Raw genomic sequence first — 72,089 nt, 5'->3', positions numbered from 1 at the left:
GGGTAAACCCCGCCATCCAATTGCCACCAGCATCCCGAAGAACTCCTCCAGCAGCAATTCTGCCATTGCTAAGGCAGGAGCCATCAGTATTCAACTTAGCAAACCCTTCTCTAGGCTTACTCCAGCCAACTAGCAGGATCTCTTTATCCGGGGAGGGGCGAACAAGGGAATCTCTTTCAAAGCTTTTAGTAATAACAGAGAGCTTCTTCGAGAAGAAAAACAGTAAATCAGGAATAAGGACAGACTTACCCGCAAATAATTCTTCATTCCTCCACTTCCAGATTTGGTGACAAGTAATAGTAAAGAGGATGGCACCGTGCTCTATGTTGGCCAGCAAGTTCCCCTTGGCTCCTTGAGAGAACCAGTCCCCTTCAGAAAAGGCCATGAAGGAAGGGAGGATGTGATGAGGGAGGATCCCTTCCCAGATCTTCTTACTATTTGGGCAATCCCTCAAAGCATGGCACAAGGTTTCCACATTGCCTCTGCATCTACTACAGGCACTAGACTCAGTCAAGTGCCTTCTGTACCTATCCGCATTCGTAAGGAGCCTATCTTTGATACCCAGCCAAAGGAAGCTCCTGATACGGTTAGGAATCTTGAGGGACCATAATTACTGATTATATATTTTAGTGGAAGGTGACTAAAAGATTCGTATATTTTTATATGCAAAATTGAACATCGTACACGATGCAGCTAATTTACCCCAAATTACAATAACGTACTTAATAAATTTTTTTTATATTACAAATACACCCTCAATTATTTGTTCGTTTAAGCATATCTAATTCAAACAAGAATAATTAAAAAAAAATTCAAACAAGAACTCCTTTTTATGGAAATTAAAACAGAAATTTAGGTAGATTGATATGAAAACAGAGAGAGTAAATTTGGATAATTCGATGTTAATTAATTAATATCCTCTTAGTAGGACGAATAAGAGTACAACACGTGGACTGAAAAGGACAAAAATAACAAGCCACGTCACAATATCATCCACGTGGCAACCGAAGATCTCTCGGTGCAGCTGTAATGTCATGCTATTCGTCTCTGCAATTTCAAAACTGCAAAAACTGTCATTTCAGACTTCAATTTCAATTTCATTTCAAGCTCAGGAAAATAACATAATAATAAAAATTTTATCAGAAGAAGCGCACCTGAACGGCACATTTTCATTGCCGGAAGCGTTTGAAGGAGATTTATGAATGGCAGAAAATGCTCCCCGGAGCAACGAAAACGACGTGATTCTCAGGCCGCCTCTCTATCCTTTCTTTGTTCCCGTTGATAGGTCATTTGGTGTCTTAAACCCTAGGTTTCAGTTTCATCACCGTCCGGGTGTGTTTCCGTACAATCAACCACCGCCGGTGCTTCTGCTACCGGCTCCAACACCTGTTGTGGTTTCTCATTCTGGCTGCGGTTGGTCTCCGTTCTTGTTTCCGATGGAGGCGGAATCATCATCCATTTCGCTTCTGAAGGTAAGGTTTCTTGATTTCTTTTCGATTTTGTATATTCGGCAGAAAATGTTTTTGAGTTTTTTTTTTGTTTTTTTTTTTGTTTTTTTAGTTGATGGATAATGAGGGACTGCTACCGTCTGCGGAAGAGGAGGAAAAGAGGAGGAATGTTATTTTGAGTCTTACGAAGGTGAATTTAGGGTTCAAAAAGCTGGAATTACGAATTTGATTAAGCAGAGATGTTCTGTTATGCCTAACTTTGATATCTTGTTCCAGATTGTGGCGACATGGGCTAAGAAAGTTGCTTGGCAGCGACAACTTCGCCGAGAACAAATTGGAGCTACATCAGCCACAATATTGACATACGGATCCTATGGACTTGGTGTAAGTTCTCTAAAATTGCATATGGATCGAACCGAATCTTACATTGATGACTGATTATCTGCTTAATTGGTGTCCAGGTTTATGGTCCGGAGTCTGATATTGATGCTTTATGTGTTGGTCCGTTCTTTGCCACTATGGCTGTAAGTGTCTATTTTCGTTTTTGCGTACTTTGTTTTTCGATTTGGATCCAGTTTTTGCATTTGATGCAAAGTTATTCTACTTTGTACTGTTTGTAGGATGATTTCTTTATAGTTCTGCGAAACATGTTTAAAAGCAGACCAGAAGTATCAGATATCCATTGCGTGAAGGATGCAAAAGTTCCTTTGATGCGCTTCAAATTTGATGGGATATCAGTTGATCTTCCATATGCTCAGCTCAAACTATTGACCATTCCTGATGTGAGCATGACAACCTTGCAATTGAATTATAGCATTCCTCTGAATTTGATGATTGAAGTGTTCGTGATTTATAGATACTTTAATTGCTGTATCTTATATTTTTCCCTTCAAATAACTTGTTTCTGATAATGTTTTTAAGAATTGTCCCTTGTATCTTTCCACTGCTCCAAAAATGTTAATAATTGTTCTTTGTTTTCCTGTATTGTTAACTTTCTATGAACTGCAGAATTTGGATGTGCTCAACCCCTTCTTCCTGAACAATATTGACGAAACCAGCTGGAAGAGTTTATCTGGAGTACGGGCAAATCAGCAGATTCTTCAGTTGGTTCCGAACTTGGAGGTAGGACTTAATCTAGTCACTCCATTCAAGAACTTATCTATAATATGGTGTAGGTAGTTACTGCTAAGACTGTTTTAGTGTTAGCATATCTCATGTGGTTTTCAATTGATATATTTCAGAACTTCCAATCAATGCTACGATGTGTTAAACTATGGGCGAAGAGGCGCGGAGTGTATGGTAATGTATGTGCAATGTGCTTGTTAATGTTGCGCTTTTGCCTTAGTTGTAGTATATAACAGCTTTTCTACTAAATACTTTATTCATATTTTGTTCTTCTCTTCTTCTTTTGCAGTTAAATGGTTTTCTGGGAGGAATTCATATTGCAATTTTAGCTGCTTTTATTTGTCAAAATCATCCAAATGCCAATATCAGTATCCTATTATCAATATTCTTTAGTACATTTGCCACTTGGCCTTGGCCTACACCCGTAATGCTGCAAGTTGGAACGATATCTTTAGCTAGAAACGTTAACGAGCCTCGATCCTTCATGCCTATATGTTTGCCGTGTAGTCAAAATGAGTACTGTCATTCTAATATCACTAGAAGCACATTCTACAAGATCAGAGCAGAGCTTCTCCGAGGCCATGGTTTGACCAAGGTATACTTGCCCTTCGTTTAGCCTGATTATGTTCTAAACTATGATTAGTTCTTTAGACTGCTCTCCTAGATTGCTGCTAGTTTTGTTAGGCGAATAATCTTGTTCCGTTTTCATGGCATTATAGGATGTTCTGAAGCCTGATTTTGATTGGAAAAGCGTTTTCGAGCCTTTTCCTTATACAAAGAAGTATAGCCGATTTGTCAAAGTTTATCTAGCTGCTTCGGATCAAGATGAGCTTGGAGACTGGGTGGGTTGGGTTAAGTCACGATTTCGCAGTCTACTTCTCAAGGTAACTGACTTACCTTTTCATGTTGAAGTTTATTGTCTTCAAAACGACCTTTCTGCCACCTCAACTTGCTTGAAAAGACTGTTCCGCCAACTCAACTTCTTAACAACCTTTTCCGCCACCTCAACTTGCTTAAAACAACCTTTTCTGCCACCTCAATGCCAATGGCGTGTGTGGTACTGCCCACTTGGAAATAAGGGATTAATCATGACATTTTAAGCAAATTGAGTGGCCGAAATGAGCGTTCTGAAAGTTTAACGGACCATTAGGCGTTTGAGTGCAAGTTAGAGAGACATGATATGTATCAAGGCATGCATAAATTGATTATTTCATAGTTACTATCCATTTCTAATGATTTTCACCATTCTTGTGTTGTGCTTTTCTGTACCCCTCAGCTTGAGCTGGTGCAAGGTTTCTGCGACCCGTGCCCCAGAGAATACGTTGACACGGAAACATCCCAACCAAATGTCGTTTTCTACTGGGGATTAAATCCGAGTAGGGGTAACTTCAAAGATATAGAATCTGTTGAGGAAGATTTCTTAAAAAATATATGCAGAGACTACTATGGAATTCCTAGAAAGATGTCATTATCCATTATCCTGGCATCTAAACTGCCTATAAATTATGCTCAAAACAAAAGTGGAAAGGAGAAGAAGAGCATGAAAGCATGTTGGAAGATTGTTGACAAGCCGAGAGTCCCTGCGTACTCGAGACATCTTCCGGATTACTTAGTCGGCTACGTGGCTGATACTAATGGAGACACCAAGTCTCATGGGGACGGACATTGCTGAAGCCTCCTCGCAGTTGTGTCATTGTTTCGCCCTTTGCTGAAGCCTCCTTGGAGTTGTGTCATTGTTTCGGCCATTGCTGAAGCCTCCTCGGAGTTGTCTCCTTGTTTCCTCGGAGTTGTGTCATTGTTCTGGCCATTGCTGAAGCCTCCTCGGAGTTGTCATTGTTTCGGCCAAGCCTCCTCGGAGTTGTCATTGTTTTGGCCAATTGGCGGCCTACGAGCCAACTATCTCCCCCTTAAGTCGTTTCTCTCTAATACTGACCGCTAACTTTGTTGTTGGAAAAATGGCTAGTTGTAGCTTTCGGAAGTTGCTTTTACAGTTGCCCCGCATTGTTCGGAAATTATTAGCTTGTATATGGTTTGGTTTAAGATGACTTTATTTTATGTTTGAAGTTTCGAAACACTCTAAATAGTGCTCTTAATTTCTAAGACGATAATATAATTTATAGAAACAATTCATCTAACACGACAATAAGTTTGATAAGATACGTTCTAAATAGTGATTTATAGTGATGATTCATCTAATACGACAATATAATTTATAGAGACAATTCTTTTAATTATTGTTTTTGTTGCGTTTACATCATATAGTTACGTGGAATATCTGAATCATATAGTACGATTATGATATGATAGCACATTTTGACATCTCTAATTTTAGAAAATAAATTACATTGACATATCCGGGCAGAAACATCTGCTTGAATTATAATTGGGATTAAGTGCAAAATATTCTTAACGTTAACAGTTAAGAGTTATCTTATAAAATGGTGCAATTTTATTTCTAATGTCAAAAACAATTTTATTTATAATGTTGACAAGTTGTGTCAATTTGAGAAATAATTTATCAATTGTGTTTTTTCAATCATGAATCTTCATTGTATACGTGTGTCATTTTATCACTCATTAGTCACAAACATATCTATACATGTGTAAAAAAAAGTAAAAAATTATAACGTGTTCTGTACGAGTTCGACAAGAAAAAACTAAATATTTAATCGAAATTAAAAATATTAATCTGTAATTGTATTATGAAATTTTAATAAGAAAATAAAATTAGAACTAACTGATATGCAACGGACGCAGAATATGGAAATAAAATAACTGTTTTTTTATGGTTTTTGAAATCAACTCAACTTATAAAATGTTAATGGTAAAATTACTTTTGATTGTCAATGTTAGAGATAAAGTCGCATAATTTTAAACGTTATGGATAAGATTATTCTTGACTGTGAACATTAAAAATATTTTTACACCTTATTTCATTATAATTATTTTTCATTTAATTTCAAACAGTTTATTTTTCATGTTAAGATTTTCCATCCACATATTGATACTAGTGGAGTTTATTTGATTAAGGGCTTGTTTGGATGGGGATTAATTAAAGTAAGGTAGGGTAAGGTAAGGTAAGTGAGGTTTATAAAATAACTTGTTGTGTTTGAATGGAAGGTAAGATAAGTGATGGTTAAATAATGTAATTGTGTTTGATTTGAAGGTAAAGTAATGTAAGGTTATATACCAAATTACTCTTCATTGTAAACCGTTTCAACCAATTCCATGTTTCCCGCTTTAGGCTTAGGCCCGTTTGGTTTATCTGTTGATATTTGTTGTTATGGTTTGTTAAATGTCGTTAGAAAAAACTATTTTTCAAGTATAAAAAAACAAATAGCAGTTCCCTAATCAAATATATAAAACTCTCATTTTTAATATGAAAATACAAACACGGGAAGAAAATGAAGTGAACAAACACCCATTAATACATCAAAATTCCCTAAATTTGATCTAAGAGCTCGTTTGGTTAACGTGTTGTTTGATGTTACTTTTTATTGTTTGTTGTTTATTGTTTACTGTTTGATTATTAGTACTCCCTGAAAAACCGATCTCTCTAAATTTACAGAGTCTTGATCTATGTGGCAAAGTAAAAAAGGATTGGACAAATAGAAATGTGTTTTATTTTAAGAGTTCAAGTAAGTTCACAATAAGTTTAGAAAGTCAATAAACATTTTTAAACAAATTCAAGTGGTTAATAAATCGCTTTAATTAATCCAGAGAACCAATTAATCAATTTTTGGACCAAATTCACAAGGTTTAATAATGTATTAAGCCTCTTCTAACGTTACATGATACAATATAAAATCTTTCCATAATAATTTTTTATTTGGCCTAATACAGCAGCTCCTTAAACGTTGTTAGGTTCTGTTCTTTATCGCTGAAAAAAGCTGAACTGAACTGAACTGAATTGAACTAAACTGAACTGAATATTACTGAACTGAACTGAACTGAATGCTACTGAATACTAAACTGAATTTAACTGAATGCTACTAAACTTAACTGAATGTTACCGAACTTAACCGAACTTAACAATAATGATGATATTAGACTTTAAAATAATTTTAATGACAATATTGGACATTAATAAGCTCATAATAATAATAATAATAATATCAATAATAAATAAATGTATTATTAAAGATAAAACTAAATTGAATACCAAATAAAAGCTCGGCTTGATAAAATCTTGGCTCGATAAAGCCTATAAAATTAAATAAAAATGAGTCTAATTTAAATTAAAAATATAAATTACATACAAACACAAATTTACATATAATTTAAAGTCTGTGAAATTAAATACAAATTTTCATATGAATACAAACTCTTAACTTTTTATTACAATTAAGGGTTAAGGTGCAAAAATACCCCTAACGTTTTGGGTCAGGAATAATTTTACCCCTAACGTCTAAAATGGTGCAATTTTATCCCTAACATTGATAAATTAGGTAAATTTGAGAAATAATTCATAATACGGATGCAATTCCTAATTTTCGAATATGGATACATACTTTAATTTTTTTTTATTAAACGATCTATACTTTAATAAACTATCATTTCTTGACTTTTATCTAATTTATAGATAATAATAAACTATAGATAAATAATAATAATAAATAATGATAAATTATAGATAAATAATGGAGATCCGTCACTGGAGTATTGCCGATGTGGTGGACTCCGAGGGAGATTGGATTTGGTCCAATTTTGAGGCATACCTTAATCTGGAGTCGCTCCTGAAGATCCGGGGAGTTAAAGTGAGCAGTGAGGAGGATGATACGGATAGTCATTGTTGGTCCCATACAAATAACGGGGCCTTTTCTTGTAAATCTGCTTTTGAGGCTTTCTCTACTAACTCGGATTATCCTCCTTCAGCTACTTGGAAGAGCATTTGGACCCTGAAGGTTCCCTACTGGATTAGGAGTTTCCTGTGGCTTGGGGCTAAAGACAGGTTGCTCACAAACGTGGAGAGGAAAAGATGTCATTTAGTGGAGGCTGATACTTGCAGTAGATGTAAAGGTCAGGCTGAAACTATCTGCCATACTCTTAGAGACTGTGAAAAGAGCAATAAGGTGTGGAGGGAAGTTCTTCCGGGCTATTTGCTGCCTAAATTCTTGGCCTATCCTGGCCAGGATTGGTTCACTGATGGAGTTAAAGATTTGTTATTACCTGAGCTTGAGCATGGTGCTATTCTCTTTGCTGTTGTTTGTCACCAGCTGTGGCAGTGGAGGAATGCAAATATCTTTGGAGAAGGAGCAGTTATCTCTCCTAATTTACTTGCCTATTTTTCTAAAAAAATTAATACTGTTATTGAAAGCTTTAAGGAGAAGGGTTTACCTTTTACTTGCCAGAGGAAGGTGGTTTAGTTATTGGGTTGGAGAAAACCTGGGGAAGGGACAGTGAAATTAAATACTGATGGCTCCTGTCTTTCGGATGGTAGGATCACGGTTGGTGGAGTCTTGAGAGACGCTGGAGGTGCTTGGGTGTTTGGCTTTGCTCAGAACCTAGGAGTGGGTTGTTCCTTCACTGCTGAGCTCTGGGGAATTTTCTCTGGGCTTAGGCTCGCTAAGAACCTGGGTTTAAAAAGGTTGCTTGTGGAATCTGACAACATAGAAGCAGTTAAAACTATCTCTGAAAATAAGACCATATGTTTAGGCAGCCAAAATTTACTAAAAAGGATCAAAAGATTATGTTCCTCCATCGATACCATCAATTTTGGGCATGTCTTCAGAGAGCAGAACATGGTTGCTGACCGCCTTGCTGCTGAGGGTCAGGAGAGGATGCTTGGTGTCTCTACCTTCTCGTCGCCTCCGGACTTCCTTTATTCATTGCTTTCTGCTGATCAAGTTGAGGTTAGCTTTCCCAGGCTAATCCCGGGTTAATTTTTTCTGGTTTTTGTTTTTTTCTTTCCTTTGCCTACGAAAAATAAAAATAAATAATAATGATAATAAATTATATATAAATAATTATAATTATAATAAATAATGATAAATTACTGAAACTGAATGCTGAATTGAACTGAACTGAACTGATTACTGCTGAACTGAACTGAACTAATTGTTACTGAAATTAAGTAATAAAGAACAAGGCCTTAGTGTCTTACCGGCTCCCTAAACTTGTTTATTTTGTATCACCGGCTTCCTAAACTTGCTTATTTCGTAACAATTAAATACAAAAATTTGTTAAACCTAAATTCTAAAAATGGATCTTCATCTATTCGAAAGGTAATTTTTTTTCTTCTCCTACCTTTTAACCTATTATAAGATTTAGTGTTGCAGGTTTGAGAGATCGAATGTACGAGTATCAAGAATTAGTATTATGGTTTTTGTCTTTAGTTATTACAGAATAAACTTTAGGAAGCTGGTGAGACACTTGCAAAATTTGATCTATTTTTATGGACAAGTTTAGGGAGCTGGTAATACCGCAAGTTTAAGGAGCTAATGAGACACTAATAAAGTTGAGAGAGTCAATCTACTTTTATGGATAAGTTCAGGGAGCTAGTGATGCATTAGACTTTTTTGTTTTTAAGAATTAATAAATTTATTTGTAATAAGGATTTAAATAAATAAATAAATATAAAGATCAAAAGTAAAATTAGTTTAATGATAAAAAAAAGTAAAAATAAATAAATATAAAGGTAAAATGAAAATTTAAAAGTATAATAGAGATTAAAGTAGAATTTTATGAAAATGATACAATACAATGTAGTAAATAAGAGAAAAGGGAATAGAAAACTTTAGGCCTAATACACCACCAGCTCCCTGAACTTGTTCATAATAGTAGATTGGCTCCCTGAACTTTGCAAGTGTCTCACTAACTCCTTGAACTTGATTATTACGTATTGCTAACTTTCTGAACTTGTCCATAAAAGTATATTAGCTTCTTGAACTTTATAAGTGTCTCACTAACTTCTTAAACTTTCTTATTCCGTAACAACTAAATACAAAAACTATAATACTAAGAGGGTGTTTGTTTACCTACTTTTCACCACCTGTTTGCCTTTTCACTGTGAAATGTAGCATTTTAGGTGTTTGGTTAGACTCTTCCTATTTGCCTTTACCGCTGAAAAGCAGCTTTTTACAAAAGCAGAGAATCTTTGCTTTTATGAAAAACAGTCTTTTCCAAAGGCAACAGCAAACAAGAACAACAACCAGCAAACATGAACAACAAACAACAAGTAGCCAAACGGCCCATAACTCTCAATCATCATACATTCGATCTCTCAAACCTGTAACACTAACTCTTATAACAAGTTGAAAGATATGAGAAGAGAAAAATTACCTCCCGAATAGATGAAGATATATTTTTAGAATTTAGATTTAATAAGTTTTTGTATTTAGTTGTTACGGAATAAGCAAGCTTAGGGAGTTGGTGAGACACTTATAAAGTTTAAGGAGCTAATCTACTTTTATGGACAAGTTGAGGGAGTCGGTGATACGAAATAATCAAGTTCAATGAGCTGGTGAGATACTTGCAAAGTTTAGGGAGCCATTCTACTGTTATGAACAAGTTCAGGGAGCCGATGATGTATAATGTAAAAGAGTCTAACTATGTAGTATTTTAGGCCGACAGTTCAGGGAGCCGATGATGTATAATGTAAAAGAGTCTAACTATGTAGTATTTTAAGCCGACAGTTCAGATTCGAGTCGGGTAAATCCTTTTATTTCAATCACAAGATTTGAATCCCGGTTAAATGGTTAAGTTGATTCAGGTCCTGTTCTTTATTACTTAATTTCAGTAACAATCAGTTCAGTTCAATTCAGTTCAGTAGCAATCCGTTCAATTCAATTCAGCATTCAGTTTTAGTATTTAGGAATTTATCATTATTTATTATAATTATAATTATTTATATTTAATTTAGTATTATTATTTATCTATAATTTATTATTATTATTATTATTTATAGTTTATCCTTATCTATAAATTAGATAAAAGTCGAGAAATGATAGTTTATTAAAGTATATATCGTTTAATAAAAAAAATAAAATTAAAGTATGCATTCATATTTGAAAATTAGGAATTGCATCCATATTATGAATTATTTCTTAAATTTATCCAATTTATCAATTTTAGGGATAAAATTGCACCATTTTAGACGTTAGGGGTAAAATTACTCATGACCCAAAAAGTTAGGGGTATTTTTACACCTTAACCCTTAATTGTAATAAAAAGTTAAGAGTTTGTATTCATATGAAAATTTGTATTTAATTTCATAGGTTTTAAATTATATGTAAATTTATATTTGTATGTAATTTTTATTTTTAATTTAAATTAGACTCATTTTTATTTAATTTCATAGGCTTTTATCACGCCGAGCTTTTATTTGATATTCAATTTAGTTTTATCTTTAATAATATATTTATTATTATAATAATTTAATGTCTAATATTATCATTAAAATTATTTTAAATTCTAATATCATCATTATTGTTAAGTTCGGTTAAGTTTGTTTAAGTTCGGTAGCATTCAGTTAAATTCAGTTCAGTTCAGTATTCAGTAGCATTCAGTTAAATTTAGTTCAGTATTTAGTAGCATTCAGTTCAGCTCAATTCAATTCAGTTCAGTTCAGCGATAAAGAACAGAGCCTCAGTACCTTAATCACGTGTACCACGTACTTAGTGATTAAACTGATACAATACCTTAGAATACACTTTGATCTGCAAAAATCGCTTTCAAGATAGCGGTTCGTACACGAAACATCTTTTCAATTTTATAATATTTTCTTACTAATTTCTCAGGTATTTACAACACTATGAACTTCTAGGAGGCTCAATTTGTAATATATGGAAAGAAGTTGGAGTTAAAAGCAAATGGGATGTTTGTTTAATTTTGATATAAGGCACAGATTTTGCAAATCTAAAAAAGTATATGATCCAATTCTAAAAGATTCTACATTGTAATTTACAATGAATTTATGAACAAAATTCCAATTTCACACTTAAAACCATAGTAATTCAATTTGGAAATATCTATTTTATCATGACAAGAAATTGAAAATATATGTTGGATGTTATTCTATTTTAATTTGAACTTGAATTATTTTATTATTCAGATTAAAAATAGATTATCCAAGGATTCTAAATTGATAAGAATTTCTATTTTATAATTAGAATTTTCATTCTTATATGATCTAATTAGAAGTTTTACTCCATTTCAATTAAAATTAAAGTTGAATTGAGGATGAACCTCTACTTGACAGGTTTGAAGTTCGATTCCTCACTCCGTCAAAATTTAACCCCCATTGGTAGGTAATCTGTAAATTCCACTGTAAACCCTTATCGAGGTCTGTGATTTGCCCTGATCTTGGAAGTGGGTAGACCTACCCTTACCTAAACTTTTATTCATAAAAAAAAAAAAATTGAATTGAGGATATTGAGTCTCTTAAGTTAGGGTGTCTGATTCGAATCCTAATAAAAAAAATTTAACTAAAAGAGAATTCATCTAAAAAATATCTAACGAGTCTCAAACCGAACAATCGAATAAATTATATATAAAAATCGGTCTAGTTCCACTTGATTTTCTAACTAAATATCAGTAATTGGGGCTACCCGAATTATGAGATACTCTCTAAATCTTTTAGTTATCTAAGGTTTTCATTAAAATCAATAAATATTAATTAAATTATTAAATCTAGTCAAATGGCCGCGCGTTCTGTTTGAATAAATTTATAATTTGTAATTTAAAATTTCATATTGTTATTTTGATTTTGATTATTATTATTTTTGACCAAAAAAATTGGGTTATTGTTTTATTCTTTAACTAACTCGTAACATTATTTAATTATAACTTTTAAATTTTCTGCCTTTTATTTTAATCAAAATTTAAATGCTCGTTAATAGTAATAAAGATTAATCAAATAATGCAAGTAAATTAAAGATATAAAAAAATGCAAGTAAATTAAAGCATTAAATGTTAATTATTAATAAAAAAAATTATATAATTACATAGAAGATATAACAAATTAGAATTAATGATGGTGATATTAATCAGAATAAATGAAATCGGAAATAATAAAATACTAAATTGCTCCCATGTAATTTAAGGTATATAAGCAAATAACAGTGATTGATGGAAATAATGGAAAGGGTTTTTTTTTATGGAGAGGAGAGGAGAGGATGAGGGAAGTTAAGGGTCAGATACGGTGAAAGTTTAGAAATTTAAGATTAATTAAAATAGCTGAACTAATTAAATGAAGAAAGAGAAAACTCACATTAAGAAGGAAAGTTACAAAATTGTACTGTAATTTTACACGTTTTTTCTTTTTATGGAGTTTAGATTCAGCTTATTGGAAATAAAGGAGGGTTACAGAAAAAACGGAATTGAAATTAAGAACGAAAATCGGACTGTGCCGTGGCGGAGGCCACTGCCTTGAAAGCGATTTCGGCAGACCGAGGTGCAATCTGTAACTCCAGTCGCTCCCCAAGGTTAACACAGAAAACCTTCGAACCTGTGCACTCAAAGTCGAAGATTGTAGAACAGCAAAAGAGTATTTTAATTGCCCAGAAAAAACGATTGAAAGAAAAACTGTGTAAAAGCTGAAAACTTACTGTATTTATAGTCCAGTCGGGACAGGCGGCATCGCGCGAACGAGCACGTGTTGTATATTTGCTAAAAACCACTTAACACAATTTAAAGGCTTCTAAAACCTAATTTTATATATACCCACTCAAAGGGTTATTAGTTTCCCATGTGGGATTGTAAAAGTACTCTTGAGAGCAAAATGGTTAAAGACAAATATACCCCATACTTTCAAAACCATTTTTCATTCAACATAACAAAGCCATTTTCTAACACAGCTTATATGATGTTGCCAAATCAGCAAAAACTCCTCTAAAATGCTTTTCTAATTTTCTCTCTGCTTCGAATATTATATATATATATATATATATAGTATAGATAACTAATTTACCCTCTTTCTTAAATAATTACTTCTTAACTAAAATTGGGTGCATTAATACTAATCATCACTTTTAATTAATAAGTCTTAATTAAAATTGTTTGTATATAAAAAAAAAAAAAATACTAATCACTACTCTTGCCGTGAATAAGGTAAAATTGAGAAATTTTTTTTTTTATCCAAAATGCACAGTAATACGAAATGTCATATAAGGTTGATTTTAGTGATTAAAAGTTTCAAGTCGCTTAAGTTAGATCTCGAATTTATGTCCTAGCATACGTACAAAACTTTAATGATGAGAGAATCTACAATTATAATATTATCCGGTTTAATTTATATCTCATTTTTTTTTTATCTCATGGTTTAGGTTCAGTTTTAGCGGCCAACAATTGGTCGCAAATATTGTGACAAATCATGAAAATCGTACCATAAATATTTACTAACGAGCTACTTTGTATTCGATCGCTAAATCATCATTGCGACCAAAATAGCGATCGAAAATTTGGACACTAACTCACTATTTTTGTGTCCTGATTTAATATAGTGATTCGAAATATGAATTACGATTACTTTGATCACATGATCTATACACACTGGATATTTATTATGACAATGTGTATTGGACATGGTATCTAGAGATATGTACGTATTTGTTACGATATGGTATGCCCATAATATGAATAAATAATGGTCGTGCAAACATTGATTACTAAATTAAGATGTCATGTTTATCTAAATTAAGATAAATGAATTTAGTAATCAATATTTGCGTGGGGTCGGGGATGAATTTTGTCCTCGTTTGTTTCACGGGGCGGGTATGGAGATTCCCCCTTTAGTCGGGGAACAGGAATGAGAACTCCAATCTCCGCCCCGCCCCGCCCCACCCCACCCCGTTTACATCCAACTTTCAATGTTGCACATAAAAGTGTACAACCGATCAATGCGAAATCAACGCGCCATTTCAGCAAATTGATCTCTTTAAAAGTAAAAAGTTGACCGTTAACGCAAAGTAAATGTGTCACGTCAGCAAATTTGACTTTTATAGAGATCAAATTGCTGATGTGGCACGTTGACTTTGCATTGATCGGTTATAATTACCGGCTATACACTCTAGTGGGAGGTCACAAAAAGATTATACAGTTTTATATGTAAAATTGAATATTGTAATGTGGAAAAAGACAGATTGTACACCACGTATTAATTTACATCAATTATTTGTTTAGTTGCGTGTATGAAATTGTTTAGTAAATCAGGTATTTCATTTTCTAGTAGCAAAACTTTAAATGGTGTTCAAATAAGATTATAAAATGATTAATTAGTTTGGTATATTGAACCATGTTTTTGTGAAATCATGAGATTTCCAAATGCATTGAATTCAATCTATTTTGATATGAAGTGGAAAGTGGTATTTAGCTTTATTAAACTATAATAATTATGTTAATATTAGTGATATTCTAAGGAATATTTTTTTTATCATATTTCTAGAGAGCATTCGGTCCGGATAATTTATAGAAATCATCCGATCTGAACTAAAGAATGTTTCCTAAAATGCTCAGAGTACCATCCGGTTATGTAGTGCAATATCCACCGTTCCAAAATCAGTAAAATAGAGGAAGAAGAACTCCTTAATCTTATGAGACGGTTACATGAAGGACATCTGTCATATGGCAGGGCTCGCCACTGACATTATATTGGTTTAGGGGCCTCATGAACAATTAGAGGATGACACATGTCTGATGAGTCACTAGGGTAAACATTTTCCAAAATTATAATAACTATTTATGATTCTGCTATATATATATATATATATATATATATATATATATATATATATATATATATATAAAATGTGAGGCACTCTAAAGAGATATGTAATATCATAGCAATGTTCTCATTGGTCCTGTTTGGCAAAGAGCGTTTTGGGATAAAAAGAGCGTTTTTGACCAACTTTAGCGGTTTGACTACTGAAACCGCTGATTAGAGTGTTTGGTGGAGAGAGGTTTGGAAGAGCGTTTTGGGATGAAAACGCTAATTTTGAAAAAGCTCATTTTAGGAGCTTTTTCAATTAGAGTTTTGGGATATTAAAATTAATGGACTTTTTTGACCCCAATAAATAGACTCTCTCTTATCCTGCGCCAAAATTAATGCCCTTATTTGTCTTTTTGCACAAACCGCTATTATCAATCAGCTAATTTTTACCAAACAGGTCTAACAAACAGCTAATCAAATCAACTAGTCAAATCAGCTAATGTAATCATCTAACAGCTAATGTAATCAGCTAACAGCTAATTCCCAAACAGGGCCATTGTCTCCAACCCTCATAAAACATATGCTAACTAAGCAACAGAGCGGGTTCGCCAAACTCGGTCTGTTATTTCTCTCTTTTCTCATCCAGAAGGTTACTAGAAGACATCACGTATTGACTGACAAGGGCGGAACCAGGGGACAGGGAGGAGGGTCCAGGCCCGTGGGAAATCCTAGGGAGGGTTCCTCCCTGGCTCCACCAGGGGGCCACCATAACTCTCTCCAACCATAACGAGTGCTAAAGAAGATGACACAGAAACTAAATCTTCTGTATCTGTTTTTTTTAAGCAGCTATATAAAACGACGTCGTTTTGTGTTGTTGCTACTGCTGTAAAAAGAAAATGGAAAAGGCGAATTTGCTTTTCCATGAGTAGCTCCTATTAGTTTATTTAGCATGTAATCTTTCTCTCTTTTTCTTTCTTATTTCAAAAGAGAAGGAAAAAGAGAGTAAAGAAGAATAAGCACATCTCTTCTATTAAAAATTTAGGGAAATACCATAAATTTCTTAATATTTTTTTTCTAAATTTTTACTCTCACTTAATTTCCAAAAGTAAGTTTTTTATTTTCCATTATTTATTTTATTTCTAGGTTGAGGAATAAAAAGAATAAGGGTTGAACTAAAAGGATTGCAGATACAAGAGAGCCCAATCTGTTCCGATATTCACGTCGTCCACGACGTGTCGGTGCACCCTCAAACCTATTAGAGTTTGATTTATACTCACTGCATGTGAGAGAGCCTTATGATTGGTTATTAATTAAGACATTCTAAAGCCCTGGACTTATAAGTCATAGAAACTGTTCTCAATCTAGCAATGTGGGATATGTTCCAATATCGTCAACAAAATCATTTCAAATGGTCTACTTTGAGCATCAACTTCCCATTTATTATTCATTCGTTTGAACTTAATATACTATTAGAAAGTTCTCATGGAGTATATTACTTGTTATTCAAAAAAATCAATCTATTCGTTATATTTTTAAGTCTCAAATTGATAAATAATCACAATTTACAAAGATAATTTCCCAACAAAATTAATGAAGTATATATAATTATTAAAAGATAATTGAGCATTTTTCGAGTTGAGTTTAAGGAAGTTTAATGTAACAGTCTGATCCAATACCATCTAGATATTGTTCGTTTTGGCTCAAATCCAACACTTTGAGTCTCACCTCTTTAAAACATGTCTACATGCATTGGCTACAACCCACACACTCTCTCCATTTCCAATATGGGATTCAGTTCATTCCTTAGAGTCTCTTCTTGCTCAAGTTTTCTATCCAGGCATCATCACTTAGGACTGGGTCGTTACAAGCCCACCAACTTTCATCTGGTTTGTCCCCATACCACACATGTATATTGTCTGCTCTAGCCCAAATTGTAACAGTTTGACTCAATACCATATTTATTGTCTGCTCTTGCCCAAATTCAACACATTGGGAGTCATGTTTTTAAGACGCGGCTACATGTATTAAATACACACCTTACTAATAGGCTCCAGTCACTCTTTCTCCATTTTCGATGTGAGATTCAGTTCATTCTCGCTTCCATCGACATCTTTTAGAGTCGCTCCTTGCTCAACCCTTCTACCCCATTTCCCCCACTCTGAACCGGGTAATTACACACCTGGTTCATCCCTAAACCGCACATCGCATATGGAGAGTCAATTTTGATACTAATTGTAACATCATATCTAAATATCTTGTAGATATTGTCCACTTTGGTCAAAATACAACACCATAAGTCTCATAGCTTTAAATCTGTCTACATTATTGAATACACATCTTACTAATAAAACCAAATTCAGTCTCTCTCCATTTTCGATGTGGAATTCAGTTCATTTATATTCTCATGGGGATTCAGACCATTTTCAATGGCCATTGTCTTCCATTAGAACCGCTCATTACTCAAGTCTTCTACTCGGACGCCACCACTGCAGACCAACTCGTTAGAGTCCCACCAGCTTCCGCCTGGTTCGTCCCTGAACCACACATCGTATGTGGAGAGTCGGATTTCTATATCGATTGTGCCTGACTCAATACACATGTAGATGTTGTCCGATTTGGCCCAACTCCAAAACATTGGGCCTCACGGCTTTAAAAAGTGTCTACATGCATTGAATACACACTTTACTAATAAAGCCTTAGTCACTCCCTCTCCATTTTCAATATAGATTCAGTTCATTTTTGCCCCTCATCGTCATCCTTTAGGGTCGCTCCTTACTCAAGCCTTCTACCCTGGCACCACCTACTCTGGAACGGTCATTACAGGCCCACCAGCTTTCGTCTGGTTCATTCCCGGACCACATCTCTAATACCAATTGTTACCATGTAGATACTGTCCGATTTGGTCAAAATCTAACACCTCGGAGCCACATCTTTAAATACGTCTACATGTATTGAATACACACCTTATTAATAAGGCTCAGTCACTCTCCCTCCATTTCTAATATCGGATTCAGTCCATTCATGCCATATCGCCATCCCTTAGAACCGCTCCTTACTCAAGTCTTCTACCTCGGCACCACCACTCCGGACCAAGCCGTTACATGCCCACCAGCTTCCGCTTGGTTCGTCCCCGAACCACACATCGTGCGTGGAGAGTCAGTTCTAATACTAATTGTAATAGTCTGTTCCAATACCATGTATATTGTCGTTCTAGTCCAAATCCAACACATTGGACCTCACAGTTTTAAAACGCGTCTGCATGTGTTGAATATACACCTTACTAATAAAATCTCAATCACTCTCTTTCCATTTCCGATATAGAATTCTGTTCATTCCTGCCTTATTATCATTTCTTAGAACCGCTCTTTACTCAAACCTTCTATCTCAATGCAATCCACTTCCAACCGGATTGTTACACTTAAATTCGACTCGTTAATGTTTCGAATCGATCTTCCGTCCTCTTTTATGCCGACTTACATTAACACACCCTAGATGAAAGGTACTAACTATTTAAAAAAATTAAAAAGAAAGATGGCAAAGTGTCCGATAATATCTAAGTGAGATATGGATAAATACAGTATATTCTAAAAGAAAAAGCAAATATGTGAGTGATGATGATGATGATCACATGCATACGTAAATACAGGACCCGATAATGAATCTTATATCAATCATTTTGCTTTTTCATTTTCACTTTATATCTCTATAAAAGCATGATTGATCATTTTAATATATTAGTTTCATACGTTTCCTCCATTTAGCTAACCCAAACTTATGTCTTTTCCTTATCTATATATCTCAAATTTTATTATTAATATAAATTAATTGAATGTTTATTGAGAGAGAGCGGATTTAACTTTTACGTATATCAATATAATTTTAAATTTAATATTTACTAGATAATATAATTTCAAGTATTATTAATAGAAGGTGAGTTTTTTTTTTTATTAATAAGAGATGTAATTTTAAGTTTTTTTAGATAATCAGAACATATGAGGTTGGAGGATAATCATAATATGAAATTAATTGTATATGAAAAAAAAAACCCAATTTCAGTTAATGAGTTGAAATTGCACCTTAAACTCATAACTTTAGACTTAAGATTGCATTATTTTATATATAAAGATTAAATTCGTTCTCCTATAATCATATAGTTAAACTTATATCTTATCTTTTAATAATTTGAAAATAGTTTTTATTCGAAGGTCCCTACCTTACCTTTGAACGTGTTAGTTAACGGATAGAACTAATCAGATTTTTATTTTTAAATATTTTTATTTGTTAATATAAAATTACTATGGAAATACAATTAAAATATATATTATAATATTTAAAAGTAATAATATAAAATGATTTAATATAAAAATATATATTTTTATATAATTTATACAATATTTCAATAACAATATTATCATTATAAATAGTAATAATATTAAAACAATTTAAACAGATATTGTAATATTTATAAATAATATAATTCAAGATAATATTGTTAAAATCTTGATAGTATCATGGAAACAACAAGTAGAGCATAGTTAAAAAAAACAAGTAGAGAATAAAATAATAAACAATTTACTATAATCTTACTATAAAATAATAAACAATCTACTAAAATAATAAACAATTTACTGTAATCTTTCTATTGTAAAACTTTTATTTTTTTACATAAAATACAATTTCTTTTCAAAAAAATAAAAATATATAATACAATTTCACTATTTTAGACACAAGAAAAATTAATTACGTTTTATTCTTATAATTAAAATTAATTTCATAACTAACTAGTTCATTAATTATAAATTTAATATGTTTAATTATTATTAAAGTTTGAAATAAAAATTAATGGTCAAATATCCAAAGAATAATCAGGATATTCTTTTTTCTCCTACAAAATTATTATATTTATTATTCTACAACAAAATAATTGTTATTCCTTAGAAATAATTGAAATAGAAAAGAGTGGAGGAATGAGCTGGGTTGCAAGATAAGAACTATCCACATTTGTCTCTTTCTCAAATCCTAACGGATTAACATTAATTCATCAATATCTTCAATCTGTCCCCATTTCTTATTTTGTTTTATTTCACTTCTTTATATATATATATATATATACACAATTTTGGCCCATGTATTATGATAGTATACCTAATATCAGTAGCGTTAGTAAATGGATTTGATCATTCCCCGTTAGATTTAAGTGTACGATGTAGATTCAAAACATCTTAAGATGTAGATTTAATGAGCCTGGATCTAACGGTAATTTAATTATTCAAGGTCCAGATGAACACTAATAATACCTAATATAAGATTGATCTTGTTTCTAGAAGTTTATTTGTTTATTTATTATTGTTTACTAATATTTAGAGGTATTTGTTCAAGTTTTTCGGAGTTTCTTTTAGCTTTTCACGTTTTGTTTCAAACAATTGAAAATTTAGAGGGTGTTTGTTTCAGCTTTTCGGAGGAGCGTTTAGCGTTTCACTCCAAACCGCAGGAAATATAGCGTTTGGTTAGGTTTATATAACCGCAATTTAGTATTTTCTCCGGAAACTGCAGCGTTTTGGAGCGTTTCCCGAAAAGCTCCCGTTTGGTTCAGCTGTTAGCTAATAGCTGTTGCGGTTGCTGTTAGCTGTTTGCAGTTGCAGTTGCAGTAAGCTGTTAGCTGTTAGCTGTTTGCAATTGCAGTAAGCTGTTAGCTGTTTAATTACTAGTGTATGGTAAAATTATATTGAAATGCTGCTGTTCAGATTTAAAATGTCTAAAATGGACATGTTTTAAATTAATCAACGATGAAATTATAAAAGGGAAAAATGTGAAAAAAATACCCATAATGTTTACAACTAGGAATAATTTTACTCTTAACGTCTAAAATGATGCAATTTTACCAATAACACTGGCAGTTAAGAGTAATTTATCCATAACATTGACAAGTTGGGTCAATTTCAAATATTATTAGAAAACATGGATATTTTATTTCTTATTCTACACCAATTGCACGTATCATATTTTTTGTAATTTATTAATAAAATTGAAAATTAATATTTATAAATTCGGTGAAATATATGAATTTTTTTTGTCCAACTTGTACAAATATTTTTTTATTTTCTTAAAAAAAATTCATGTCTAACCATATGTTTGTGATCTGTTACTAACGACATAAAATGGTACACATGTGAAGTGTAGATGACAATATTCATGACCAATAAGGCAGTTTGATAAATTATTTCTCAAATTGACCCAACTTATCAATGTCAGTGGTGAAATTGATTTTGATTGCCAATATTAGGTGTATAATTGCACTATTTTAGACGTTAAAAGGTAAAATTGCTCCTAGCTATAAATGTTAGGGGTATTTTTGCACTTTATCCTATTATAAAATAAAAAATGTGTTACACAAATTAATAAAAATAATCTATATAAATAATAAAAAATTTATTGAATGCAATAAAAAAATATTCTTCCGGTAATTATTTGGTAGAAATATAAATAATGTTAAAGAATAAACATATTTTGTGGAAATAAAAAGGATAATCTTGTCAATAATAAATAACTACAAACAGCTGTTTATGAAAAGCTCCAACTAGGAGCTTTTCGTGAAACGCTGCAAAATGTTGCAGATTTCAAAAAAAATGCTAAACGCTGCGGTTATATAAACCTAACCAAACGCTAAACGCTCATCCGAAAAGCTAAAACAAACACCCCCAAAGCTTTTCATAAACAACTGTTTGTAGTTAGTTGTTATTGATAAAATTATCCTTCTTATTTCCACAAAATATGTTTATTCTTTAACATTATTTATATTTCTACAACATAATTGCCAGAAAAAACAAGGTTTTGTTGCGTTCAATAAATTTTTATTTTTTATATAGATTATTTTTTATTAATTTATGTAACACATTTTTTATTTTATAATAGGATAATATGCAAAAAATACCCTATCATTTATAACTAAGAGTAATTTTACCCTTAACGTCTAAAATGATGCAATCATACTCCTAATTTTGGCAGCTAAAAGCAAATTTACCCAACATTAATAAGTTGGGTCAATTTGAGAAATAAAATATCTATGTTTTCTAATAATATCTGAAATCGACCCAACTTGCCAATGTTAGAGGATAAAATTGCTCTTAGCTGTCAGCGTTATGGGTAAAATTGCACCATTTTAGACATTAAGAGTAAAATTGTTCCTAGTTGTAAACGTTACGAGCATTTTTCACATTTTTCCTTTTATAATTTCATCGTTGATTAGTTTAAAGCATGTCCATTTTAGACATTTTAAATCCGAACATCAAAACTTCAATATAATTTTACCAAACACTAGTAATTAAACAGCTAATAACAAACAGCTAACAGCAACAACTAACAGCTTACTGCAACTGCAAACAGCAACCGCAACAGCTGTTATCTAACAGCCGAACCAAACAGGTGTAGACACCGAGTCGGAGGACCTGTGACGAAAACCTGTAAACAAGACGGTCGAAGCGGTTGATTCCGGAAGTTTTAAAGCAAAAATATATAATAAGAAAAGTTAATGTGAGTCGCAACGCTGGTTGGGCGCGCGCCCAACTGAAGTTGGGCGTTCGCCCAACCATGTTGGGCGTTCGCCCAACCATGTTGGGCGTCCGCCCAACGAAAGTTGGGCGTCCGCCCAACGAAAGTTGGGCGTTCGCCCAACTGGCTTTGGGCGACGCCCAATTTTATTTGGGCGTCGCCCAAAGCTTCCGGGATCCGTTGCCTATTTAAGGCACGGATCCCAATGCATTAGGGGAGGATTTGGGAGAGCTTCTCACACTAGAACATTTTGTAGAGAGAGAAAGTTGATTTTTTTTTTGGAGAAAACATTTTTTTTCCTAAAAATTGAAAATCTCCAAAAAGTTAAATATTTTATCAAAAACATAAAAAACACCGGAAAATCACCAATCGTGGAATCGACCGACTTCGACTGTCAAATACCGAACTTGAGGTATTATCCGAGGACTAGACTCGTTTTATTTCATTTTATTTATTTATTTTTATGTTATAATTTTATTTATTCAGTTATTTATTTATTTATCACGTTTTATTTAATTTTTCGTATTTATTTAATTTTCGTCTCGTATTAGATAAACGTTCGGTTTTGTTTTAAAATAAAAACCTCGTTTTAATATCCCAATACGAACCGTGATCCGATTAAAAGGTAGTTCGGGTATTAAAAACGTTGTAATTATAAGTTTTAAAAATATTTTCAAATAACGTTTTAAAATAAAAACATCGTTTTAGGAATCTCCGTTATAGACTATGATCCGTTTTTGGTAGTTTGGAGTTCCAAAATGATAGAGTAGATCTAATTTTAAGCCTTTGAACAAATCTGGAAAGTTGTGGACTGTTTCTGTAATTCTTCTTTTTCTGTCACTGATTTCTGTTTACCTACGGATTTTCCGTCGGTAAATCTGCTGAAATGTAAAAAATGCTGTTTTGATCCCTTCTTCTCAACTTTTAGGCTTTTGGTCCTTTATATACATATGTATATTTATGAAATATATACTTTCAAGCTATTTTTAAATACTTTGTACATATGTTTATTTAAGGTGTTTATATATCTTTTCTTTCATCAATTTGATTTAATAAAATTATATGTATATATTTTCTTTTTAATTCATTTAAACTATATTGGGTATTACTTTAGAGGGTTATTTACTCGGGCATTTTGGGGTAATTAATTAGTAGATGTTTTGAGGATAATTAGGTGTTATTTTGATGTTTAATGTATATTTGGGAGGGTTATTTCCTATATATTTATTATACTAGTTATTTTGGGATATAAGTTTTATTTTCTTATTCTTAATGAACTTTGTTCATTGTTTTACATGTTTTTAAGTAGGGTAAAAATGTATTATACTTAATATCTTTTATTTTCATCATTATATATATACTTAGCTATATTAGGTGGTATTCTTTACTTGGTTTTCTAAATTGTATATATATCATTATTTATATATATATATATATATATATATATATGTATATGCTCATTTCCTTACCCTTTTGGCATTTGGGGACATATGTTTTAAATTAGTTTTCAATTGATGAATTTTGGTTTGGTTCATTTGTTGTTGTAATTATGATAATGTTCAAAGATAGGTTCAATTGAGTGACTAAAGGGGAAAATAAACCACAAAAAGAGATTTTAATTTGGTTATTTAAATTAAAGCTTTTCTAGATGTTCCTAAAGCGTAAATAACGTTTTCTTGTCATTTTTAAACCATTTCCAAAATATCACGTGTTGAAACCTTAATCCGTTCCAACGACGGATTAGGCGAACCTTGTAATTAAAATCATTTTCATTGTAAATAATAGAGTTTTGAATCGCTTTCTTAAACGGTTTGTACAAAATAAATTGACTTGTATGCCTAACCACGTTTTTAGATTAAAATTCTTTACTCCACGTCTTCAAAACGCTCGAGTCGTTCCAACGGCGATTCGAGTCGACGCCATGTAAATCAACGGGGATTTGAAACGTACCTAAATCGTTCCAACGGCGATTAAGGTACGAACCATGTAAACAAACTCGTTTTCGGGAAGTGAGATTATTTTAGAATTAGTGTGTAATACGAAGCATAAATCACATTGTAGACAAATCGATTCTTTCTTCTCCCCCCTCTCTCTCCTATGTATTTTGAACTGATGTAAATGGGTGATTCTTTACCAAAATGGCTTTCAATAATATATGCTTAAAACGGTTTTCAAAACGAGAAAGAAAAGGTTTCAAATGAATTTTAAACTTAAAGAAATATGCGATTAGTCCGTTATCGCCTAACATGCTGAGTAGGAGGCCGGTGGTTCATAACCAGGCGATGTCGGGGTGCCTAGTAGCCTTTCTCCGGAAAGGAGCTAGCCTTCTCGGCTCGTACCTAAGTTTCCCGAACCCTCACCGGTCTCCCGCAAGGGATCGGTGTTCATTTTCCCATTCGTGGGTGGCGACTCTTCCATACTCCGAGCTCCGGTCCTGCCGAGCAGCTTGATTCCACGATTGGTTGCTTTCGGCGCCAATCACCGCTTACGTCGCCATGAGGTGTCCACCCCCCAGTCCGCCCGGGAGATTAGGCCGCGGCACCTCGTCTAACAACAGGCCCTTAGTATTTGTTTAGGTTTTATAAAATATCGATTTTTAGTTTTGTTTTTATAGAAATGGTAAGATTTTGAAGCTTTTTTTTAATGAAAAGTGATTTATATATATTTAATTTTGATAAATTTATTTTTTTTATTTTCATAAAATATGTTTTTTCTTTATTGTTATTTCGATATTTTTAATACTATTGGTGAAATAACAAAGTTTTAGGGCTCGTTTGTTTTACGTACTGTTTGATGCAGTAGTGCTCACCTGGACCTTGAATGACCAAATGAATTTAATAAGTTAGGATGGTTTGCATCTCCACCACATGATTTTAATAAGTTTGGATCTAACGGTGAATGATCAAATTCATTTGGTCATTCAGGGTCCAGGTGAGCACTACTGCTGTTTGTTTGATGTTGCTGTTTGCTGTTTGCTGCTTGTTGTTGCTATTTGTTGTTTGCTGTTACGGTTTACTGTTGGAAAAAGCTGTTTTTCCAAAAAGCAGGGATTCTCTACTTTTATAAAAGGCTTCTTTTCAGTTGTAAAAGATAAACAGGAGATCACTAACCAAACACCTAATGCTGCTTTTCAGGTGTAAAAGGCAAACAGAATGTCACTAACCAAACACCTAAAACTCTCCATTTTAAAGTGAAAAGACAAACGATAGCACAAAAAAGGAGCAAGCAAACACCCCCTTACTACGTCCAATTAGTTATTATTTTTATGGAACAAATAGAGTGATTTATTTGTCACGCTTAATCCCAAATGAGTATAGAAACTTTTTTATATACCAGATGAAGATTAGAGTATAGAAGCTAGGTAGAGACTACAAGAGATATCAAGTGAGAACACTGAACATTAAGTGAATAGAGTTGGTTATGAGTTGGTTAAGAATTAGTTGGGGAAACTATTACATTCCTACCAGCAGCAACATTGATGCAAACAGTAGGAGTAGAATGGTAACTTCATATCGCCACTCAAGATTGAGGAGGGGATATGTCAAACATGCGCATCTTGGACAAAACAGAGACCATTGTTTCGAGACTAAGGTGCGGTTTGGTAAGATGTAATGACCTTCGTAATGGAATGACCATTCCATTGAAGGCTGATTACCATGTTTGGTTGCATGTTACAATTTCATTGTAATGGAATGAGAAAACCTTGAGTTAAATTTTGTTGAAGAAATCTTGTAATCCCCATTACATAGAAAAATGACTTGAATTCTCATTACATTGTCATCTAACCTCTCATTTTTCAAATCTCACCTCTCAATCTTACATCTCGTTCTTATAAAAAACACAAAAAGTAGAAAAACATGAAAATTGAAAACGGGAAAAATGAAAAAAAAAAAAAAACGAAAAGCCGAAAAAATACGAAAAATGAAAAACCGGAAAAATGAGAAAATAGAAAAACGGTGAAAAATGTTGAAAATGGAAATTAAAAGAAACGAGAAAAATGTAAAAAAATATGATAAAGCGAAAAACTATATACTAATTTATTGATTTCGGTTAATCTAATTTTGTATTTGATTTCGATTCGATTTTTCACATTTTTTATGTTTTTCGTTGATTTTAACTATGTAAATAAAATTTTATGATTGCATTTAATTAGGAACATATAAGTATTGTAATGGTTATTACATTACATCATAATTGTCAACCAAACATGGTAATAGAATGACTATTCCATTCCATTACATTACAACTTTGATTACATTACGATATTGATTACATTACATTGCATTACGGCATACCAAACGGACCCTAAGGGATTTAGTAAACAAATCTGCAAGTTGAGTTTTAGTAGAAATGTACAAAATATGCACAAAATATGTCTCCATTTGTTCTTCTATGAAATGATAATTTATGTTAACATGTTTTCTATCATATGAAACAAGATTTTTAGCCAGAGCAATGACTAACTAATTATCATAATATAGTGTGATTGGTAAGCTGAATTGAATCCCAAAGTTAGTGAAAAGATGAGAAATCCACCTGAGTTCACAACATGTAATAAACACACTCCTATATCCAGCTTCTGTGGAAGATTTGCTAACAGTAAGTTGTTTTTTAAGTCTTTCATGAGATTAGAGATGATCCTAAGTATATGTAATAACATGTGAGAGATCTTCTGATAGTTAAGCATTTCCCCCGATCTTTATCATGATAAGTTGTAATCTGTGAAATGTTTGAAGAACTAGGATAAAACAATCCATAGGAACTTGTTCTTTTAAGATAACGAAGCATATGTAAAGCTGCCTTCAAATGATGATTACACGATTGTTGCATGCATTGACCGAGTTGTTGTCTGACAACTGTGGTGTCTGGCTTATGAATTGCAAATAGAGCATTCTGCCTATCAATTTGTGAAAAACCGAAGCATTTGACAAGGTTGTGTCATGATCTTTAAGAATTATCCCATTTGTAATATAATTTGCTACAGTTGGAACTTACAAAGTCATGCATCTTTGACTATATCCATAATATACTTCTGCTGAGATAACATATTTCCAGTTGAAGATCTTGCAATTTTAATACCAAGAAAATATTTGGCAGGAACAAGATCTTTAATTATATATAACTTGTATAAATGGTTTTTAATTGTTGTAATGTCTTGTTCATTGGATCATATGGTCGATATGTCATCAATATATATGATAAAAGAAATAACACCAGTTTCTATTGATAGAGTAAATAAACATTAATCACTAATCGGCCCTTTGACTTCATATGTAAACAATTGGGAAGAGAGTTCTTTATACCATTGCCTACCTTCCTTCTTTAGGATATAAAGTGACTTCACTATAACCTACAAGCTTGGCCTTTTTCTTCTCTAAAATTCCTTAGAGGTGGTTGTAAGTAGATTTCCTCATCCATGGTGCCATGAAAATAGGCACTGTTAACATCAAATTTGATTATGATCCATTTTTTGGTGCTTATATTACAAGGAAGAGTTTAACTATGACAGATCTTGCTAAAGGACTGAAACTCTCAAACTACTCAATCCCAAACTCTTAGTTGTATTCTTTTCTAATCAATATAGTTTTGCACTTGTCTGTCTCACCATTTGTTTTGTATTTGATGCAAAACAATTCATCTTGTAGTAAGAGGTTTTCTATTTGCTAGTAATGGTACAAATGAACCAAGTGTTGTTGGCTTCTAAAGCATTGCATTCTTGGTGCATTGCTTCAATCCACAAAGGATTGTTGGATGCCTCTTGGTATTTTTTAGGCTCTTTAATTTTGGAAATGTTTGAAAGGAAATCTCTATATTGCAAGGAAAAGGTAAGAGGTAAAACTATATTAGGAACTGATGTGGGAACATATGCTATAAAGTCTTGTAACCATGGTAGTTTAATTGCATTTCTGGTTGATCTTCTAGCTAGTTTAGAAATGAAATCATATATATTAAAAGAATAATATTATAGATTTACACGTGGAGGTGATGTAGTCGATAATGGTGAAATATTTGGATTTGAAACTGATGGCATATGATTATGTGTAAGAGGTTCAACTTGGGAATTAGGAGAAGAGTGAGAAGGTTGATATGATGTATATGTTATTTCATCATATGAAATGACAAATGAAGGTTGGTATTATTGTTGCAGCTAATAAGGAAAGGCATTTTCTTGGAAATTTACATCTCTATTTGTAACATTTTGGCCCAATACCATGTAGATATTATCCGGTTGGGCCCAAATCCAACATATTGGGCCTCACAGCATTAAAACACGTTCGCATGTATTGCATTCTTATCTTACTAATAAGACCTAGTCACTCTCTCTCCATTTTTGATGTGGGATTCAATTCATTTCTTCCCCACCACCATCCTTTAGGTCCGCTTCTTGCTCTTGCCTGATACCCTTGATGCCACCCACTCCGGCCTGTGTCATTACAGGCCCATCAGCTTAAGCCTAGTTTATCCCTGAACTACACATCATATGTGGAGACTTATATCTGATACCAATTGTAACATCATGACCCAATACCATATAGACATTGTCTACTTTAGAAAAAAAATCCAATACCTTTGGCTCATGGCTTTAAATCATGTTTGTATGTATTGGATTCCCATCTTACTAATAAGTGCTAGTCACTCTCTCTTCATTTCCAATGTGAGATTCAGTTTATTCCTACCCCCATCGCCATCTCTTATGGTCGCACCTTACTCATGACTTTTACCCCAACGCCACCCACGCTGGACCGGATCGTTACATTATGCAGAATCAACTTATCTGCTAGTTCAACATCTCCATTTACTTTATAGACTATAGGCTTTCATTAGGCAATGTGACAGTTTATTTGAAAGGCATAATTTTTTTTGTTAGATAGACAATGTGTATTTAGACTCCTGTGAGAAGTTAGCCCACTATCAAGAATCCAATATATGTCACTAGCAAAAGATGAGGAAAAATGGTTCTTACTAGAAAATTCTGCAAAAGCAGAAAAATATAGGAAGGAGATTTTGTGATAGGAAATTCTACCATACTTTTCCCTTTTAGCATTTTATAGAATTTTTCACCATATGCTTCAAATCTACATTGTAATGTTCTTCCTCCTGTTCATCATCAGAATCACTATCATTTGTTATGGCCTTTTAACTTGAAGCATTTTCCTTGTGTTTAGTTTTCCCTCATGTATCTTTTCTTCTACCGTTATTGCCTTCTTTCTTGACTTTGTTTCCATCGTTCCACCATTCTGGATACCCTATTATCTGTCAACAAGTAGCTCAGTTATATCACAATTGTCACAACATTTGTCATTTTTATCCTCATTATCTATTTTCTTATTCTTTCCTTTTTGAAACTTAGTTTTCATGTTGTTAGTTGTACGATCTGTTCTTGTAAAATTGGCTATCTTTATAGATTGCTCAATAGAAATTACATTTTGTTTTTCTACTTCTAACATCGTAGAATAAGCCTTATTAAGATTACGCAAAGGATCCATTAGACTGATTTGATTCTTGATGTGATCGTATTGATCATTATGTCCCATTAAAAATTAATGAATTTGTCTTCCTCATTGATATTTGTTAATCTATAAAAAACATTACACACACGAGATTTTGTAAATCCAAATTTACATGCTGGCATAGGTCCCAAAAACATTAATTCATCCCACAACTTTTGTAGTTTGTTGAAAAAAAAAATGGAAAGCTTAACTTGTGTGAGTAAAGAGATCTCACATTTGATCTTGAAAATCTGAGGTCCATTACTTTCCCCAAAACGATGAGCCAAGTTCTTTTATAATTCACTTGAAGAAGAAGGAGCATACTTAAATCCTTCAGTGATTTCTTTGGAAATTCAATTCAGAATCCAAGAAGTTACAAGACAATCTCGCTTCAACTATTTCTTATATGCTAGTGTGTCTTCCTTCGGAATCTCTACATCTTCAATAATGAATTCAAAAAGTTCTTTCACTTTAAAATCTCTGAGTATAGATCTTCTCCATGACATGTTGTTCTCCCCACTTAATTGAATCGTAGAAATGACTAACCTAGGCTTATCATTCCTCTAATTTGATGTTTATTCTTAAAAAAAATATCTAGGCTTTTGCTCTCGAAAATGATTATTTCTTCTTTTATTCACCATTGTTAAGAAGAGAAAGGAGCCACAAAAAAACTAGTTTCTACCTTCTTCGTTATAAGATCATATATTATATAACATTTTATTCATCACTAATCCTCAAGGAAAAACACTCATACTCTTTGTTTCGAACTTGGTTCTTTTTGCATCGGGTACATGTATGTGACATACACATCCAAAGACTCTAAGATGTTCAATCGATGGCTTTACTCCACTCCAAACTTCTTCTGGTGTTGTATCTTGCAAAGTTGTAGTAGGACACCGATTGAGCATATAGATTTCCCACTTTACTACTTCCGGCCAAAAAGTCTTTGGAATGCCTTTTTCTGGATAACATGCTCCTCACACAGTTCATCGATGTATGGTTTTTCCTTTCTACGACTCCGTTTTGTTGTGAAGCATATGTTGTTGTTAGTTGCTTTTTAATTCCATTCTCTTTATAAAAATTATTGAACTCGGTAGACATGAATTTGTTGTTAGTTACTCCCTGTGTTGTTTCCCTACAAATAGTTAACACATATTTCATTCGAGATTGTTAATTAAGGTAGGCCATTGACCATTTTCCTACACTGTAAAGTCTGAAGACTTGTGTTGCTAATGTGTCCCAATCTGCAGTGCCACATGTGAATGAGGTCCTCATTTGATGTGTTGAAACATACTTCTTGCTTCAGATGGGAAGACTTTGACAACATCTTAGCTATCAAAATAACATCCGATTTGATTTCACTTTTGTTTGAACGATTAAACCCTTTACTAGATCAAATTTTGTGCACATTCCAGCTTCTATAAGAATAGATAGACCTCTTTCTTGAAGTTGACCAATGCTTAAAAGATTGTTTTTGAGCTCATGTACAAAAAACATCACCAATTATGAAATAGACATCCTCTACTCCATTTTGATGCTTCCTTTACTAGAAACTTGTATTCTAGTGTTGTTGCCTAGCTTCATGGTTTATTGAGATACTTCCTCTAACTCAAAGAACAAAGCCTTGTTTCTGCACATGTGATCGTTACATCCTGAATCCAAAAACCAAATGTCCTCTGTCTTTGCACCAATTTCATCAACAACATTTCCTCCTCTTCTAGTTCTACATAATTTGATTATTTTCCCCATGTGGGACATTCGTATTTAAGTGGCCAATGTTGTGGTATAACATTCCACATTAGCTTTGTTAAAAGATGATGTCCTCTCCCTCGACCTCTTCTGATCGTGCCTCCTCTTCCTCTCCCCCTTTCTTTTATGTTTTCTCTTCACGAGTCACCTTCATTAGTATGTGTTCTTCTCCATCACCATTCTTTGCTCATGAATAAGTAAGCTGCTTTGAGTTCATCAACTGTAAGATTGCTGATGTTGTTATATTCTTCAATGGAGCAAACAACATCATTAAATTTTATCACTACAAAGCTGTGAATCTTCCCCGTAATATCCATTTGTTGCATAATCTGTCCACACGCTTTCATGCGTTTGGAAATGGAGAGAGTTCGCCCGAAATATGCATTAATAGACTCACCTCATTTTGAGTATTTCAAACTCTGTTTTTAATGCCTACAATTGAGCCATCTTCACCCTTGTGAAACCCTTAAATTTTTTCTTCATCGAGTCACAAATCTATTTTTAAATATCATCATTGAGAATTGTCTCCATGATTTTCCTCTCGATGGCCTGGTAGAGACAATTTTTTATCTTCTTATCTTTCAATTGCTACTCCTTTATTACCTTCATATCTACTTTACTCACTTGAGTGTCTACTGGAACTGTGTCAATCCCCTCCTCAATTAGGTTTCAATATTCCCTAACACGAAGGAAATTCTCCAATAGTTTCATAGTATCCATCAAACCTTGGAATCACTGGGTGCACAAACTTTCCATTGGTACTGCTACTCTCAGCCATTTCTCTCCTCTTTCTCGCAGACTCTATTTCTCTCGCTTAGTGTTTCACTCTCGTTGAAAAAAAATCAGGTCGTGATGTTCTGGTTCTGATATCAAATGTTAAACGTAATGAAGTGTTTAATATTTGGAGCAATCAACTTGTTTATTCAATTAGAAATAATGATAACTTATTAACTCTAAATAATAACTCCTACAATAAAACAATTTAACTACACAACAAAATCCAAACTTGAGATAGAGATAGAATTATTTATTCTTTATTTTTTTAGTTTTATTTTATATACAAGTAGAATTTATTTATTTATTTATTTTGACAAAAGTAGAATTTATTTATTTTTGTTTTTTCTTTTATATAGATTATGAGTTATTATAAAAAATATATATATATATTTTTATAAATATTTAAACTTGTGGCATGTTAGCTTATGAGGATTGTGGGGCTTTATTTGGATAAATGGCATTTTCAATTAATTATTGTACTATTTTGTGTGTTTGGTGGACCCTAAACTTTATATGATTTATTCATTTTCTAATATTAGTTAATACCCATTTTAATAACTTATAGATTAGATGACACTAAATTTGCCTATGCTATTGCCATAGAACACTCAAACATGTACTTTTATTTTTATTATTTATTATCATTATGGAAAATATAAAAATAAACCTACTTGTTCAATTTGCAAAAACATTAAAATTCGCAAACAGATATTCTGTACTTTATGAAATTTACAGTTAAAGAATATATGAGTCAATTTTTCAATTAAACAATACTTTGGGTTTAATTCATTTCCAAAGTCAAACCTTGTATTTTGAGTAATTTGCAAAGTCATTTTTTTTAATTATTCCAAATCGCTCTCTTTTTGAGTAAATAATCACCGACAATAATTTTTGACAGAATGATTGAATTTGTAAACTGCACAAAACATATAACCCTTATTTATAAACTTTTAAACCACGAAACTGTGTTTGCAAATCTGCCAAATCACATTGTTTATTTTGGTTCGGTTTTGAGTCTGAATGTACTATTGTATTCTCATGATAATAATAATTTCAGAAAAATATATATACTTTTCATTTAGAATTATCATAGCCTCAATATTATAAGTGCATGAAATCATATATTATTTCATATATTTGTTTTTAAAAAGTTTTTTTCCTAATAATTTATATACTTTTTCAGATATAAATGAGTGGATTATATGATTCTTTTTTAACATATTCACTTACTTATATTCAAAGAATCATATATACTTGTAGTATATCTAATCACTTAAATTAAGTCTTAAATTTAATTATGGAATAAAGTATTAAAATGACCTCACGATTTTCAAGAAAGTATCAATTTAGTTTTAGCCTATAAAATACAGATTTTGTAAAATGATACCAATTTAATCCATTCAGAAACTTTACGTCTCAACATTTATAAAATGGTACTAATTTGGCCTAAAATTATATTACATAGGACACAAAAAAAAAAAATATATTTATTTAACCGTTTGATTTCATACACTTATATTCATTAGATGAAAAAAGTCCAAATACAATCAGAAAACCATAAGGAATAAAACCTTACAAAATCCACAAAGGGACGAAGACGACTACAAAGAGCAAGAAAAAACCATAAAAGGTATAAAACACACAAAAAACAATGAACCATATATTTCTTGGAAATCCAAATCTGCAGAAAAGTAACTGCAATCCGATCTTCATCATTCAGGCCCTTTCGAACATTCGGATCAGAGTCCTTTCTTTTGTTGCAACCACATCGATCTATTGATCCATGTATAAAATAAATCGTTTCCGCTCTTGCTAAATCCGAAAAAGGTAAAAATAAAAGAATAATTGGGAACAGATACAATTTAGACAAATAGAGAGATCCGGAATATATATATGAACACTGGTTAGAAAGAAAATAACAAACAAACAAAAAACACAAAACCTAACCCGGTGGGAGGAGGAAAAAGAAAGACAAATTTTCTTCTTCCTCCTCAAAGTAGATCAACAGGAACCGATGAGATTTTGATTTTGATTTCATACACTTATTAAAAAAGAATTCTACAGTAGAATTGACCATCTGATCAAAGATTCGAATTCTAGACATAATAATACTGTTATGATTAAAATATTTGGTGGTAAACTTGAATTTAAATTAGTTTTAGAATACCAAATAGTTAGAAAAAACTATTCTATGATAGGAAGATACACAAATCCACCGATATTTAGACATGTCCGTATTTAGACATGTCCGTAGATACGGGTATCTGTCCAAGCCCGTGTTCTTTGAGTTGGGCTTTGATAATGAAAATTGATCTTAGCCTCACGCCCGCTAAAACCCGTCTATTTTTTGGCGGGTTTGAGATTGATGAAAATAGCACAGGCCGGTCCAGACCGGCCTGCCTTATTAAAATTAATTAATAAATCTATATATTTATAATTAAATATTTATTTTTAAGTATAAATTTTATTTTTTATAATTAAAAATTATGTATATTTTTTTAGATGAACTTATATGCGTTGGGTTTGAGATTTGATTTTTAATCCCGAATTCAGCTCGGCTCAAACTCGTCTAAATTAATAACGGACTGAATTCGGTTTGGGATGAGTATTTTTATATAAAACTCTATTATATGGGTCCCGAACCTGGTCCAGCCCGACCATGAACAAGTCTACCGATATTTGATTGTGAAATCCAAAGTTAGTTTAATTTTAGAGTAATTATGTTTCTAGATTAATTGAAAATTAATAAAACTTCTTTTGGATTTTGTATTGTAGTGATGGGTGGTTTTGTGTACGTAATTTCAGTGCTAAGATTTCCAGATTTTATCCCCTTTACCCATATGATATGAAATGACATATGTCAATTTCACCAATAAAGCTCTAAAGTCCATTACATGTAACAGAATCTACAATTCTAAATAATTCATATTCAAATTGAGTTGATGTTTCTTTTAGGTAAAACTTTTCTATAAAATATTTGAGAAAATTCCCACAAAAACCTACCGTGGTTACACGAATTGTCAAACGAATATCTGTGGGTTTTTTATATATATATGAAAATTAATTTTTTTATAATATAAATAGTGATAAAATTATATAGGATGCCCTATTTATTTCTGAAAGCCCATTGATAAATTTGTTTTTAAAAGACATGCTCAACTTTTACGCTTTAAGGGGTCCTTATTGCTTATTTTATCTAGGGCCCTAAATTTACAGGACCGGCCCTGACTCAAGTTACTCACTTTACTAAAAACGAGAATCTTTTAATTTGATACTAAAAAATGACCATTGATGACTTAAAAATGAAAATTTTCAAAAATTTAAATTGATTTAGAAAAATAACCGTTAAGTTTTGAAATTTTTCATTTTGAGCAATAGAATGGAAAATATTGAGCAAGAGAATTTTTTTTTGTTGAAAAATAAAATATTTTATATATTTGGTTATAACACCGAAAAAAATAGTGAATGGCTGTTGTTTTAAAAAAAAATTAGCAAAAACGGGTGGATTTTAAAAGATTTAAGAAAATGTTTTAGTTTTTTCAAAAAAGTAAAACGTTTTCTTTACTATGTTTTTTTTTGTTGACTAATCTAAAAAATTTCGTTAACATATTTTCCGGGTAAATTACACCCATGATCATTGAACCTTACATATTTCGTTAACATGTTTTTTTTTTCTTTACTTATTCTTAAAAATAACATAAAAGTACTCAATTTTATACTTTTTAATATTATTGTCACTAAACTTCAATTACCGTCTCAAAATGACCGGTAATGATTTCATAATGGAAACATTTAAAAAAATCAAGTTACTTAATAGTTTTCTCTCTTTAAACATTTATTTTCTCTCTTTTAACCAAATAACACCTAAACGACATTAAAATTAAAAAATTGAAGATTAAAGTTGTTTAAAATTTAAAATTTTCTATTTTGAAGTCACCAACAGTCATTTTGAGGCATTAATTTAAATTTAGTAAACATAATGTTAGAAAATGTAAAATTGAGTGACTTTGAAATTCAATAGCCATAATGTTAGTTGAGGTAAAGTTCAATAATCATGGATGTAATTTACCCTTTATTTTCTTCAACAAACAAATACGAAAAAAAATGAGGAAAATATTTTTCTATAAACAAACAAAACCCTAATATTCAAGGTACAACTCTTTTTTTTTTTTTTGTTAAGAGGGTCATTATCTTTTGGGTAAAGTCCAAAAAAAAAACATGGTTTTCACATTCATTTTGTTTGTTAAGAGGGTCATTATCTTTTGGGTAAATTCCAAAATTTCACATTTTTGCCAAATAGGTGAATTTTTTTTTACGACAAAGAGATAACTCAGATTTTTCGTTTTGTTAATGACCTCAAATTTAAAAAATTCAAAAATTTGATGATATTTTAAACAATTTTAATTCTTCAATTTTTTAATTTTGAAGTCATTTAGGTTTTGTTTGGTGAGAAAATGGAAAGTGAATATTTAGAAAATGATGAAAATTTGGTTCCATAGTAAATATGGTACTATATAATTTTAATTCTTAGAATTTTCCATTTTGAGATCGTTAACTGTCATTTTTTATACTGTCAAACTAAAATATCATCGTTTTTAGCAAAACAAAAACTCCAATTCAACAGGTACCTGTTTGACAAACCGTGAAAGTACAATTTTTTTTTAACTTTGTCATTATCTCTTATTTCAACTAGGACTAGAGGTGGCAATGGGGAGGGAATTATCTGAAAACCGCGGGTATCCGAACCGACGAGGATCGGGAATAACCGTAAAAATTGGGGATGGGGAAATTTTTTTCCCCGAAACCTAAATGGGTATGGGGATGAGGATTGCTATATCCGTCCCGTGGGGATCCCCACCCGTTACCGTGTAAATTCCCGTGGGGATCTCCGAAAAAAATTATTAATTTTAATTTCTAACCATTATTTTTATATCAGTCTATCATAATCAATTAGTAACTTTTTATAAAAAAAAATTTTATGTACATGGCCAATATAACCAGCAATTGTTGCTGGTTAATGGTTACTCTGTAATTTAACCAGTACAATATTAAATGTTTTTAGTTATTTTTTTAAAATATTATAATTAAATTTTTGTATATATAAAAATTAATATTATTAATTTATTGGGCATGGGGATGAAAAAATTCCCGAATCATTTAATAGGAATTCTCCAAAACTGTCCCGTAAATACTTAGGAACGGAGTAATAAATATATACTCGTCCCCGTTCTGCACCATTGCCACCTCTAACTAGGACCCACAAAAAAATCGGGACCGGGTTGTACAACGATAAGGACCACATACTATAATTAAAAGGATAAAGATCCAATTACACTTAAATACTCTTTTATAACCATATATTGATTAAGACCCACCATCCACCACTATATAAGTAGAATCAAGAAACCCAAAAATCAAGAAACACAAACTCAACCAATTCTTGAATTCCCAAAATGTCTTCTTCTTTTTCTCTCTTCTTTCTTGCTCAAGCCATAATTCTAATCCTAACCCAATTCAAGACAGTCCAATCCAATCCCCAAACAATCTCTCAAACATGTAAACAAACACCATACTATAATCTCTGCCTGAATCATCTCACCGCCGATCCAAGAAGCTCCACCGCCGATGTCAAAGGACTAGCACTTATAATGGTTGATTTATTGAAGGGGAAAACTACAAGATCAGCCCAATTTATCAAACAGATTACTGGAAAAAGACCTGATTTGCAGAAATTGTTGAAAGAATGTGCCCGGAAATATGACGTGATTTTAACGGCGAATATTCCCGTCGCCATTGAAGCTCTGGAGAAAGGTGATCCTAAGTTTGCTGAAGGCGGAATGAATGATGCTGCGATTGAAGTTAATTCGTGTGAAAGTAGTTTCCGCGGGACGAAATCGCCTCTTTCGAGTTATAATAAATTGTTGCATGATACTTCTCTTGTTGCTTCTGCTATTGCCCGACAACTTCTGTGATTTTCCGTGACGATATGGAGGGTTTGGGGACGACACGGTGGGTTTAGTGACGTTATATTATGCTATCGTAGTTTCGAGTCGATATCTTACTTGGAATTAACAATTAATGGATGCTCTGTTTGAGGAAGTCTCCGTGTTTAAAATGTATTATGGGACCCACTTAAATAGAGTATCTTCGTTGGTTGTTAGTTCTAAATAGGATACCTCTGTGGGACTATCACGGTTTAGGAGCGAAATAAATTATAGTAATGAATTTGGTGGCATGATCGGCGGCGGAAATATCTGTCGCTGATGCTTAGTTCCGAAAAAGCTATACTATTTATTTTTCTATATATATATATATATATATAAATATTTTCGTCGATTGATTCGCGGAATGTTTTGTTGTAACTGTTATTGTATATATGTATTACTAATAGTTTCTTTCATTTCTTGATGAAAAATAAATAAAAAGATTGTTTTGTATCATGGTTTAGTTGTTGGATGTTTGTTGTTTGATGTTTCTGAGAGATAATTGATATTACTGTTAAAAATAGTTGTAATTTTTACCAAATATTTCTTATCTTTTGCTTAGAATTAAAAAAAATAGTTCCGAAAAATGAAAATGGACGGACTTTTAATTTGTTTCTCATCGAAATAATGATTAATGAAGCTACTTCTATTTTATAAGTTAAGATATTAATATAAGACCTATCCACGACCCCAAGGCGTTGGGTCTAACGACATCCCAATCGTGAAATGATAAATTTAGATCTTTTATACACACATTTTAAAATTTTAAACACCGAGAATAAAGATGAAACTCGAAAAAAGAAAATATATGAATCTAGAGAAGAAATTTCGATTATTATAAAATTTTGACATTAGAGTGAAAGAGACGAAGTGGAAGTAAAAAATTGTCCATTGCCTTCAAAATCAGTAACCACAGTAAATTTTTGGGATTAAGTCTAAATTTATCCTTACCGTTTCGAGGGAATTGCATATTTACCTCTATCGTATGAAAATTATAAAAATTTTCTTCTAATATTTTGAAGCAGGATAAATTTTACTCCTGCCTGATTAAAAATTTTAAACATATTGATTTGTTCGTTATTTGACTGTCACATCAGATTTTGCAAATAAGTTTGTCAATAAACTGAAACATTTTCGTGCATTCTGTTAGGTCGTTTGTAATTGTGTTAATTACGTAATAAATATTTTATACAGTTTTTTTTGTGATTAATTTATACATTGTAGTCCTAATTTTTGAAATTTTTAGCAGATATTTTTTTTAACTATTTACTATATAATAAATATTTTAGACATAATTTGTATTAAGAATGTCTGATGTAACAGTTAAATAGTGAGTTAAATTACGATAAACGAGTCTGTTCAAATTTTATGCCCGATAAGAATAAAACTGATCCTACTCAGAAACGTTAGAGCATCTCCAATAGAGGGTGCTTGAAAGAGTGTTTGATAATGTGACAATTATTTTAACAACTTTCAAAGGGTGTCATCTATTGGAGTAAGTGTGGTTGCTTAACAAGTTTGCCATTTTTTGGCAACTTTGCTTCAAGATTGACAAACTTTTTTAATATAAAAAAAATGGTTTACTTGATTACTATTGGTCCGTATTTTTGAAGAGTCCCTTTCATTTCACTATTGGTTGACAATATTTATAATTAAAATAAATTATATATAAAGTAAGGATTAAGGTGCAAAAATACCCCCTAACATTTTGGGTCAGAAGCAATTTTACCCTAACATCTAAAATGGTGCAATTTTACCCTAACATCTAAAATGGTGCAATTTTACCCATAATGTTGGAAGCCAAGAACAATTTTACCCCTAACGTTGATAAATTAGGTCAATTTGAGAAATAATTCATCAAACTGTCTTCTCGGTCATGAATCTTGTCATCTACACTTTACACGTGTGTCATTTTATCAGTAACAAATCACAAACATATGTTGAGATGTGAAAAAAAAAATAAAAATATATATATTGTCTTTTGTACGAATTGAATAAAAAAATTCAAAAAATTCAGCGAATTTATAAATATTAATATCCAATTCTATTATTAAATTATAAAAACCATGAAATCATTTTTTAAGAACCAACTGATATGTAATTAATGCAGAACAATGAACAAAATATTTGTGTTTTTAGTACCTAAAATTGACGCAAATTATCAACATTATGGATAAAATTGCACTATTTTAAACGTTAGGGATAAAATTGCTCCTAACCGAAAACGTTATGGGTATTTTTACACCTTAACCCATAAAGTAAGGATTTGTGGAGTCATTGTGTGACAACTTTTAAAGTTGCTTACTATTAGAGCATTTCTTAAAAAAAAATCCAAGAATGATGTGGATGATTAAGTTAATAAAAATATTATATTTTAGTATGATGTGTTAAGTTTTGATACTTGTAATGCAACGTCTATTGGAGATGTTTTTACGGCAAAAAATTCTTAAATTAATGTAGGTCCGCAAGTTTGGTCCATGAACCGGTCTTAAGAAGCTTCTTAAGTTGGGTCTTAAGTTAAAATTTGAGGAGGGATAACGAAAAATCAGCTCAAACAGTCTCTTAGTGGCTCCTCAAATCACTAAGAGCCTCACCATCCTCTCTATTAAGAGCATCTCCAACAGACTCTTAGTGAACTCTCTAAAAATAATATAAATAATTGACTCTTAGTGATTTAAGAGTGGCTAAGATATATCATCTCCAACAATGCTCCTTATATTCACTCCTTATTTATTATTTTATTATTAAAATTATTCTTTATTTTTACATTACCAATAGTGTGAGGAGAGAGACACATCAATAATAAATTATTAATAAAAAATGAAGTTAGGAGGCACTAAGAGGTGGAGAGAGGTTCTCTATTAATAGAGAGGATGAAGAAGCTCTTAGTGATTTGAGGAGCCACTAAGAGGCTGTTGGAGATGAATTTTCATTCTCTCTCCTCAAATTTTAACTTAAAAGCCAACTTAAGAGACTGTTGGAGATGCTCTAATAGGGAGTCTCTCTCCATCTCTTAGTACCCCTTAATTCATTTTTTATTAATAAGTTATTATTGAGGAGTCTCTCTCCTCACACTATTAGTAAATATAACAATAATTAATAATTTTATTAATAAAATAATAAATAAGGAGTGAATATAAAGATCATTATTAGAGATGATATGTCTTAGTCACTCTTAAATCACTAAGAGTCAATTATTTATATTATTTTTAAATAATGGACTAACTAAAAATCTCCAAGATGCTCTAAATATTAACAAATTGCCTTTTTATCCTTCAAAACTATTAAAGATCAACATTAAATATTGGTGAGATTGTTATAAATAAATGGGCCCTATTTTGATTTACAAAATAATTACTATTCATAAATGGGCCCTATTTTGATTTTCAAGTTTGATCCATGAACGGTCTTAACCAGTCATTCAGTAGTAGGGACATATAGAACACAAAATTCTAATAAGGACAAAATTCAATCCTAAACAAAATTAATTTTATTATTATTTAATTGTCACATTAAACATTATAAATAAATTTGTCGATAGAACAATTTTTTACATTTTATAAATATATCAGTGATACAGTAAAACATTTAACGCATTAGAAATGTTAGAACAGAAATTGAGAAAGCACCAAAATTAACCGAACACAATAATGGGATGAATCGTAGACTATATTGCTTTCTTTAAAACGTTCACAGAACTGCTAGAAAGTACAAGTAGATTAAAATCTAGTCGTTACCAGGATAAAATAGCTCACTCGTAATACGAGTTCTATTGTACAGTACGAACTCGGTTTTGTCTATACTCTAGTTGCTCAGTTCGAAATTTACAGAAAGTATTGTTTTCAGTACCTTTAGAACGAAAATCACAATATGTATTTATAGAGTAAAATAGAGTTGTTGTGCTCTGATTTGGTGGAGAGAAAAGAGGGAGAGAAATCAGGGAAATGGGGAACTGGAATGACTAGTTCAGAAAGAGCAAATCAAAAGTGACGTTTAAGAAATAAGATATTTTTTTTTTTTGGTAAGAAGGGAAGAAAAAAAAACAAACAAACAAAAACCTAACCCGGGATCAGTCTAGGAAGACTGACCCCAATCCTATCCTCAAGAAGAGAAGGTAACAGAAAAGAAGGAGGAACGGAAAGGGTAGAAACACCTAACATCCCCCCATGCCCAGCAGCTGCCAAGCGATCCGCCACGCGGTTTTGCTCCCTATAAATATGGGAGAAGGTAAGAGAATCGAAGGCAGGACGAAGCCTCAAGATGGCTTTAATAAGATTCTGACTCTTAAGACAAACAGCATGTCTATCCGAAATCCTGTTGATAGCCTCCAAATTGTCAGACTCCACCGAAAGTCTTTTAACACCCATGCGAATGGCGAGTTTAATGCCAGACAAGATCCCCCAGAGCTCTGCAGTAAAGGAGGAGCCCGTACCTAAGTTATGGGTAAACCCAGCCAGCCAGGCGCCACCAGAATCCCAAAGAACTCCACCAGCAGCAATTCTGCCATTACTAAGGCAGGAGCCATCCGTATTCAACTTGACAACCCCTTCCCTGGGCTTCCTCCAACCAACTAACTGGACCTCTTTAACCGGGGAGGGGTGAACCAGGGGCTCTCCTTCAAAACTCTTTGTAATAACAGAGAGTTTTTTCGAGAAGTAAAACCGGAGGTCAGGAATAAAGACAGTCTTCTCAGCAAATAACTCTTCATTCCTCCATTTCCACATTTGGTGACAAATAATAGCGAAGAGAATAGCCCCGTGCTCCATACTGGCCAACAAATTCCCATTAACGCCTTCAGAGAACCAGTCAATATCAGAGAACCCCATAAAGGAATGAAGGATGTGGTGAGGAAGGACCCCTTCCCAAACCTTTCTACTATTCGGGCAATCCCTCAAAGCATGGCACAAGGTTTCCACATGGCCGCTGCATCTGCTACAGGCACCAGATACAGCCAAGTGCCTTCTGTGTCTATCTACATTCGTGAGGAGCCTGTCTTTGACTCCCAGCCATAGGAAACTCCTAATGCGGTAGGGGACTTTGAGGGCCCAAATGGACTTCCAAATTTCCAAAGGAGGATCAGCCCTATTAGGGGTAAAAGCTTCATAGGCCGATTTGCAAGAATAAGAACCATTATTAGTCAAGGCCCAGCAGTGTCTGTCCTTATCCTCCTCCTGATTACTAATCTTCACACCTCTAATATTAAGGAGGGTCTCCAGGCTAAGAAAGGAGTCGAACTTAGACCAGATCCAGTCTCCCTCCGAGTCCACCACATCAGCAATTCTCCAAGAGAGGAGATCATTCGGCGGAGGGGCGATGCACACCTCAATCAACGGTTTGTCACCAATCCAGGTGTCATACCAGAAACTAATGGATCTCCCATTACCCACCTCCAAGCCAATCCCTGTACAGAACTCAGCAAAAACAGCACTAAGCCCTTTCCAGAGGAAGCAACAGCTGACAACCCTCTCCTTCGGGCCACCAAAGATTCTATCTTCCCTATACTTGCCGCACAGAAGACGAACCCAAAGGGAGGAGGGGGATTGCCACATTCTCCAAAGAAGCTTCATTAACAGGACTTTATTATTGTCCTTAGCTTGCCTTATACCAAGACCCCCCCTGCTCTTAGGCTGGCAGGCTTCCTTCCAAGGGACCAGGTGAATCTTCCTCCCATCCCCAGACTCTCCCCACAGAAAACGCCGATTAATTTTATCAAGGTCGTTGAGGACCGGCTCAGGGAGCTTACAGGCTTGCATGATGTGATTTGGAGCAGCGCAGTTGATAGACTGGATTAAAGTAAGGCGACCTGCAAGGGAAAGAGAATTAGCTTTCCAGCTAGCACACAAACCGTTAGATTTGTCCAAAATGTCTTTAAAAGAGGCTTTGGACACCCTGTCACTATGAAGAGGGACCCCAAGGTATTTCCCAAACGATTGAGTCAGGGGAATGCCAGACATCTCACTCAGTCTTTTACACAAGCTATTATCCATATTCTTGGAACAAAGTATACGGGATTTATGGATGTTAATCTTCTGGCCAGAAGCCTCACAAAAGCAGTCGAGGATATCCATCACAGCCTTAATTTGTTCCTCATTACCCTCCACAAAAAGCATGACATCATCAGCAAAGAGTAAATGGGTAACAGGGGGGCAATGTCTGTTGATGGAAACAGGGTGGAGAGTCCCTTTGCTCACCGCCTCTTGGATCAGGTGAGACAATCTTTCCATGGCAATAACAAAAAGGAAGGGGCTCATAGGATCCCCTTGACGAATACCCCTGGATGGAGAGAACTCATCCGACATATCCCCATTGATCATAACCTGGAAAACAGGAGAGGAGATACACTTTCCAATCAAATTCCTCCAGTTCTCCGGGATACCAGCTTTGGCTAAACTATCCAGAAGAAAGCTCCAGTTCAACCTATCATAGGCTTTCTCCAGATCCAGCTTGAGAGCCACGATCCCTTTCTTGCCTTTCTTAATCTTCATAGAATGGACAACCTCCTGGGCAATAACAACGTTATCCATCAATTGTCTTCCAGGAACAAAGCTCCCTTGATTTTGGCTGATAATATCCGGAAGGATCTTCCGGATTCTATTAGCCACAATCTTAGTAATAGCTTTATACAAGACATTACAAAGACTGATGGGTCTCATCTGGAGAAAGGAAGAAGGCTTGGCAACCTTAGGAATCAAGACAAGGAGGGTTTTATTAACCAAACTGATATCGTTCGAACCACCAAAGACACCTAACACAAAGCTGTATATACCCTCTTTAACAGTGTCCCAGTGTTTATGATAGAAACTAGCGGGGATACCATCAATACTAGGAGCCTTAGTGGAACCGATGCTGGAGAAGGCCAGATCAATCTCTTTAAGCTCAATGGGATGGAAAGCATTATTAATAGCATCCTCCCCCAAACGAGGAAAGGAAATGCCAGAGTGGGCACTCTCTAGGTCCACAGCTTCCTCTCTGAACAGGTCCTTGTAGAAATCAAGGGCAAGGCGCCGAATGTCCTCCTCCTCAAAAATCCACTCACCACTAGCGTCTTTAATAGCCTCGATCCTATTTCGCTGTCTCCTAATGATCGTTGAGAGGTGGAAAAACCTGGTATTCCGGTCCCCGTCTTGAATCCAAGCCTTCCTAGATTTCTGGAACCACAGAAGCTCTTCCTGTCTAAGCACAGCTTCCAACTCGTTCTGAAGAGCTCTTAGGTGACCATTCAGGCTATGATCAAAACGACCCTCCAAGCAACGCTGAACACCTTCCATTCTCCTCAAGAGTTTGTTCTTCCTCCTGATAATATGACCAAAAGTATTTTGATTCCAAACAGCCACATTCCTCCTGAATTCCTCAGTAGCGAGGAGAACATCAGAGTGGGGATGCCAATTGCTTTTAACGAAATCCTTAAACTCGGGGTGAGACTCCCAAGCCACCAGATACCTAAAAGGTCTATTACCTTTCAGCCGATTTCCTTTGACCAAATTAATGAGGATAGGGCAATGGTCTGAGTGACGGAAAGGGAGATTAAGTACCTTGACCTCAGAAAACCTATAAATCGCTGCAACATTAGCGTACACCTTATCCAACCTAACAAACACACTATTCCTTTTCCAGGTAAATTTGTGGCCAGCAGCACCCAGGTCCGAAAGCCCGCACATATCCATACTTTGCTTATGATTAAGACACCGGTTCACATAATGATTACCCCCTCCTCTCTGATCACTCAAGAGGGCAATGTCATTAAAATCCCCGGCAACCAACCACGCCTCCACCATGTTAGAGCTAAAAGAATGAAGGATCTCCCACAACCTTCTTCGGTTAGTCGAAACAGGATCAGCATAGACGAAGGTAATAAAGAAGGATTTATTACCCGGGTAACACACCTCACTATGGATGAATTGACTGTCCATAGTAACAATATCAATATTGACTTGACCTGGCTTCCAAAAGAGCCAAATCCCCCCTGCCCTAATTAATTGAAAAATTAATTCTGAAATTAATAAAATAATAATACAAATTATTATCATTATTTTTTAATAAAAAAATATAGAGTTTACATCACACCACACCAATCCGACTCGGATGAACGACGTGTGTGTGGTGGTCAAACATCAAGTAAGGTCCTCACCCTTTCATAAAAGTGAGATTTTGTCAACATGTCTAACATATTTACCGTGCTACTAATAAAAAAAAAAAGGGCGGTCCGGTCGCATTACGCGTCCCCGCTGAGCGAGGGTCCGGGGAGGGGTCCCACCACAAGGGTGTATTGGGGGCAAGCCTTCCCTTGCCAATTTACCGTGCTACTAATATAGTTACAAAAACCAACAAAAAAATGTAAAAAATTGCTTCAGTTTATCGACAAACTTGTTTGAGATATATGATGTGATAGTTAAATAACAATTAAATCGATTTTTTCAAATTTTCAGTAACGTAAAGTTAAAATTGATATTACTTGAAAATATAAGGATTAAATTTACACACGTCTACATTGTTTAAAAAACGTTGGTGTAAATATCCTAGATTGTTTGTTGTGTAAATATTGATTAATGAAGCTAATTATAGTATAGGTTATGATATGATATAGATATAGATCTATTCACGATTTTGAATATTCCTCAAACCTATATAAATATTAATTGGATTTAGATTAGACTTGGGATTAAAAAATTTAAATGTAAATCCGTTCAACAGGTCTAATTATTGAAAAATTACCTCTTTATCCCTTAAATAGAGGTGGCAAATAATCGATCTATGTCGAGTTCGTATCTAAAATTTAGTGTTACAATTACTCAACTTAGCTCAATTCAAAAAGTTTCGTATCATAATCATGTTAACTTAATTGGGTCAATGTCGATTCCATATAGTATTTTCAGATCATATATTTATATTAATGATGACTTTTAAAAATATAGGAAGAAATTACACTATCTTTTAATATTTCATATTATTTTTGGATTAATATATTAATATTAATAATCCAAAAACCCGTTAATATCATACTGATAGGTCATGTAATATATTTATAACAATATAGAAGGTTCGAGTCGTATTTATATGTAATAATTATAATTTTATTATTTTTATTAAAAAAGATGAGATGTAAAAATATGAAAGAATAACAATAATTTTAAATATTTGTGTCGTTTTTGGATTAACTGTTAGATATGTAAATAATCCTATTATTTAGAAAAATCATTAACATGTCAATCATAACCTGACAAAAAATTTACGTATTAATTTCATATCAATAAAAAAAAATGATACTTTACCTATTAATTTAAACTCAAACACTAAAATTACATTCCAATTTTGTATCGTGTATTCAGATTACGTGTAGATTGGTGCCAAAACTATTAAAGATGAACCTTAGATATTGGTACAAATGTTATAAATAATTGGGACCAATTTTGATAAAAGTTAATACAACAGAAATGGGTAGGTCACCAAAAGGCCCATAGATGGGCATATATGGAAGGTAGTCCTTTGCCCAAAGGTTCGAGCTGGTTTGGTTTACTTGTTGTTCAATGTTACGGTTTGTTTTTTTTAATGTTAGAAAAAAATGTTTTTCAAAAAGTAGATCTCTTCTTTTTTTTATAAAAAAAGTAAATAGAATATCCCTAACCGAACCTCCAAATCTCTTCTTTTTAATATGAAAAGACAAATATAAGGAGAAAAGAGAATAAATAAACACCCTCTTAATCTCAAAAATTATTTACGTGTTAAATGTTAAAAAGTAAAAAGTTGTCTAATTGCATATTTGATCTCTTGGTCAATTTATTTTTTTTATTAATTAAACACTTAATTTTTCAAATGGATACATTAAACCATTGATCAATTATTGTTAAACACATTAAGTCATTGATCTTCTGAATGAATATGCTAAGCACTTTATCAATTACGTCATTCAATTGGTACTTGTATTGCTCGTTCGACGATGGAGTCGGAGTTGATAGTGAAGGATTTGAAGCGGAAGCATGTTGGTATTTAGGAGACGAATTTCAAAAAATTTCCCTAAACAAACAATCAGTGTGATCCAATCACTCAGTCAAACATCCGATGTCTGACATCAAATCCTTAACCAAGATCATTAAGTTCTTTAATAATCAAATTGATATTTATACTACGAGATTGGAAAAATACCTCTTGTAGATTCCAATCGGGTATTAAAGCTTCTCTAGTGCTGAAGCCTATAGTTAGTCCACTAAGTCGATTAGATCAAACCTTAAAGAAACTGATTAATCTTGCTCAAAATCGAAAACTGATTCCGGATCCGATTTTCTGAACCGAAAAATCGTGTGTCTGTTTCTTTCGAAAATCATCAAGTTATATAACTTGATATATGATATACATATACGTCATTCTTATCATAAGATAAGAATGATGGTGTAGTATACATTATAATAATAATAATAATAATAATAATAATAATAATTATTATTATTATTATAAAAATAATAAAATATTAAATATAATAATAATAAATTATATTATATTTATATAATAAATTATATTATTATTATTATTATTAATATATATATAATAATAATTAATTAACAACTTAATTAATTATCATTATATCCTTGAACAAAATAGACACCTCTCAATACTAACAGTCAACACTTGACTATTGTATTTTGAAAAAGCTATCAATTTAAATTAAGCAAGAATAATTATTTATAATTTCCTCATTTCAATTGAAGATCAAACAATGTTAAAATGTTTTGTCAATCCCATTGACATATTCAATTGTGTCAATTAATTAATTAAAACACTTTTAATTAATCAATTTAACTAAAGCTTGATACAAACAACTTGTATGTGTGTGACTTTCTAGGTTCATCTTTAACTGGCATTAGAGGCATAATAATAACACTTATTAATTATGTTAGGAATCCAATTCCTTGTACTATAAGTGTATCCCATATAAGCTTAACTTATATTTACTTATAGTCCTTTAAAGGTCATGATCTCCAGCTAACACACTGCGCCATGACGTCCCAATTAAAGAATGAAGTTACGTGAAGTAAATTCATAATTAAACTAATCATGAACCATCGATCATAATTTCCATGCACTAAAGTCCTTTCATTAAAAATCACAATCTTGACTAGAGTCACAAAGTGTCAAGCTCTAACCGTTAAGATATTAAGAAATATTGATTAAGTCATTGATAAAATAAGACTCTTATCAAAGAACCATTCTTTGATACTTATCTCATAAGATGAGTCTTATTGTCCTGGCCAGGAACTCATTCCATCAAAAAAACTAATCAATAACTATCTTAGGATTTATCTCTATTTACTTAGAGTAATGAATCCTCTATTAGCAAACTCTTGTTACACTACACAACTAACTATAGCGATTCACTGCCGGATTACCAGAATTAAGATCCCAGTACAAAGCAGGAACAAACTATAATTACCTGCGCAAGAACAACTAAGTTTCCTCAAGTCAAAGGACTATATGCACTATTATGACCTAGATAATAATTATGTTAACTAGGAGTAAACCTTTGTGCAATTATTATCTAACGTCACAGTTCGAACCATTCATCTCTTTGAATGTCCACATATTTATTCTGATATCAACATATCAAACAGAATGAGATTTTTTGTTTCTGATTAATATCTCATACTAATCGAGAAAATAAACAGAGGTGATAATCTAAGGATAGATGAGTGTCCAATTCATTATCCACTGATTATGAACATTTAAGATTATTATTGTACCAAAGAAATATATCTCATTATTATTAACTCTTAATAATATTATCTCTTTGTAAATAATCTTTGGACTAATATGTATATTCATTAAGTAATTAAACAATACAAATAATTACACATGAATACATATTTTATTAACTGCCATTTGGATACAAAATTCACTCTGTATAATATACAAAATGAATGACCTAGGGCATACAACACTTACAACCTCCCACTAGCACTAGAGCCATTCAGTACAATATTTAAGACATATCTTCTCAAGATGACGGTCTAACTGTGACTGAGTCCTTGGCTTAGTAAATGGATCAGCTGGATTATCAGCTGATGCTATTTTCTGCACCGAGATATCTCCTCGTCCAACAATCTCTCTGATTAAGTGATACCGCCTAAGCACGTGTTTGAAGTTCTTGTGAGACCTTGGTTCCTTTGATTGTGCAATCGCTCCATTGTTATCACAATACAAATGGATTGGACTAACAATAGAAGGAACCACACCAAGTTCGGTGATAAAGTTCTTCAACCACACTGCTTCTTTAGCGGCACTTGAGGCGGCAATATATTCAGCCTCAGTAGTGGAATCAGCTACAGTATCTTGTTTAGAACTCTTCCAAACAACTGCAGCTCCATTACATGTAAACACATATCCTGAAGTGGATATAATTTTCTCCTTATCGGATTGAAAGCTAGAATCTGTAAAGCCTTTAATTAACAGATCACCTCCTCCATATGTTAAGATCATATCTTTAGTTCTTCTCAAGTACTTAAAGATAGACTTAACAGCAATCCAATGAGCCATATTTGGATTTGATTGATATCTGCTTGTTAGACCAACAGCAAATGCAATGTTTGGCCTTGTACACAACATAGCATACATTAGACTTCATATAGCTGAAGCATAAGGAATCTTGGCCATTTCTGCTCTCTCCGCTGGAGTCTTAGGTGATTGCTCCGTGGAGAGTTGCAAACCATGTCTAACAGGTATCAATCCTCTTTTGGAGTCTTCCATTCTAAATCTCTTTAGAATTTTCTCCAAATAAAGTTTTTGAGATAGCTCTAATATTCTTTTAGCTCTATTTCTATAAAGCTTAATTCCAAGAATATAGGAAGCTTCTCCCAAATCTTTCATATAGAAGGTAGAGGATAACCAGAGCTTAACATTAGTTAACATACCAATGTCATTCCCAATTAACAGAATATCATCAACATACAAGACAAGGAAAGTGATCGCTCTCCCACTAACCTTCTTGTAAACACATGGCTCATCAAGATTTTTGACAAACTCATAACTCTGTATGGCTTCATCAAATCTTTTATTCCAACTCCTTGAAGCTTGCTTAAGTCCATAAATGGATCTCTTAAGCTTACACACTTGAGAACTTTCCTTGGATATAAAACCCTTCGGTTGTTCCATATAGATTTCTTCTTCAAGAAATCCATTGAGAAATGCAGTTTTAACATCCATTTGCCAAATCTCAAAATCAAAGTGTGTTGCAATAGATAAGATTATTCGAATACTTTTAAACATAGCTACGGGTGAGAATGTTTCTTCAAAATCGATTCCCTCCCGTTGGCGATAACCTTTCGCCACAAGCCTTGCTTTATAAGTATCCACAATTCCTTCATAATTCAGTTTGCGTTTGAATACCCACTTACAACCTATAGGAACAATTCCTTCAGGTGGAGTAACAAGTTCCCAAACTTCATTCTTATACATGGAATCAATCTCACTTTGCATTGCTTCTAACCACTTAGAAGATTCAACATCACATATTGCTTCTTCATAAGTAACTGGATCATCAGGATGGTTAGTACTACCAAAAACAAATAACTCTTGTTCGTGGTCAGTAATTAAACCATACCTATCAGGAGGATGTGAAACCCTTTCAGACCTTCTAAGAGTTGGAGTGATGATATATGTTGTTTTGGTAGGCTCATCTGGCTGATCAATTTGTATTGGTTCAGCATGTTGAATTTCTTTATTAGATGATTCCTCATCCAATAAAATCTTTCTACCTTTACCACCTTCTTGCAGAAACTCTTTCTCAAGAAAAATGGCATCCCTACTGATAGTAACAATTTGTTCATCAAGGAGATAGAAATAATAACCCATATATCCTTTTGATTTAGGGTATCCAACAAATCAGCCTTTAGTAGACTGTTCCTCTAATTTTTCCGTTTTCTGCTTTTTAATATAAGCAGGGCAACCCCAACTTTTAACATGATTCAAAATTGGTGCCCTTCCAGCCCATATTTCATATGGTGTGGTAGAAACAGATTTAGAAGGAACACGGTTGAGAATATAAAGTGCTGTTTCAATTGCATATCCCCAAAATGAGATAGGCAAATCAGTGTAACTCATCATCGATCGAACCATGTCCAACAAAGTCTGATTCCTCCTTTCAGACACTCCATTTAGTTGTGGTGTGTAAGGAGGAGTGAGTTCAGAGATAATTCCATTTTCCTTGAGGAAATCATCAAATTCAGTACTCATATATTCACCACCTCGGTCCGACCTTAGTGATTTAATATTTTTCCCAATTTGATTTTCTACTTCGGCTTTGAATTCTTTGAATTTTTCAAACACTTCATATTTGTATTTCATTAAATACAAATAACCATATCTTGATTTATCATCAATAAAGGTTACGAAGTAGTGATAACCTCCACGAGCTATTTCACTAAATGGCCCGCAAACATCAGAATGTATTAATTCTAATATTTTATTGGCTTTCTTCATTTGTCCCACAAATGGTTTTCTAGTCATTTTTCCCTGTAAACACGATTCACATGTTGAATAATCGGATTGAGAATTTAAATTTGTTAAAATTCCCATCTTATCCAATTTAGTGAGTCTATTACTAGAATTATGTCCTAGACGGAGATGCCATAAATATTTTGAATTAAATTCTGATTGTTTATCAGTGGAATTATTATTCATATCTTTTAGGTTGCCAAGCAAAACTTGTTTATTTTCATTTTTGTTATTTGGTATATTTTTATCAACATAAAATAAACCACGATGTAAAACACCAGAACCGATAATCACATTATCAAAATATACTGTACAAGCTTTATTACAAAATCAGAATTCATAATTCCTTTTTGTCAAACTAGATACAAATATTATATTTTTATATGCTCCTGGTATATACAATACATCTTTCAATAACAAAACATGATGGTCTAACATAAGTGAAATATCTCCCACTGCCCTGGCTGCAACCGTTGCACCATTTCCCAGCGTGAGTTCCACTTCACCATCTTCCAACAACCTTTTATTTGCCAGATCCTGAACATAGGAACAAATATGAGAAGTTGCTCCAGTGTCTAAAATCCAGGCATTAGATGAGTTATAAGAAAGATCATTATTCAAATCAACATTTAAATAATTATTAAGAGAAATACCTGATGCAAAAGCTGCACCCTTACCCTTCTCTAAACTTTTCAGAAAGTTTGGGCAATTTCTCTTAAAATGACCTTCCATTCCACATTGGAAACATCCCTGCTTAACAACACCCTTAAGTTGTGTTGATGCTTTTGGCCTCACAAATGATGGACTTGTATTAGTGGTCTTTTGAACTTTCTTTTTCTTCTTTTTAGGTTGGGTCTTACCCTTCCTTTTAAAAGAAGATGCAACCACTACTACAACATCATCTTTCTTTTTATCTTGGTCCACCACATTCTGTTGGTGAACAACCAGATTCTGCAGCAACTGTGCCAAAGTACACTCCACTTTGTTTAAATGGAAGTTTGAAACAAAACCTCCATATGAACGTGGGATCGAAGAAAGCACAAGATCAATTTGGAGTTCATGAGCCATTGCAAAATCCAAATTCTTTAAAGAGTGGATTAAATGGATCATTTCTCCAACATGATCAGAAACATTTTGGCTTTCTTTCATCTTCATCCTAAAGAGCTTACTTGATATCTTATATCTAATAGTCCTGCTGGTCTCACCATACAGGTCTTTTAAGCCCGATAAGATTTCATAAGATGTTGCTATATTCTCATAATGCTTCTGTAATTCATTATCCATAGAAGCAATAATATAGCAATTGGCCTGGGTATCATCATCTACCCATTTGTCATATGCATCATGTAAAGCCTTTTCTGCATCCTTTTTAGGAGATCCAGGCTTAGGCTTTAGAATTACATATAACAAGCGTTGCTGAGTTAACACAACCTTAAGGTTTCTCAGCCAGTCCACATAATTTGGCCCTGTGAGCCTATTACGGTCTAATATCGATTGGAAAGGTGTTGATAACATGTTTGGAATCAAAGAGTAACTGCAGAAAATAAAGATTGATAATCAGTTATATATTTAAAGTGAATTAAACGAACCAATATGACATGGACTTTTATCATAATGGTTTTCCACTAATTTGGCGAATCCTATACTTCCAAATAGGAAACGATAATTCTTTGGAATGAATTACTAGTGGGTAAATCGAATTCTTATAAATTCTATTAGGTTCTCCCTCAACTTCACATTGGTATTCTTGGGATAACTAATAAATTCATAAGTTGACAACACTTGTCAATCACCTTGCACTATGCTGTGAAATTCAATTTCACACTTTTCTAGCTCCTAGTGTTTTAATCCTCAGTTTCCCTTTGACATTCTTGGATTTCAACACTAGATAAATCCAACCCACTAGATCAGCAGATTATATTAAGCCCGAATTAACATTGTTCAGCTTCACATTGGCATTCTTATAATGTTAATTGCCTAACATAAACCAAAAATTAATTCAATGGGAATTAATTTTCACACTAATCACACAAACCATTTGTGTATTAATGCACCAGTGGAGAGCCTCGATACAATTCTTGTATCTTTATCAGATTTAATATTTATTTGGAAGATTTTCGGTCTTGCAGTTAAATTAAATTTAACGTAAGGTCTCACTTTGCACATTAACCAATTTAAATTTCTAACATGCAATTTTGCATAAAAAGAAATTTATCTTGAATTAACACTTAATTCAATTTTTTTTGAAAGAACACTTAATTCAATTTACTAGTTAATGTTTGCACATTATCCAATAACATGCCTTGTGGTGATCAATCTTAGCATTCATCTAATCTTATTGGTATAATTATGGATTGGATAAAATTGAACATGTAATTAATAAAATTACATATATTTATGTAGTAAAATCAAAATTGATTTTATTACACAATTGACCCTTTTCGTACAATTGACCATCAATTGTTCCTAAATGTAACACTTACATTTAAGGCCAATATATAATTTTAATCACATTTCAATTTTATAACAACAGACAACATACAAACTAGACAACTAAAAATTGCTTAAAGTGTGCCCGTGCCATAATTTCTGCAATCTGTTAATTTCGCCGTTTCTTCAATTTTGCTCCAAAATTATAATTTTTCTTGGTACTCCAAGACTTCAATATTTATAAACCCAAATTCATAAAAATTGAAATTTAAAATTATAACTATAGGAGTAAAATAATAAAAGAAAAAGCCCCAACAATCTTGATGACCCTCGAGGCTAAACCGGGTCATACTCATTTCGCAGGCCCAGCCCATACTTAGACCTATGGTCTAAGATCGGATGAGACCCGAATAAAGGAAGCGGGCGCAGCGAGTAACCGCCCCGAATGGGACCCGAATAAGCGGAAACGGGTGAAGCGAGTAACCGCCCCGAATTCCTAAACGGAGCATCAAGACTCCCACTCAGAACCACGTTCGTTGCCATGAAAGCCACGAAAGGGATATGGCCTAAAAAGGGGGAACCGCCCTCAGAACGTGGCCCACTAAGGAGTAACCGCCCTCGGCGGTTACCTAAAAAACACCTATAAAAGGCCTTAAGAACGAGGGAAAAAGGTACGCTCACATTTTTCCCCGCAATACTATTGTCAAATTACCAACCTTCTTACAAAAACTGACTTGATCGTCGGAGAGTTTTCCCGGAGATCCTGTCTCCGGTTCTGTTTTGCAGGTAACTCCGGCAGAGAATATCAAATCGGATCCGGCAAGTTATCATTGGTGCGGTGAAGGTGGACCTTTTTTACCAACATTTGGTTAAAGGTACGCGAAGAACATGTCAGAACCATCACGAACGACCGGCGTTACCACTAGATCAACCAGTATGAACTCCAGGGGACCACGGATTGCGAATTCGCAACCTGCAAGTACACAGCCTGTGGTGCCTAGCTCATCGGGTCCTTCGGGACAATTGAGTCCCTTATTGGAAGTCCAAGTGCAAACTGAGATGGAAATGTCCAATAGTGATTTCGTGCAGATGGCAGGACAAGTCTTGGCTTCGAACATGAGCCAGGCGGCTGGAGATCGAATGATTAATTTACTAACTGCCCTCGCCGAACACAATACCGCCGTGGCGGCTGCTCCTCAAGAACCTGTGGTTATCTCAACACAATCGCCGACTATCCCTGTCATATCGGCCCTCCCGCAGCCATCTCAGGCGCCAAATCAAGTGGGCCAGAGTAGTCGCACAAACCCACACAGCCACCCGAGCAACTACTCGCACCCAGATCTCATTACGACGATACATCCGACCTGGCAGCCATCCTAACCGTTGCCAGGAGTGCAAGGCACTCTTCCGCTACAGCAAGTGGAACCTTTTCCTCACAGACATTCGGAGTTGATGACTCCTGGGCGAGAGCACACATGGAACTTTGATCCTATAACGGGACAGTGGTTAGTCCCCCAACAGGCACACGTCTCAACATCGATGGGCGGGTGGATGCCACCCAGAATTCACCAGCAGCGGATGGAAGAAGTCCGTCGAATACCCGATATTGACTTAGAAGATTAATTACGAAGCATGATGGAGCGAATGGGGTACTCGCCTAGGCCGAGAGCAGAGGTCCAGAGCGATTCACCTTTTGCCCCTTCGTTGCGAGAATTCATTCCAGATCACAGAATCAAAGCGCCCGCGATACCTAAATACTATGGGGATCCAAATTCTGATCCTGAGGCTCATGTCAGGAACTACAGAGAACTAATGGATGTTGCAGGAGCGAGTGAAAGCATCATTTGCAGGTTATTCTCGACAACTTTGGGCGGAGCCGCATCTGATTGGTTTCGATCTTTACCCGCAGAATCTATTCACAATTGGCATCAATATAGTCGGGATTTCTGTGCGAAATTTGTGGGCTGTAAAGCAGCGGATGTGATGGATAGGCAGCTGAAGGAGATCAAACAGAGGAACTATAATTCCCTAAGGGAATTTGTTGTCGCATTCAACGATATTCTGGTGCGATTGCAAAACCCGGATATTGTGAGCATCCGCAACATCATGGCAGATGGAACCACAGATTGGAGTATGCAGGAGGAAATCATCCGCAACAAGCCGCGCACAGTGGCCGAACTCATGAAAATAGCAAAGGAATTCATGGAAGTGGATGATGTCAACAGGGAACATAGGGCTCAAACCCGGCGAGAAAGAGATGCCGCTAGATCCACTTCGGACAATCGGCGCCAGACCCAGTCCAAAAGTAATTTTGTTCGAAGAGGCGATCGCCCCTTTCAAAGTGGCGGATATCAGACACCATTAAACACGACTCGCCAGGAGGTGTTACTTTGGATCGAAAAGAGCCCCCTAAAGAAGGATGTGCGGTTCCCCGAGGTAAAAGGTCGAACCAGTTTGGGCCGACATCCTAACAAATATTGTAGGTTCCACAGACTGAACGGCCACGACACGAACGATTGCTATGAATTGAAGAAGGAGATTGAAAGGCTGATCGAAAGGGGCAAGCTGAATCAATTTATACGAAAGGAGACTAGTGACGAGAAAGCAACGTTACCACATCAAGAAGAGGCAAGGCCCGAAAAGAAGCAGAAAAAAGGAGTGATAAACGTGATAGCCGGCGGGATCTATGAGCCTCCAACAAAAAGAGCTCGCCGTGAACAGTGAAAAAGCAACACTCATAGGGGGGATGCCCTCAATTACTCATTCGCGCGAATCACGGAGCCGCATGCGGATGCTTTGGTGATTACAATGGCTGTAGAAGGATGGGACGTCAAGCGGGTCCTTATTGATACTGGCAGTTCTTGTAATGTTATTACTCGGACTGCATTCAACAAGTTGGGAATTAATGATAAGCGAGTGAAACATACATTCATGGATGTAACAGGTTTTGGGGGTCAATCCTCTCAAACAAGTGGACAGGTGGTGTTGGAGGCAGAAATGGGCGAGAAAAAGCTAAAATGGCGAGGTGATTTAGAATTCGCAATTGTTAATCTCCCATTGGCCTACAACATAATTCTGGGACGCCCATTCCTGTCAGAAACGGAGTCGCTCATCTCAATGAAGCATTTAACATTACATTTACCAACACACCAAGGGGCGAGTCATAGTTGAAGGTGATCAACTTGTATCTCAACAGGCCTATACATTGTCACTTGAACCAAAGCCAGACGAGGAAGATAGGGTAGAGGAGAAGTTGCCAGCGGAAGCATTGGGAGAAACGGAACTATTCGCCATCTCAAGCGACAAAAATGTGCGAATAGCGACGGGCCTCCCCGAAGAAACGAAGAAAGCCATTGCCGAGGTGCTGGTCCAATGTGAGTCGGCATTTGCCGCCCCAAATGAAATACTGAAAGGAATAAGTCCAGACGTAGCAACCCATCGTTTGAATGTAGACAAAGGTGCAACCCCAGTGCGACAAAAAAAGAGAGGACATGCTCCTGAGCGGCAAAAGGCGATTGAAAAAGCAGTGGCGGATTTGCTAAAGTCAGATGCAATTCGAGAAGTCACCTATCCAGAGTGGTTAGCCAATGTGGTGCTAGTAAAAAAGCCAAATGGAACGTACAGAATGTGCGTCGACTTCAAAGATCTGAACAAGGCATGTCCGAAGGATATGTATCCGCTTCCTAACATTGATATATTAGTAGATGGAACTGCAGGATATGAAGCTTTATCATTCACCGACGTGAAATCCAGTTACCATCAGATACCCATGGAGAAGGCGGATGAAATCAAAACATCGTTCATAATTCACCAGGCGACTTATTGCTTCAAGGTGATGCCCTTTGGATTGAAAAACGCGAGAGCAACATACCAGAGGATGATGAACAAGATATTTTCAGACAAATCCGGCGAGAACTTCTCGATCTACGTTGATGACATGATCATCAAAAGCAAGAAAATGCGAGACCACCCACAGGATATCAAAGAAATCCTGGAAGTGCTAATCAAATATGGCCTCAAATTGAACCCAGAGAAATGCACATTCGGAGCAAGAGCGGGAAAGTTCCTGGGTTTCATTGTTAGCGGCAAGGGAGTTGAGGCGAATCCCGAGAAGGTTAAAGCAATAATGGAGATGAAAACGCCGAGGAGCATAAGAGAAGTACAGAGACTAAATGGGCGGTTGGTGGCATTAGGGCGATTCATATCATGCTCACCTAGGAGATGTCTACCTTTCTACAATGCCATCAAAAAATCCAAGTCCTTTGAATGGACGCCGGATTGTCAAGAAGCATTCGAGGGGATAAAGCAATTACTGTGTTATCCGCCCTTAATGAGTAGGCCGGAGGATGGAGAAGATTTATTTCTCTACGTATCTGTCACCAATATGGCGATATGCACTGTGATGGTGCGAGAAGAAGAAGGGCAACAATATCCAGTGTACTACGTGAGCAAAGTCCTGAAGGATGCAGAACTCCGGTATTCGAAGTTGGACAAAATGGCCCTCGCAGTGATAACCACGGCGGCTAGATTGAAACCATACTTTCAGGCGCATACTATCATTGTGAGAACTGGCATCCCAATGCGAAAGGTATTACAGAAACCTGACGCATTCGGCCGGTTGATGGAATGGTCGATTCGCCTGGGAGAATTCGATATTCGCTATGAAGGGAGACCAGCGCTAAAGAGCCAAGTACTCGCCGATTTCGTGAACGAATTCACCTGGGATGACGATGAATGTCCGAAGGCACAAAAAGAAGAGTGGAGCATGTACACAGATGGGGCATTATCTACAGATGGAGCTGGGCTGGGAGTCGTCATCAAGGGCCCGAAGGTTATTCGCCTGTGCTATGCAGCAAAATTAACTTTCAAAACTACCAATAATGCCGCAGAGTATGAAGCAATGATATGCGGGTTGAAGTTGCTCAATGAACTCACCCCAGAAAGAGTGGTAATCTACAGCGATTCCAAACTCATGATAAACCAGATCACAAAAAATTATCTGGTGAAACAGGAGGAGCTAGTAAAATACCATCAGGTAGTCGGCAGATTGACATAAGAGTTAACGCACAAGGGAGTCGTCTGGGAGATGGTGCATGTTCCGCGAGGCCAAAATGCAAAGGCTGACGAATTGGCAAAAGCAGCGGCAAGTAGAGAGCCATGGAGTCAAAAGGCATGCAATTTGGAAATAAAATCGGCACCAGCATTCGAGGTCGATCAGATTATGGTCATCGAAGAACTGGAAGACGATGAAGATTAGCGGATGCCCATTCGCCAATATCTGGAGCAGGGAGATTTACCGGTTGATAAGAGGTTAGCCAGAAAGCTAATTGGGCAGTCAGCTCGATACTCAATTCGAGATGGAACTTTGTATCGGAAATCGTACACATGTCCATGGTTGAAATGCATTAGTCGCAACGAAGGAGACTACGTGCTGTGAGAATTACATGAAGGAATTTGTGGCGCGCACGAAGCTTCGGCAGCGTTGGCAAGAAAGGTCAAACTGATGGGATACTACTGGCCCAAGGTGGTGGAAGATTCCCAGAAGATGGTTGAGGAATGTCACAATTGTCAAATACATGCGAATGAAAAGCATGTTCCCGGAGTCGAACAAATCGCTATAATGACGGCGTGGCCATTCGCAACATGGGGAATCGATATAGTGGGTCCATTCCTAGAAACGACAAAGAAAAGGAAGTACTTGATAGTCGCAGTTGACCACTTCAGCAAATGGGTAGAAGCGGAGGCAGTAACCGCATAAACACCTGAGCGAATGATCGAGTTCTTACGAGAGAACATTATCATGCGATTTGGAATCCCGCAAAAGCTTATAACCGACAATGGCACCCAGTTCAACTGTGCCAAGTTCAAAGCATACTGCGAAAGCATGGGGATCAAAAATCATTTTTCTTCCGTAAACCATCCCCAATCGAATGGTATGACGGAGGTTACCAACAGGGCCATGATTCAAGGCATCAAGAAGCGGCTAGGAGATAAAAAAACAGGTTGGGCGGATGAGGTACCCCATATGTTGTGGGCATACAGAACCTCTGTAAGGGCAGCAACAGGCGAAACACCTTTCTCGCTAGTTTATGGAGCCGAAGCAGTCCTACCTGTTGAAATCAAGTCGCCCACAGATCGGATAATTTATTATTACGACACACAAAATCCTATCAACATTAGAGATGCTTTGGATTCTGTGGAGGAACGAAGAGAAAAATCTTACATGCGAATGGCAGTATATCGCAATAGAATCAAGAAATATCATGACAGAAGAATGCGAAAAGTAATAATCAACGAGAACGACTTGGTCTTGAAGAAAGCGGATAAAATAAAATCCAGAGATGGCAAAGGCAAGCTGGGCGTCAACTGGATCGGACCATACAAAGTATCCAAGAAGCTGGGACCAGCCACTTTTGAAATAGAAGAAATGAGCGGAAAGAAGCTCCCGCGCACCTGGAATCTAGAGAATCTACGCCTATATAAAAAGGCCGAGTAGTTCGAGGAAATGACGAGTACTCTTTTTCCTTTTATGAGTTTTTCCCATTGGGTTTTCTGATAAAAGGTTTTAATGAGGCTTTGATCCCACACAGTTGGTGTACCTATGTAATAAACCTTTTCTCTTTATCAATAAAGGTATCCAATTATTACATTTATTCAATATGTTACGCCCGAATGCGGATTGTTCTTAAAAACACATAAATGTGTTGCCTATTAAAGAAAGGCGGATGCATGGTTATGCATCACTCGCAAAACCCTTAGGGTTAAACTCAAAAAACACATAAATGTGTTGCCTATTAAAGAAAGGCGGATGCATGATTACGCATCACTCGCAAAACCCTTAGGGTTAAACTCAAAAAACACATAAATGTGTAGCCTATTAAAGAAAGGCGGATGCATGATTACGCATCACTCGCAAAACCTTATGATTAACCTTATGATTATATTATTTTCGAAAGAAAAATAATAGAGTAAGGCATAAAATTAAGCGAATAAACGAGTACTCAAAAATTGCAAAAAGGGTTTGGCCACCCTAGCGAAAGCAAAAATTACTATGAAGAATTACAAGTATGAAGTCGGCAAAAGGCAAGGATCATACATGAAAATAAAGTGACAATAATCGCACGTATAGGCAAGGCAAAGCGGCAAGTGAAAGAAAATTAATATATACGGGCAGTTTGTTACATACAAAAAGTCCAAATATAAATTAAACTATGCTACGGCTTCCTCTCCTTCACCCCTACTGCTTTCCTCGCCTCCAGCGACTCCCTCATCTCCTCCAGTGGGCGGATCTACTTCAAGCGAATCCTCAACCCTCGAATCAATAACTGCTTCAGAGGGCGGTACCTCTTGCTCAGGCTGAGAGATGTCCTGCGGTGCCCCTTCTTCCGCATTCTGGGTAGGGATCTCGCCGATAATTGGAGATTCCTGAAAACTCTTCCAATCTAAGAGGAGTACCTCATCCATATCAGCATCCTCGGCTTCCAGCTTGTCCCACTTCTCAGTTAAATCCTTTTCAGGGATGGGAACCTTGGGGCGGTTAAGTACGAGACCCTGATGTCCATGCTCATAAGCGGCATGAATCCGCTCCCCATACCAGTAGGTGCGGGCACCGTCTTCAGCCAGAATTTCCTCAGCCCTCTTTTTTTGTGTCTCCTGGGAATCAGCTAGATCATCGAGGGCCTTTCGCAGCTCATCGGACTTAGCCTGAAGAGATTTAAGAGCCTCCTCCTTCTCGCTCACAGCCTTCTGAAGGGCGCCTTCTAGGACCTTCACCTTCCCTTGGACATCATCATAAAGCGACTTCTGAGTCGCCAATTCAGTACCAAGATCTTCCAACTCCTTGGCTCGCTCGGCATCCCTTCGGAGAATGCCCTCAGCGAAATTGATAATCTGCATATAAGACGGCTCACGAATAAAAAAGGGCGAATAGAAATAGGTGGTTACAATGGACGCAAGATCCTTGAAAGAGAATGACAAGCAACAATATACCTCTACAGAACGCTTCTCGATCCCCTCCACAGCGGTAGGGAGCGGTACTTGTTCGCGCACACGGGAAGCAGAGGGAAGCCGCCCGAGGACATTGCATATGGAAGAGACAATATCCTTGCAAGAAAAACTCACGGCCATGCCAAAGGTCCTAGTCCACCATCCGCTGATGTCGGGAATTGGCTGCAAAGGCGTAAAGAAAAATATCAAGAGAACAGCAGATAGCTCATGAGGAAAAAAGTAGCAATATAGAAAGAGGGAATAGATCAGGATACCTCATGAATTGGGGTACTGCTCTTTCCTTTGGATGAGGCGGATACGGGTGTACCGCCAACAGTAAGGGACACGGAGGTGTTCTTCTTCTTGGGACGAGAAGACTCTGTATCCGCACTTATCTTCCGCTTCCTCGTCAAAGGAAGACCCTCGGAGGCAGAAGCGGGACCTTGTGAAACGGAGGCCCTTACAGGAGAAGCCGCCTCAATGGAAGGAATCGTTCCTCCAGAAGAATCCGCCCCTACAACGGAGGCGGTTCCCGCCATCCGCTTCTTCCTTCTCGCTAAGGCTTTAGCCTCCCGATCTGCAGCGATTTGAGATAAAGGATCACCCCTGCAAAGGGTTAAAAGAAATCATCAACTTGGAAATAAAAAGTACCTTGTACAAAAACGCGATAAGGGATATAGACCACGTGATCCCCCTCGCGGTAGTCAATCGCTACTCGGCTCCTTAGCATATGGAAGGCCTGATCATATGTCCATACAAAAGGAGGGGTACTCTTCAGGAACTTGATGACGGCGGATTCTTCCTCGCTGGGATAACCGAAGTTCAAACTCTTCACATTGGGCCGGCCCCAATGGCGAAGGAAGTTCGGATTTCCCTCATTAAACTTGATAAAAAAGTAAGAGCGATCCCACTCGCGGATCTTGTTCAGTTTCTCGTCAAAACCATAGTATCCGCTCTGGCGGATGAAAGTGAAATACCCCGCTGAACTCTTGAAATGATGAAGCTTGGAGAAAATTTTAAGCGAGAAAGGAACCTCCAAACAATCCGCCAGAAATTTATCCAGGGTCAAGTCGGCCCATCCATTTGGATGTAACTGCCCAGGTGCGATTCTGTAACCGCCGAGGATGGAAGCAATCTCATCCGCCAGCGGATAAGTGAAGCCGCAGATAATCTGGGCGACGAAAATGGTGAAATACCCCTTTGGGTAATCGTCCGGTCCTCTATCCTCCCCGGGAATGATGGTCTCGAGACCTTGGAGCCAAGGATATTGCACCCGCAAATCCTCAATGGTCTCGCGACAAACTAGGCTTCCCGACCTGTCCCTCTTTGGTAACAAACGGGGGGTTGGGACAGGTGGCGGAATCAACTTCTTAGGGTCAAAACCTAGACCCTCATCGGTTGTATTCGCCAGGTGGAGGAAGTCAGCGGGGTGGGAATCAGACCCATGAGAACTGGTTGAAACTTCATCAACCATCTCATCAACTTCATGAGAAACCTCGCGGACGTAGATCTCATCGAACGGTGCGAAGTCAAGGTCGGGGTTCGACATGTTGAGGAAAAGAAATAAACAGAAGTAAAAAGCCGAACGAGGTACAAATTATGAAGAGGAAAACTTACATGGGAAAGACAACACAGAGAAATGACGGAAATAAGAGGTCAACGCCGGAAAAGACGACGCCGGAAAAGAAATAACGAAAGAGGAAAAATTCACAAGTTTTTGAATTTTGAATAGACAAGCGAAAACGAAGCGTCCCCTATGAACAGACCCTAAAGGGCTCTTGTATCAAACTAAAGGGGAGGCATGTGATGACCCTCGAGGCTAAACCGGGTCATACTCATTTCGCAGGCCCAGCCCATACTTAGACCTATGGTCTAAGATCGGATGAGACCCGAATAAAGGAAGCGGACGCAGCGAGTAACCGCCCCGAATGGGACCCGAATAAGCGGAAACGGGTGAAGCGAGTAACCGCCCCGAATTCCTAAACGGAGCATCAAGACTCCCACTCAGAACCACGTTCGTTGCCATGAAAGCCACGAAAGGGACATGGCCTAAAAAGGGGGAACCGCCCTCAGAACGTGGCCCACTAAGGAGTAACCGCCCTCGGCGGTTACCTAAAAAACACCTATAAAAGGCCTTAAGAACGAGGGAAAAAGGTACGCTCACATTTTTCCCCGCAATACTATTGTCAAATTACCAACCATCTTATAAAAACTGACTTGATCGTCGGAGAGTTTTCCCGGAGATCCTGTCTCCGGTTCTGTTTTGCAAGTAACTCCGGCAGAGAATATCAAATCGGATCCGGCAAGTTATCATCTATAATTATATCAATCAAGAGAACACAACATCAACTAACTATAAAAGAACTTAGATGGCTCTGATACCACTTGAAGGATTTGAAGCGCAAGCATGTTGGTATTTAGGAGACGAATTTCAAAAAATTTCCCTAAACAAACAATCAGTGTGATCCAATCACTCTGATAAACAGTCAAACATCCGATGTCTGACATCAAATCCTTAACCAAGATCATTAAGTTCTTTAATAATCAAATTGATATTTATACTACGAGATTGGAAAAATACCTCTTGTAGATTCCAATCGGGTATTAAAGCTTCTCTAGTGGTGAAGCCTCTAGTTAGTCCACTAAGTCGATTAGATCAAACCTTGAAGAAACTGATTAATCTTGCTCAAAATCGAAAACTGATTCCGGATCCGATTTTCTGAACCGAAAAATCGTGTGTCCATTTCTTTCGAAAATCATCAAGTTATATAACTTGATATATATATATATATATATATATATCATTCTTATCATAAGATAAGAATGATGGCGTAGTATACATTATTATTATAATAATTATTATTATTATTATTATAATAATAATAATAATTATTATTATTATTATAAAAATAATAAAATATTAAATATAATAATAATAAATTATATTATATTTATGAAGCTCTTAGCCTGTTGGTTGAGAGCTTACCTATGACACTAGAGGTCATGGGTTCGAATCACATCCGGGTGGGGTGGGTTAAGGGTTTTTCTTCATCTTTGATGTAATTTTCCTTTGTTTAATGTAAGTGCATTGCGCACAACTTTAAAAAAAATATATTTATATAATAAATTATATTATTATTATTAATATATATATATAATAATAATTAATTAACAACTTAATTAATTCTACCAAAAAAAATTAACAACTTAATTACCATTATATCCTTGAACAAAATAGACACCTCTCAATACTAACCGTCAACACTTGACTATTGTATTTTGAAAAAACTATCAATTTAAATTGAGCAAGAATAATTATTTATAATTTCCTCATTTCAATTGAATATCAAACAATGTTAGAATGTTTTGTCAATCCCATTGACATATTCAATTGTGTCAATTAATTAATTAATTAAAACACTTTTAATTAATCAATTTTTTTTTTTAAAAAAGAAGAAAGAAAAATCTCCACCAGACCCGGATGTGATTCGAACCCATGACCTCCCAAGGCATAGGTAAGCTCTCAACCACTAGGCTAAGAGCTTCACCACTGATTAATCAATTTAACTAAAGCTTGATACAAACAACTTGTATGTGTGTGACTTTCTAGGTTCATCTTTAACTAGCATTAGAGGCACAATAATAACACTTATTAATTATGTTAGGAATCCAATTCCTTGTACTATAAGTGTATCCCATATAAGCTTAACTTATATTTACTTATAGTCCTCTAAAGGTCATGATCTCCAGCTAACACACTGCGCCATGACGTCCCAATTAAAGAATGAAGTTACGTGAAGTAAATTCATAATTAAACTAATTATCATGAACCATCGATCATAATTTCCATGCACTAAAGTCCTTTCATTAAAAATCTCAATCTTGACTAGAGTCACAAAGTGTCAAGCTCTAACCGTCAAGATATTAAGAAATATTGATTAAGTCTTTGATAAAATAAGACTCTTATCAAAGAACCATTCTTTGATACTTATCTCATAAGATGAGTCTTATTGTCGTGGCCAGGAACTCATTCCATCAAAAAACTAATCAATAACTATCTTAGGATTTATCTCTATTTACTTAGAGTAATGAATCATCTATTAGCAAACTCTTGTTACACTACACAACTAACTATAGCGATTCACTGCCGGATTACCAGAATTAAGATCCCAGTACAAAGCAGGAACAAACTATAATTACCTGCGCAAGAACAACTAAGTTTTCTCAAGTCAAAGGACTATATGCACTATTATGACCTAGATAATAATTATGTTGACTAGGAGTAAACCTTTGTGCAATTATTATCTAACGTCACAGTTCGAACCATTCATCTCTTTGAATGTCCACATGTTTATTCTGATATCAACATATCAAACAGAATGAGATTTTCTGTTTCTGGTTAATATCTCATACTAATCGAGAAAATAAACAGAGGTGATAATCTAAGGATAGATGAGTGTCCAATTCATTATCCACCGATTATGAACATTTAAGATTATTATTTTACCAAAGAAATATATCTCATTATTATTAACTCTTAATAATATTATCTCTTTGTAAATAATCTTTGGACTAATATGTATATTCATTAAGTAATTAAACAATACAAATAATTACACATGAATACATATTTTATTAATGTATAATATACAAAAGGAATGGCCTAGGGCATACAACACTTACAGATAGCACTGGATTTGGCCACACAGGAAGCTGATTGGTTGAGAAACCTTCTCGCATATATCCCTTTGTGGGGGAAGCCGACCCCTCCTATTTGGGCGCATTGTGATTCGCAAGCAGCTATCTCCGTTGCCAAGAACAATGTGTATAATGGCAAGAAAAGGCACATACGCATCAGGCATGAGTCCGTGAGACAATTTAATATGTTAAGCACTTGATCTAGGGTCAGTTTGGTATTTTAAGAGGTGACAATGAGGGAAGGGTTCCTCGAAAGTCATGTAGAAGTTTGGTAAACTAGTGTATTAATTATGTTCATGAAATTCAATGGTAAATAACTCATTAATTATTTTCATTAATTATATTGATTTGAAATTTCTTTAATAGAAAACTGTATAGTTTTGAAATCTACAAAAGTACGTTGTTTTATATTTTCCCCTTTATAGAAATATTATTATTAAAAAATAATCAAACAAGTTTACTCACGAGCATGTTCATGAACATTATAATCGAGCTTGCTCCTGAGCTTATTCATTAACCTATAGTCGAATCTGCTCGCGTGTTTTCTCAAACTCGACTCGTTTATAAATCAAACATAGTACGATCGAGTTTTTATCGAGCCGAATACCGAACCGCTCATAAGCGGCTCGACTCATTTACTTACATCCTATATGTACATCGGTAGTTTTCACCTGGTCAATGACTGGCCAAGTGAATTTGGACCGTCACCGTTAGATTTAGAAGGTGTAAATCTAAATCATATGATTATTTTAATCTCCACCATATGATATTAACAAATCTAGATCTAACGATCAAGGCCGATCCTGAGATTTTAGAGGCCTGGGGGCGAATTACCAAATGAGGCCCTAATAAATAAATGGAAATAAAAAAAATAAATAGAAAAGTAAATTGTATAAAAAAAAAGATTACTTAAAAATGACATTTTTCTTGTTACATTTAACAAAATATCTAATAAAAATATTTTATATTGCTTTAAGTACCCAATTTCTTATACAAAATGATATCTATGAGCATTTCTAGAAGTAAATTTCTTAAATTTAATAAAATATGAAATAGCTCTGATAGATTTTGTGCTCTTTACAATACAAAGCATGATAACAGAAAAATGAAAAACCAAATTTGAAAATCACATCATTTAACGAGGTTTAGGCCTAAGTTCTTGAAATTGGAAGATTTTGATACGTTTTTCCCAAACTTCTTTTGAAGACCGAGTAAATCAGAATCTGATAGAATTTCTCAAAGACAACCGAAAAAAGGTTATTAGTAATTGGAAGTTTCACAGTGAGGTGATTAGAAAACAAAATTGATTATATAGCTGATGAATTGAGAAGATGAACTGAGGATGCAAGATAATATTACTGTTTAATATTCTTTGGGATTGGAGTGTGATTAAAAAATGGAGAGATAAATTATAAATTTTTGTTGGGATTAATAGGTGGGAAAGATAATTATAGAAATATTTTGAGATAAATTAGAGAATTGATGCCCAAAGTTTTTATTAGGAAATTTGGAAAGAATCCGAGATAAATTAGGAAATTTAGAAAGACTATTTAATAACTGATGCCTACGTTTTTTTATTTGGAAAAATTAATTTGGAAAGAATCTAATGCCAATGTTTTTAATCAACTATAATTTTTTTTTTTGAATTTAATCAAGTATAATCTAATAAGTACTAATACATTACTATAATTGGGGCCCTTCTCATACTTGGATCCTGGACATGCGACCCTCTTACCCATGCTCAAAAACGGGCCTGCTAACGATAACTGACCAAATTGACTTCATCACTCACTCACTTGCTTTACATAAACTCAATTTGATAAATTTTTACCAAAACGTCCTTCAAGTAGAGTGATAGAAGAAATTGAGGGTGGTGGGGCTTTATTTGGATAAATGATATTTTCAATTAATTATTGTACAAATTTGTGTGTGGTGGACCCTCTACTTTATATCATTTCTTCATTTTCTAATATTAGTTAATACCTTTTTAATATAACTTATAGATTAGATGACACTCAAACATGTACTTATTATTATTATTATTATTATTTTAAGTAAATGTTGGGTTACAGGCTAAGATCGGAATGCAAACATTCCAACTAGGTTGGTATCTTCACAAAACCAAACAAAAATCCAGACTCGAATTTTATTAAAATGAGGAAAAAATAGAGGAGAAAAATTATTATTATTATTATTATTATTATTATTATTATTATTATCATGAATTCATCTTGACATATAAATATTAATAAAATTTATAATTTAATAATTATAATTAATGACATAAAGTTGTTATTTAAATTAAAAAATTTATTATTTTACTTTTACATTTAATTTAAATAAATTTTTTATTGATAAATATAATAATATAGTTAAAATTAATATATTATATATCGATATCATATTTTTTATCAGTAAAAAAAAAGGAGGAAGTGACACCTCGGTTCCATCACTACTATTTTATATTATATATAGATAGATACGCAGAGAATTAAAGAGAATTTAGAAGAAAATTTAGGGATCAATATAAATTATGTAGAGCTCTTAGATATAATACGAATAAAATAATCTTGTTTATAGATAAATATAATAATATCATTAAAATTAATATATTATATTTTTTTATATTTTTTTATCAGTGAGAAAGTGACATATCAATTCGATCGTTACTGTTTTATATTTTATATTATATATAGATTATAAGTTGGAAATGTACTATTATATTTTTATAATAATATTAATAATTTGAGAAACATATATTTACTTTTTGTTTTCAATAAAATTTACCTTTAGCCTTTATTTATAAGTGCATGAAATCATATATTTGCTTTATAAAGTTTTTTCCTAATAATTTATATACTTTTTCAGATATAAATGAGTGGATTATATGATTCTTTTTTAACATATTCACTTAATTATATTCAAAGAATCATATCTACTTGCAGTATATCTAATCCCTCAAGTCTTAAATTTATTTATGAAATAAGATATTAGAATGATATCTAAGATATTTTTTTGGAAGTGCTAATTTAGTCTTAAGCGTTTCTTGGGCCATGGGTGCTCACCCCGCTCTAGTTCTGTCTCGTCCCAATTTCTATCAAAAAAAATTTAGTCTTAAGCGTACAAAATATCATCATTTTATTCTAAATGTTCATAAAATAGTACTGATTTAATTTTAGATAACGGAACTTAATGTCTCAATGTTTGTGAAATAATACAAATTTAGTTTCCAGTTTCGTTACTTATGGCCAAATTGGTACTCTTTTACTAATATTGATACTAAAATGACACTATTTTATATTTTAAAGCTAAATGGACACTTATCGAAAAACTTTGAGATTATTTTGATACCTTATCCCTTTAATTATTAATATATGTAAAAATTTTAATTGAGAAACAAGCAACTCTAATGAAAAATAAATTATTTAACCGCTTGATTTCATACGTCTAGAGTAGAATTCAGATTTGTTTGGTTCAGTTATTAGATAATAGTTGTTGGTGTTGCTTTTAACCGTTTGCGGTTGCAGTAAGTTGTTTGTTGTTACTGTTAGCTGTTTGTTATTAGATATTTAATTATTAGTGTTTTGTAAAATTATTTTGAATAGTTGATGTTAGTATTTAAAATGTCTAATATATACATGTTTTAAATTAATCAATAAATAAATTATAAAATAAAAAATATATTACATAAATTAATAAAAATAGTCTAAATTACATCTCTTCTCCTGTT

The 72,089-nt window shown here is 34.4% G+C and overlaps 2 protein-coding genes across 2 annotated transcripts; both read left to right on the top strand.

Moving 5' to 3' along the window:
- Positions 1–1,070: 1,070 nt before the first annotated feature.
- Positions 1,071–4,647, top strand: LOC136220093 (nuclear poly(A) polymerase 3). The gene is made up of 10 exons (XM_066007785.1): positions 1,071–1,472; positions 1,561–1,638; positions 1,725–1,832; positions 1,910–1,972; positions 2,069–2,230; positions 2,457–2,570; positions 2,690–2,752; positions 2,863–3,168; positions 3,293–3,457; positions 3,850–4,647. Exons 1-10 carry the CDS (start codon positions 1,203–1,205, stop codon positions 4,243–4,245), a joined length of 1,725 nt encoding a protein of 574 aa, XP_065863857.1. The 5' UTR covers positions 1,071–1,202; the 3' UTR covers positions 4,246–4,647.
- Positions 4,648–38,194: 33,547 nt separating this feature from the next.
- Positions 38,195–39,223, top strand: LOC136220092 (cell wall / vacuolar inhibitor of fructosidase 1-like). Its single transcript, XM_066007784.1, has one exon. The coding sequence runs from the start codon at positions 38,237–38,239 to the stop codon at positions 38,753–38,755; it is 519 nt and encodes a 172-aa protein (XP_065863856.1). The 5' UTR covers positions 38,195–38,236; the 3' UTR covers positions 38,756–39,223.
- Positions 39,224–72,089: the final 32,866 nt, after the last annotated feature.

This window comes from Euphorbia lathyris, chromosome 2 (genome assembly GCF_963576675.1).
Source record: "Euphorbia lathyris chromosome 2, ddEupLath1.1, whole genome shotgun sequence".
NCBI lineage: Eukaryota > Viridiplantae > Streptophyta > Magnoliopsida > Malpighiales > Euphorbiaceae > Euphorbia > Euphorbia lathyris.
Note: the sequence above shows the minus strand (reverse complement) of the source record. Positions and strands in the feature narration are given on the sequence as shown.

Bases quoted from the DNA above. Each gene is read 5' to 3' on its own strand.
- LOC136220093 (XM_066007785.1), top strand. From the start codon at position 1,203: ATGGCAGAAAATGCTCCCCGGAGCAACGAAAACGACGTGATTCTCAGG. The intron at 2,571-2,689 runs GTAGGACTTAAT...GATATATTTCAG, and splicing joins AGTTGGTTCCGAACTTGGAG to AACTTCCAATCAATGCTACG. The intron at 2,753-2,862 runs GTATGTGCAATG...CTTCTTTTGCAG, and splicing joins GGCGCGGAGTGTATGGTAAT to TTAAATGGTTTTCTGGGAGG.
- LOC136220092 (XM_066007784.1), top strand. From the start codon at position 38,237: ATGTCTTCTTCTTTTTCTCTCTTCTTTCTTGCTCAAGCCATAATTCTA.